This window comes from Procambarus clarkii, chromosome 23, assembly GCF_040958095.1.
Source record: "Procambarus clarkii isolate CNS0578487 chromosome 23, FALCON_Pclarkii_2.0, whole genome shotgun sequence".
NCBI classification, from domain to species: domain Eukaryota; kingdom Metazoa; phylum Arthropoda; class Malacostraca; order Decapoda; family Cambaridae; genus Procambarus; species Procambarus clarkii.
In genome coordinates, this window is record NC_091172.1 from 38178319 (window position 1) to 38250407 (window position 72089).

The following is a 72089-nucleotide window of genomic DNA, read 5'->3' on the forward strand; positions in this document are numbered from 1 at the left end:
TAAATATCAATATATTGAGAGTTAGCTTTCCTTCATGACACAAATTTGGTCTTTTTCGAACCGGATACATCCAAATTAATATTAAATTCTACATCAATTCTCAGAGAACAAAACAAATTTAGTCCTCTTCGAATCTGATAGATAGTTGAGAATCAAGCTATCCTAATTAACCATTACTAATTACCGCGTGTAGTAACCTAGACTAACCGTATTTCATTATCTGTGGGTACCGGCAGTGTACCATATATGTTAGCCTTACTCACACCAATTTATTTGCTGTCTATATCTCATGTATAAGGTAGCACTAGTGTCAGTTACCCACAACAGTTAGATCTATACCTCACACTGAGGTAAGAATCTTTAGGTCAATAGGAGCAACAGCTCACAATTTCTACAATAACTCCACATTAACACCTGGGTTAAATTGGCCTCACCATCTAACCATTATTTATCTAGGTGGTAATGACATCCATCTGCCTCTGGCGCCTTAAAACCAGCTGCTCCGGGTAGATGGGACTCGCTAGCCTGGGAAGGCAGCCCATCTAGGGTGAGGAAAACCCTGATTTTAAACATCCGCTGCCTTGCGACCATACCCCTTTTTTGAGAAAGGCTTCAGGAGTCAACCTCGAGGAAAAATCCGGAGTTGGAGCCCCTAAGGCAGTTCGTTGTTGACGTCCACCTCGTTCTGGTAGCTCCTGCGACGTTGCTGGAACCATGTGTATTGGCATTTGCCTTTCTATTGGATAATTTCATTAACGTGGAGAGGAGGGACCTGCTGCATGGGTAACAGCTTCTCCTCCATATCTACCTACCCAGGCTTTGCGCCCTGGAGAGGGCACTCCAGCTTCGCCTCACAGCGTCGAACCAACACGGGAAACGACAGTCTACCGGTTTTAAGTCTTCTGCTCGATTGGCGAAGAGTGTGACGCCAGGGGTTGCTTCCGACGGTGGGAGGGGTCATCGCGCCCCACTGGGCAGCTACCGCCCGCCTCAAGCTGGGCAAACCCCAGCCAATAAGGTGTTGCCTCGCCACGGTCCGTTAACCTCACTTGGTGCGTGGGGTTTAGGGTTTAAACCGACAAGCGGCCCGACAACTTTGCACCAAGCAATACCAAACCAAAGAAGAAAATATCAACTTCCCTAAAGCTGGGCACATGGAACATCAGGACACTGACACCAGGTTTCTCTGACGACCTGCAAGAAATCAATGACGCCCGAAAAACAGCAATCATCGATAGAGAGCTGAGTAAACTGCAGATGGATATTGTTGCTCTCCAAGAGACCAGGCTCCCTGAATCAGGATCTGTGAGAGAGAGGACCTTCTCTTTCTTCTGGCAAGGATTACCACCTGATGAGACCAGAGAACATGGTGTGGGGTTTGCCGTCAGGAATGCACTGTTGGGACACATTATGCCATCGATGTGGGAAACTGAACGAATTCTGTCTCTGCAACTGCACTCCCAAACAGGACCAGTCAATGTAATTAGTGCATATGCACCAACCCTGACTTCTCCAGCAGAGACAAAGGAAAAATTCTACGATGACCTCAACCGAGTCATAGCGAGAATCCCTGTAAAGGAGTCACTGTTCATCCTCGGCGACTTCAACGCCAGAGTGGGTGCCGAGCACAACATTTGGCCCACTTGCCTGGGTCAATTTGGCATATGGAGGATGAATGAGAATGGGCAACGTCTGCTAGAACTCTGCTGCTTTCATGGTCTTTGTGTCACCAACACGTTCTTCGGCACAAAGCCTCAACACCGAGTATCTTGGAGACACCCCAGATCCAAGCGCTGTCACCAGCTTGACCTGATTCTTACCAGGCGTGCAAGTCTACCCAGCGTCAAGATTACGCGTAGCTACCAGAGTGCTGTCTGTGACACCGACCACTCCCTGGTATGTAGCAGGGTCAAGATGCAACCAAAGAAGATTCATCACTCGAAAAGGGCGGGCAGACCTCGCATCGACACTACCAAGACCCGCAACCAGGACAAGGTGGAAGATTTTGCATGCGTGCTCGAGGAAGCTCTTCCTGGCCCAGCCGGGGTCACTGCCTGTAAAAGATGGGAGGACTTCAGAGACGCTGTGTTCAACGCTGCCATTTCCACCTTTCGCAAGAAGACCAGCAGGTCGGCAGACTGGTTCGAGGCTCACTTGGAAGAGATGACACCTGTCATCGAGGAGAAGAGAAACGCCTTGGCAGCCTACAAAGCCTGCCCAAGTCAGTACAACTTACAGATTCTTCGGGCCGTCCGCTGCAAAGTGCAGCAGAGCGCCAGGCGATGTGCCAACAACTATTGGCTCCAGCTCTGCTCCCAGATTCAGACTGCAGCGGATACAGGCAGTGAAAAGGGAAGGTATGATGGCATCAAGCAGGCCCTCGGCCCAATCCAGAGGAAAACCGCTCCTCTGAAATCTGCCACTGGCGAGGTGATTCAGGACCAGACACTGCAGCTGAAGCGCTGGGTCGAGCACTATTCTGAGCTATACGCCAGGGACAATGTGGTCACCGAAGACGCCCCGAGCGCCATTGAGCGTTTGCCTGTGTTAATGGAGCTCGACAGCGAGCCGACCCTCGAAGAACTCAGCGATGCCCTAGACTCCCTTGCTTCTGGTAAAGCTCCTGGCAAAGATGGCATTCCTGCTGAGACCTTGAAGTGCTGCAGAGGTAGCCTGCTCATGGCGCTGCATGAAATTCTCTGCCTCTGCTGGGAAGAAGGAGAGGTGCCACAGGACATGAGGGATGCCAACATCGTCACGCTGTATAAGAATAAAGGTGACAGGGGCGACTGCAACAACTACCGTGGAATCTCCCTCATCAGTATTGTCGGAAAGCTGTTTGCTCGAGTCGCATTGAAGAGGCTCCAAGTACTTGCAGAGAGAGTCTATCCAGATTCACAATGCGGATTCAGAGCTGACTGGTCCACCATCGACATGGTCTTTTCCCTCAGACAACTGCAGGAGAAATGCAGGGAACAGAAGCAACCACTTTTCGTAGCCTTCATAGATCTGACGAAGGCCTTCGACTTCGTCAGCAGGGATGGCCTGTTCAAGAACCTCCCCAAAATCGGATGCCTACCCAGGCTCCTCAGCATCATCAGATCTTTCCATGAGAACATGAGGGGCACCGTGGTCTTTGATGGCCTAACATCAGACGCCTTTGACATCCGAAGTGGAGTAATGCAGGGCTGCATACTGGCTCCAACCCTATTCGGGATTTTCTTCGCAGTTATGCTGCGGCACGCCTTCGGATCTGTCACGGAAGGCATTTACCTCCGGACCAGGTTGGATGGAAAGCTCTTCAACCTCGCCAGGCTGAGAGCCAAGATGAAGGTTCGTCTTAGGTGTCTACGCGACTTCCTTTTTGCCGACGACGCAGAAGTCACTGCCCACTCAGCCGAAGATCTCCAACGGCTCATGACCCGCTTCAGCGAGGCCTCTCAGGCTTTCGGACTCACCATCAGCCTGAAGAAAACACAAGTCATGGGACAAGGAGTGGACTCCCCACCTGACATCGGCATCTCCGATTCCAAACTGGAAGTCGTTCACGACTTCATGTACCTGGGCTCCACAATCTCTGACTCCCTCTCTCTTGATACGGAGCTAAACAAACGCATCAGTAAGGCATCTACTACCATGTCCAGACTGACAAAGAGAGTGTGGGCTAACAATAGGCTAACTGAGTATACTAAGATTCAGGTTTACAGAGCCTGTGTCCTGAGCACTCTTCTTTATGGCAGTGAGTCTTGGACACTCCGCGCCCGTCAGGAAAGACAGCTGAATGCCTACCACATGCGCTGCCTTCGACACATCTTGGACATCACCTGGCAGGACAAGGTGACAAACAACAACGTCTTGAGGAGAGCAAGAATCACTAGCATGTACACAATGCTGAAACAGAGACGAATGCGCTGGCTCGGGCACGTTGTTCGAATTGGCGACGGCAGGATCCCAAGGATCTCCTGTATGGAGAGCTGTTGCAAGGAAAGCGTCCAACAGGCAAGCCCAGCTTCGGTACAAAGACGTATGCAAGAGGGACCTGAAAACCATGGACTTCGATCTTGCTATATGAGAGACACTGGCTGCAGACCGTTCAGCCTGGAGGCAGTCTGTTCAAAGAGGTCTCTCCAAGTTCGAGGAGTCACTTGCCAAGGAATCGGAGGCAAAGAGACAGAGAAGGAAAGCTGGTAGCCAGGAAGACAGACCAGAATCGAACTTCGTTTGTGCTCGGTGTGGGATGGACTGCCACTCTCGGATTGGCCTCATCAGTCACACCAGACGCTGCACCAGGATTGACAACTAGGGCGCAACTCCATAGTCTCCCGAGACTGAAGGATGCCTACTACTACTACTACTATAATGACATCCATCCTACTCGACACCCAGCTGAGGTAATTAATCACCTTAAAACAATAATTTCCTCATTTAAACTTGTTAGCAGGTCAGTAGTGTGCACATTAGTGCAACCTCGTCAACTAAGTCGTAATAATCGTTGGGGAGTAAGTCCAGAATATTACCAAAGGGCTGCCAAATAAATAAACTTTCGGATGAGGAAAACAGTATGATTGGATGCCACTTACATTCAATTTACAGCCAGACCATACAGGCAAACCTGGCAAGGGATGGTATACACCTGTCAGGTGAGTTTAGGTCATATGTAGTTCACAAATTGATCAACACAATCAACCATCATAAAAGATTGTGGCTAGCAAGCCAAAATTAACTATATATTTTATAGTTTTACTTGTGTGTTCAAGTGCACATTTATATATTATAAAATCTAAAAAAAACAAAAACACAGCACATATTCACATTACCGCACCATTAATTAATTTACGCCCCCTTTATTAGGTAGGAATTTAGGCTGTGATTGTGCTGAGTTTTGTGCAAATGCAGACTAAATAACTTAGTAGGTTCTTTAGTAGAAATTATTTCAACTAGTCTTGAACTAGTCAATAGCGCATTATATTATTCATTATTGTGCTGACCCTGCAACAGGGTGGGATCCAAGTACCTTATATTCATTATTGTGCTGATCCTGCAACAGGGTGGGATCCAAGTACCTTATATTCATTATTGTGCTGATCCTGCAACAGGGTGGGATTCAAGTACCTTATACTGACTCTGATTACAGTATATATACATATGTATTTAAATCATTTTGTGTATTTACTATTTGCATATATAAATTTTGAGTGCTGCTGAATGTTCACTATTACATCAAATGGTGATAATGAAGAGAATTTCTAATTGTGACATTCAAGTATTGCTCAAAATTCTTAGCTGCTTGTTGTTAGGTAGATGCATTTAACTCGGAATGAGGAAGAGTGCAACTTAGCCAGAATAATTTAGGCTATAATCAATTTACTTGCCAACTAATGAACAAGTACCCAAGCTACATTAGCAATACCTATTCAAGTCCTATGAAATTTGGACTTAAAGCCACCATGGCTACTCCTGAAAAATTAAAGAGAACCTATATTGGCCTTAAAGGCCATTTAACCAGACTGATTAATAAGTCTGAAACTTTATCTAAAGAAACTCCCATTGATTACCATCAATTAGAAATATCATTGAGAGTAGCTGATCTCAAATTTGATCAAGTCAGATCTACAATCAGGTTTTATCTTGATATACTGAATGCAGCAGAAACTGATCCTGATAAAACCGATCAAACTCTAGCTGAGACATCTCAATATGAAGATGACACTCAAGATAAGCTTAATGTACTATGTAATATAGTAAGTCATCATAAATTCAATGCAAATAATACTGTGTGTCAATCCAGTGTACAATTACCTGAGGTTCGTCGACCTACTTTAGACTTACCTACATTTGCAGGACTGGATGAAGAAAATTGGGACACATTTTGGACTTCATTTTAGTTCATATACATGCAAAACCTTCTCTTGATAAGGTTTCTAAATTCTCTTACCTAAACAGTCTTCTCAAAGGTGAGGCTTAAAAGGTCATAAATAACCTAGCTCTTGCTGAGAGCAATTATGAAGAAGCTATAAAACTACTAAAGTGGAACTATTGCAACAAGGAGTTAAGTATAGCTAACCTATATTATCAGTTAGTGGATCTGAATGCACAAAGTAACCGACCAGACTCACTTCAAAGCTTCAGGCTAGAAGTATAGTCTCTAGTGAAGGCCTTAGGTACTAAAGTTCATGTACCAGCTTCCGAATGGTCAGTTAAGTTACTTTTACAGAGGAAATTACCTCGAAATATTTTAGCAGAAATCTGCTCACACTATAAAACAGAGTTTCTCACTCTCGAGCAAATATTCGAGGGGTTAAGAATAACGGTCAACAGGTTGAAAACTCATGATAAGATTAAACCTGAGTCTAAGCAACCTAGTACTGACAATTCAGTTAAACCAAAATCGACTTTGAACAAGTCTAGTAAATTCAAGCCTAGGACTGCTCCATCCACGGGAAAGAAGAGTGGTAACATAGGTTTTATTCAGTATCTCCCTCTGAGACTGTAGTTGACGTGTCTGCCAAGAAGACAAACTCAGCAAGAGAGAGAAAGTGTTTGTTCTGTGAACAAGAGCATGTCACTTATAAATGCAATGTTTATCCTAATTTTGATACCAGGATTAAACGCCTACAAGAATTACATATAGTGTATTGTGAGGACTAATAATAAACAGAAGCTCCCCTATGACTCTGTAATATCCCCATTGGCTAAACTATTATGTATTAACGACAAGACCTACCATTAATGTATGATGACTTACTGTAAATATGTAGCTCTTGTAATGGCACTTTCTCTGTAACTAGCTGACATTGTATCTATAAGGTGTGAAGGATTGAAGAAATTGTTTATGTAATAATCTAAGATGAGCACTGATAAAGACCTTTTGTGCCCTCTGTAATGCTTTTGCGCTACCGCTCAAAGGATGAGTATGGGGTGCACAATAAACTAGCCGCCTTCGGCGGCAACAATCAATCAATCAAGAATTACATAGATGCACCAAGTGCATGGGTTCTCATGACCCCAGTAAATGTGTAGTCCATCTACGGTTGTGCAGTAGATGCAACAAAGGTATGCATCATTATGCCTTATGTAGAAATACATCACAATCTACCACACCTCGGGAGGATTTTATGAATTCTCCCACATTTCAATACTGCAAAGTACACCAAGAAATTAATGTACTTGCAACTGAGTCAGGCAATAATACTACTCTGCCTACAGCTCAGCTTAAACTAATTAATAGGAAGTATAGAGTCAATACTAGAGGTCTTTTCAATCAAGGATCACAGAAGACCTTCATCACACAACAGTTAGTTGAGCAGTTGAAATTAAAACCTGCCAAACGTGTGAAATTAAGTATCTCTGGGTTCTTGACTAACAGTGGACCTCGTGAATACCAAGTAGTCAAGGTATTAGTACGACTTGGATCTTCCACTAATTCAATATTAGCGGAAGTAGTGGATAAGCTTCCTTCAGACCTGCAGGTCACAGGACTCGTTCACACTGCGAAATATCTCAGACGTAACCGCATTAGGCTAGCGTATCACAAAAAAAATTCTGACCGCCTCACAGACATTGGTATCCTAATAGTTGCTGACTATTATTACAGATTTATAAATGGATGCACCCGACAACTAGGGATGAATTTGTTGTCATTTGCTGGAGGCAAATTGCTAACAGGACCGGTGCTTTTTCAGCAAAAATCTGTGTCAACCAACAAACAATCAAACAATACAATAGTGGCGTGACTAGGCTTGGAACAGTCACCCCTACATTTCAGAGAAATATCTGAAGATAATGAGTCTGATCCACCTGTATATCGTCTGTGGGATTTAGACACTTTAGGTATTGTCCTTGATAAGCCAATCCCTGATGATACGTGGACTTACAGCAATATCTGGACACAGTTGTCTATATAGATAAACAATACTGGGTGAGACTACCATGGAAGTTGAATAATCCCCAACTTCCAGTGAATTATTTCATGGCAGCCTCCCAATTAAAGTCTCAATTAATACGGCTACAGAAACAGCCTGATAAACTGAATATGTATCATCAATTAATTCAACAACAACTCGACAGTAAATTCATTAAAGTTGTTGATAATGATGACCGAAAAACAGGTTGTTCTGTTATGGTGTTGGTCAGACAAACAATCTTCGTCCACATGGTTTTATTCTCCGCCAGTAACAACAACAAAAAACATTATCAGGTACATGAAATAGTATTAACAAGATCATAAACAAAAGGGCATCTGCTCCAAACATGCTACCTCCATCATATGTAGTACTCAATCCCAACATTCCTCCTCTTTTAAATAAACTCAATCCCTACAGGTTAAGTCTATCAGGCGGTCGTATGACTCTTCCTGATTTTCTCAACTGGGAGTCCTGACCCGTTACTTCTGGGAAACATTCTTCTGAATTACTCCTTGTAGAGTCCATAGGGTTAACTGTATCCCCATTACCCTCTACTGCCCCTTGCTCTGCCTCCCGGTCTCCTGCAGGTGCTGCTATCCCTTCATTATAAGGATGGGTATCACTAGTTGCCCCACCTGAAGGGTCTTCAAAATTCCCTGTGAACCTTGGCATGAGCTGATCGGCATGCCTTTTCCAATTAATGTTCCCAAAACTCTGCACTTGCACAGTGAAGTTCCTGCGGCCTAGGACCTCCCTAATTTTCCCTTCCACCCAGGGCTTTCCACTTCCAAAATTCCTTGCATATACTGCATCCCCCTCATTAAACAACAATTCCTCTCCCTGAGCCAACTGACTGGCCAAGCTAGTTACCGATTTCTCTTTATTGGGATCTGTCTTTACTGCTTCCATGTGCACTTTAAAGTGTCTATTAAACAGTATTTCAGAAGGAGATTTATCAGTAGTAGAATGAACAGTTTTCCTTCGATTATATAAAAATCTACAAAGCCTTGTATTAATAGTACCTTCCGTAAACCGCTTTAACCCTTCTTTCAGGGATCTCACTGCTCTCTCTGCTAGACCATTTGAAGAAGGATTATAGGGGGCAGGTGTTACATGTTTAATACCATTTTTCCTAAAAAAATCCTCCATTTCCACAGAAACAAAATAAGGAGCATTGTCTGACACAATTATGTCTGGCAATCCAAAATTACAAAATGTTTTCCTTAGTAATTCACAAGTTACAGATGATGTGATGGAATTACACACATGCACATCCAGAAATTTGGTGTATGAATCCACCACCACTAGGTAATATTTATTATCCATAGGTCCCGCATAATCTACATGAAGTCTAGACCAGGGTTTTCCAGTGCATGGCCAAGAAAGTACTGGGGCCTGGGGTTTCTGATAATTCTTAAAGCAAATATGACAATTTTTTGTTACCTCAGCAATATCCTGGTCTATTTTGGGCCACCAAACCCAACTTCTAGCTTCTGCTTTCATAGCATTTATGCCATTATGGCCTACATGCAGCTGTTCTAAAATCTTACGTCTCAGTTCCCCACGCACCACCACTCTATTCCTATACAAGAGTACATCCTGGTGAATACTAAGGTCAGCCTTCACTGCAGCATACTCTGACAATAACAAATTATCATTCCAACCATATTTGACATTTTTCAACAACAGACTTATTTTAGGATCTCTACCAGTTGCCTTCCTAATAGTCTGGAATGAAATATCCTCAAAAGACATAGATTCCACCAGGTTAACATACTCCACTGGAATACTGGAATTTAATTCTTCTGTCACAGGCAATGTACTTAATGCATCAGCTACTACATTATCCTTGCCTGGCTTAAACTCTAAATCATACTCAAACTGAGAGAGTAGTAATGCCCATCTTTGAATTCTAGCATTGGCATTAACTGGAATCTGCTTACCTCTGCCAAACAATCCTAGCAGGGGTTTATGATCTGTTCTAGCAAGAAATTTCCTCCCCAGCAGAAAATACCTCAGTTTTTTTTCCAGCATATACCAAAGCTAAGGCTTCTTTATCTATCTGAGAATAATTCTGTTCCGCAGGAGATAATTTCTTGCTAGCAAAATATACTACTTTATCCTGACCATCTACTTCCTGTAATAATACACAACCCACTTCTACTGGGGAAGCATCTACCTCCAGTTTTAACGGGAGTCTACCTGTAAAATTAGTGAGCACTGGAGAATTGATCAATTCCTGCTTAATATTCCTGAATGCCTTTTCCTCTCTTGCTCCCCACTTAAATCTAGCCCCTTTTTTCAACAATTCATACAAGGGTGCTAATTTTGTTGAAAAGTTCTTCACGAACTTACAAAAATATGTAACCATCCCAACAAAAGACTGTACTTCCCCAACTGATGTTGGGGCTGGGGCATCTATTATAGCAGCTACATTTTTGTGAGAAGGAGTAAAGCCCTTACCTGAAATATGGTACCCCAGATGGCCTTGGTCTTCAACGTTGTTTTTCCCTTATTAATCTTCACATTGTGCTTTTGCAAAAGATTCAAAACTTGTTCTAATCTAACATCATGCACTTCCTCATTCTCCCCACATACAATAATGTCATCTAAAAAACTAGCCACACCTTCAATGTTAACTAACAACTGGGACATGAATCTCTGAAAAATTGCTGGAGACGAGGAGAGTCCAAAAGGAAGTCTTTTATACTTAAATAACCCCTTGTGGGTATTAATCACTAACAATTTCTGGCTCTCCTCCTCTACAGGAATTTGCAAGTAAGCATCTTTCAGGTCAATCTTAGAAAAAATTGCTCCCTTGCAGACCACTGACAACAACTCATCTATCTTAGGTAAAGGGTACTTCTCACAGTGTATGCGGTTGTTCAGTTCTTTGAAGTCTGCACAGATTCTCAAGGATTTCCGATCTGCCTTCAACACTGGTACAATTGGGGCTGCCCACTCACTATGTGTAATTGGCTCAAAGATGCCTTCTGCCACATGCTTTTCCAGGGCTGATTCTACCAATTGCTTGTAATGAAACGGCACTGTTCTTGCCTTGAAAAATTTAGGTGAAGCCCCACTTTTCAGGTGAATTTTTGCCACCAATCTATTAATTGGCTTATTTGCCTCCACTGAATATTTGTCTAACATTTGTTCGGCACTTTTAATTGTTTTAACTATCGACAATTCATCTAGGCCCGCCAAGAAAATTCCCACTTTTTCCATGAGATCCTTACCACATAGGCTAGGATTATGTGAATCCACTACATAAAAATCCTGGACAATTTCTTTTCCATTATAACCTACTTTTGCCGACACCTTGCCATAGACCTTAATCGGTACATTATCATAAGCACTTAAAGATTTTTTACCTGGTTTTACATTCAATTGCAAGGTATCTGCCCAATCTCTAGACAATGTTGACACTGCAGCACCAGTGTCCAGTTCCAAGGGAACTAACTTCCCATTAATTACAAAATTCACCACTTGTGACTTCACTGAACATACCTTTTCTTTCACCGAATATAGTCGGTTTTCCTCACCTGCAGCTTCTTCAGACTGGTTACCTTCCTCTACTGCCTTGACCACAGTACCACTACCTCTTCTTCCTGCATTCCCTGGTCGTCTCCTCTCCCAGGCCTTGTTGTTCCTGTTCAGATATTCCCTACACACTCTCTGCAAGTGTCCCTCCTAGTTACAAAAGTTGCATATATATGCACGAAACTTGCACTTGCTACGTATGTGCTTGTATCCACAGTGTGTACATCTGGTCTGGTTCTGTACGACCATAATTTCCTGAGAAGAAGTCTTACTTCCAAAAGCCCTTTCCAGGTTCAATATCTTCTACAGCACTGTCCATGAAGTCATCGATTGTAGATCCAAATTTTCTGCCACCAGGTTAGGGAAATAAGTCTCCTTTTCCACTGCCATGAACAACTGGTCCCGAACCCTGCCGTCCAACTGTGCTCCGAAGTTGCAGTGGTTAGCCAAAGCCTTCAATTCTGCAAATAAATCCTGTACGGATTCCTGCTGCTTTTTCGTCCTCTTCTGGAAATCCATCAAACTCCTGTGATATGATTGTTTCACCCCATACTGACGTTTAAGCAAAGCAATCAAGTCTACATAGGTCTTCGTGTGCGGTAGCTCAGGTGCACACAAATTTCCGAGAACACTATATGCTTCAGAACCCAGTGAAACTAAGAGTACCGCTTTCTTGGTGGCGTCCTCCTTAATCTCCTGGTACTGAAAGTTTGCTTCCAGCAGGCTGAGCCACAGGTCCAACGAGATCTTGGCAGTGTTTAACGGCTCGATTGACATGGTAGCCATGGACCACGGTGTAGCACACTCCACTGTTATATGCGAAGCGTCCACTCGTCCACACGACGTACCCAGCACTGTCTTGATCCTCACACCACGTCTCGTACCCAGGCTCTCTGCCAGCGATGTTTAAATCTCGTCGTCACTGTTATGGTTTTGGTCAGACAAACAATCTTCGTCCACATGGTTTTATTCTCCGCCAGTAACAACAACAAAAAACATTATCAGGTACATGAAATATTATTAACAAGATCATAAACAAAAGAGCATCTGCTCCAAACATGCTACCTCCAACATCTGTAGTACTCAATCCCAACACAGGTCACTATCTACCCCATCACGCTGTAATGAAAGACTCAGTGACGACACCAATATGTATCGTTTTTAACTGTATTGCCAAAGTGAAGGCAAACAGCGTGTCCTTGAATGAGTATCTAAAAACTCGACCTAGCCTAACACAAAAGCTATGTGACGTATTATTACGAATCCGTACTGGTATTTTTGCTTATACTGCTGATATCAGTAAAGCTTTCCTTAGAGTAGGCTTACAAGAGGAGGATCGTGATTTTATCAAATTTCTCTGGATTAAGGATCCACTGGATCCTGACAGTAATGTCATAACCTACAGGTTTGCCTCTGTGCTATTCGGCGTGACCTCTTCACCGTTTCTACTTCAAGCAACGTTAGATACACATTTGAAGAAGTCAAATAGCCCTTATAAAGCAGAAATTAGTGGCAACTTGTATGTAGCCAGCTTCCAGGGTACCACTAACGCCAAATTTAAATTGGTAGAAATTTACCATGAGGCTAATTGTGAGTTGCTAGGAGCCAATATGCCACTACAATCATGGGCTTCAAACAATAAACAATTAAACCAGATGATCGAGAAAGAGTTTCCTGGTTATCGGGTACCTAAGCAATTAAAAGTTCTGGGAGTGGAATGGAACACAGTTACCGACGAGATGAATGTCAAGTCAGTACAAACGAATAATTCAACCCTTACCATGAGAAAATTACTCTCGTATCTCAGTCAACCATTTGACCCTTTGGGCTTATTTAGTCCTATTTTAATAAGGGGCAAACTCCTCATGCAAGAATGCTGGCAGAAAAATATGGGATGGGATGATCCGTTGCCAATTGAGTTGCAAGATAAATGGCAAACACTCACAACGGATTTCAATCAGTTAGGTGTTTTTAAATTTCCTCATAATGCTTCAGGACAAAACTTACCCACGAATTTGCACGTCTTTTGCGATGCCTCTGGTAAAGCGTATGGCACTGTAGCCTACTTAGTCAATAATGCACAATCATTTTTACTCACATCCAGAGCAAGAGTTGCTCCAATCGAGAAGAGATCTTTACCTCAAATGGAGTTGACTGCAGATTGCTGGTGAGAGTAAGATTGGCTCATTGCCTGACCACGACACTCAATAATATTCACTTTGGTGAGATTGTAGTGTGGTAAGACAATGAGGCAGTCTTACAATCGTTAAGAAACAATAATAATAAAACTCCTTACGTCAGCAATCGTCTTAGGGAAATCCATGAATTATCTGCAGGATTTAAACTCAGACATGTTCCTACCAAGGACAATCCAGCAGATTACCTTTCGAGAGGTTTACCATTAAAAGAGCTGATCAAGTCTCCGATGTGGTTTAATGGACCTTCATGGCTTGTTAGTGGTCCGTGGCCTAAACAGAAACCACAAGTCATAGTGACCAATATCACTACTCCCATGACAGACCCGGAACCTCATCAGACCTTAGCTATTAACCCTCACAATTATTCCAACTTGAGTAGTTACTAAGAGTAACGGCACATGTATTTGATTTTCCTGCGAAGATAGGAATCAGACATAAGTTTCCCAATCCTATCCTCTATTGGATCAAACGTGCACAGCAAGAGACGTATGGAAGTGAATATGAAACCCTTCCAGATAAATTAACCAAGTCTCTAGGTATCTGGTATGATGCCAACACCTATAATATATTAATAATTATCATAATAATATTATTATTATTCAAAAATTAGATTATTCTAATATCTGTATTCATATGATAGTCATCCACAAATGTAATTATTCATTATGCAGTGATAATTTCAAAACTAAAATAGCTACCCAAATATCATACCCCATTTTAAGCAGAATTGTACGTCTGACAGCAAAGCAGATAAGCTGTTCAAGTATTCATGAGATAGTAAACTGTCCTCACATCCATCAAATAGCAGCCCATGTGGAAAATCTTAACTCGTAATGTAAATAATATTTAATTAACTGAAATAGAAATATTCGAAGGACCACCCTCTTTGACAAAAGAGGGAGGCCACTTTTCGCGCTTGATATTAAGATCACGAGATATTAGCCCATCCAGATCTTGACTCAACGTACGCCGGTATTAAACTGCAATGGCGTGTGTTGGCGTCGCTCCTACCACGCTTCCGTTTTCCGTTTTCAAAGCATATAAGGTGCGTATAAGACACCACCAGGCTGCACCACAATGGCGTTTTATATCACAATGGCGCTCCTTCTCTCTCCCTCTAACCCGTCTCGTCCGTGTAGGTGCGGATATGTTTTATAGAAATGGGAAATTCTTATCCTTATAATTGCTTTACTAAATGAGACGATAACACAGGGGTTTACATTATAGGAAATTTAATGTTATATAAATTCACGTCATGTAATAATTAATACGAACAGAGTTCTTATTACACGAGAAATGGAAGGAAATTTCTGATTCCACCATGACGATTTATTATAACAGATAAACTGTTAGATAGTGGTGATATCAGCTGATAACACGCTAATATCAGATCACTGATTGCTATACTGTCAGTTAATAATTCACAGAGGGAATACTGACAGAGTGAGAATATTACTTAATTCTCTAATATGTAGATAGTATTTATACCTCTGCGAAATTGTCTGACGCAATACCGCCATTCCTAGTAGGAAGAATTTGTCAGATGACGCGCAGTAGGGGAAAATATAAGTTTCAATTAGTACCACATGTTAGTAAATGCTATACTTAGCATACAAATGATAATTAAATGTTGGTCTATTTCCAACATAACTCGGGGGGGGGGGGGGGGGAAACTCGGGTCGCAGTTCAATGTTGAGTACTGACATACCTTTGCCCTGAAGTTATATCATAAAGTTAGTATGTTCGTACGTTAGTACACACATAACGGATGTCCCGAAACTGTTACAACAGATAAGACTCTAAGTCTTCATAGGGATCTTATACTAAATGTTGAAACATCAAATTGTTAATTTATTCAGAGTTAAGAACTCTCTAAAGCCTACAGTAGACTCAGTGACTTGTGTCACTATGATGAGTAAAACTTATGTTACTTAGTCACAGAATGGTTCTGTAAACTCAGACATATTTTCAAACTAATGATATAATGGTATAATCTGTAACCTACATGGTTAGATATAAGAAAATATAAATGTTAAATGATTAAATCATTCAAAATTTAGGAGACTTTGAATCCACAGTGAGGTGAATGTTCAGGGTCACAATGACTTGTAACTGGTGAGTTACTGAACATTAACCTATCACTGTATCATCACAACTTCCTTAAATCGAATGATGAATTATCTGTTCTTAGTCAGAGCTAAAGTACTGTTTAAGTTTCCGTTTACATTGTTGAGCAGCGGCTCTAAGTGGCCGTGTGCTCTGTGGGACAGTATCACTGTTCTCGGAAACTGAGGGTAAAGTTGTCTCTGTGGAAACTTCATGTTCAGCTAATTCCAGAGGTGCCAACTTTCCCAAGATCTTTAAGGTAGTAGTGCCTGGACACTGAACCTTAACTATTCTTAGGATACCTTGGTGATCAGGATGAACCTCGACAATCTTGCTTAAAGGCCAATCTGACCCAGGTCCATCACTTTCAACCAGGACTAGATCTCTCGGTTTCAGTTGAACTTTATTATAGGGGCTTGTAGCTCTGTAATGGTACTCTCTCAGAGCAGTGAGGTATTCACGAGTCCATATTTCAGATAATTTTGCTATTACTCTCGAAAGATGTTTATAGCTTTCCACCAAGTCGCTTCCTCTAACACATGAGGGGTCAGCTGGCTCCTCATCTGCTAGAGATATTAGAGGACTCAGAAGACCACCATGAATCAGATGAGAGGGACTCAAGGGTTCTCTCTGGGAGAAGTCATCTGAAAGGTAAGTTAATGGGCGATTGTTGACTCGTGCCTCAATTTCGGTGACAAGGGTCTGCAGTTCAGGGAAACTAATTTTCTGTCGATGCAAAGCCTTTCTTAGGCATTTCTTGACAGTTCCCAACATCCGTTCATCAAACCCACTTTGCCACGGGGATCTTGGAGGTATAAATTTCCACTGGAACGGTCTTTGTTTCAGTACAGACTATACCTCAGGATGGTTCCATATTTCTCGTAAGCAGGCTTCTCCGGCCACAAAATTTAACCCATTGTCGGAAATCATTGATTTGGGGCTGGATCTGAGTGCAGCAAATCTACGAAAGGCTTGGATAAAGGCTTCTGCACTCATGTCAGAAGTCACTTCTAAGTGTTCGCCTCGTGTAGTTGCAAATATAGGTTTCCACCGGAATTCTATCTGGAATGCCTGTTAGAATTAAAGCTCCTGTGTAATCGACACCTGTGGTCTCAAAGGGACGAAGGTGGACAACTCGCTCCTTAGGAAGTGGTGGAGGTCCTGCGTAAGGACACACTCGAGCGTCGTACCTCCTGCAAATTACACAAGATTTAATAAGTAATTTGACAGTTTGGCGACCTCGGGGAAGCCAAAATTTCTGCTTAAGATCGGTGAGAGTGTCCACCACGTAAAGTGCCATATTGATGGTGACGTAAAACTATAAGTTTGGGTACGTGGTAAAAGTATTGGATTTTTAGTATCCAAGTTAATTTCTGCATGAAGCAGACGTCTTCCACGCCTTAATATGTTGTAATCATTTGCATCATACCAGATGCCTAGAGACTTGGTTAATTTGTCTGGAAGATTCTCATATTTACTCAAATAAGTCTCTTGTTGAGCTCGTTTAATCCAATATTTGATATGACTGGGAAAGCGATGCCTAATTCCTATCTAATTGAGAAAATCAAATACATGTGTAGTTACTCTTAGTAACTAGCTTAAACTAGAATAATTATGAGGATTGATAGCTAAGGTTCGTGGAGGTTCTGGCTCCACCATGGGTGTTGTGATATTGGTCACTATGACTTATGACTTTTGTTTAGGCCACTGACCACTAATCAGTCATGAGGGTCCATTAAACCACATATGTGCCTTAGCTGGCTGTTTCAATGTTAAACCTCTTGATAGGTAATCGACTGGATTGTCCTTAGTAGGGACATGTCTCAATTTCAATCCGTTCTCACACTTTCTTACAGTCAATATTGACTTATTAAATACGTGCATATGTGACATACTAAACATACTAGTTTACCTTGAAAAGCTTCATAGAAAACACCGACCTTACCTAACCTTTTTAGTATGTTAAGATAAGCCTCTTATTGCTTCGTAATTACAATTATTACTTAACCTATACCTATAATAGGTTAAGTAATAATTGTAATTACGCAGCAATAAGATGCTTATCTTAGCATACTAAGAAGGTTAGGTAAGGTCGGTGTTTTCTATGAAGCTTTTCAAGGTAAACTAGTATGTTTAGTATGTCACACATGCACGTATTTAATAACTCAATATTGACTATACGAAAGTGCGAGAACGGGTTGCTCAATTTATATCCAGCAGATAATTCATGTATTTCCTTAATGCGGTTACTAACGTAGGGAGTTTTTGTTGTCTCATTGTCTGACCACACTACTAATATCTTACCAAAGTGAATATTACTGAGTGTCTTGGTCAGGCAATGAGCCAACCTTACTCCCACTAACAAGGCAGTAAGCTCCATTTGGGGTAATGACCTTTTAATTGGGGCTACTCTTGCCTTTGAAGTAAGTAGAAATGACTGTTGTGTATTAACTAGAGAGGCTACTGCGCCATATGCTTTGCCTGAGGCATCACAGAACACATGCAAATTTGTGGGTAAGTTTTGTCCTAAGGCGTTAGGAGGAAATTGTATTATGAGTCCCTGTGTCCAGTGGTTGGAAAAGACACCATGCTTTAGACTTTGATTAAACAATTCTAGCAAAGAGCTATTTGGCAGCTCAGCAAGTACTCTCATGATGTTGTATGTGATGCCATCCTCTCCAGGAGAGGTAGCCTTACCTTTCTTGAGTGCATTTTTAATTTCAAAGGGGGTTATGCCATAGTTATCGTCAGGCCCTATCTCACTACAAGCAATTTCAATATTGAAGTTACGATTCATTTTGGTACTAGCCAGATGGTGTTGTACATCTAGGGACAGGCTGCTTATACTGGCAGTGCTTGCATATTGTTGAAGCAGCATGTCGGCATAGTCTACAGGTGAATGGTGATCAAGTTGATGACTGCTAGCACGAGAAATCTTGTTAATTTTATTCCACATTCGGGATGAGGATGTTGCATGATTGATGCCTTGCAAAAACTGTTCCCAGTGCTGGTTATACACCTGTTCCTTTAGCTCTTTAAACTCTCGGCTGGCCTTAAGAAATATGTTGAGGGTGTCAGTTGTTTTATGTGTTTTATACTGCTCAGCTAGGAATAGAACTCTGTCATGCAGGGGCTTAAGGCGTGAGTCAGTGAACCACCTCTGTCCCTTTCTCACTGTTTAAGGTCTTGTGGATTTTACAATATTGTGATAAAAAGCTGTTACTTCAGTGACCAGGTCCTCATATAATGCACTGACAGTAGTAAAAGAGTAAGTATTGTACCATTCGGAAATGTGAAATTTGAAGGACATGTGTAAATTTTCAGGGATATTAATTATTTTTTTTCAAAGCTTAGGGGTTTGACATTATTGATAGTGTATGAACTGAATATGGCAAAGTGATCACTAACTAATTCGTGAACAATTGATCCTCCGACAGCATTATCAATGAGACCGTGACCAATGACATAATCAAACCTGCCACCCAGGAGGTGTGTGACGTTAGCGGAGTCAAAGTTGAATATGGACATGTTATTGTCTTTTAAGTATTTTACAAAGATCCTGCCATTCCTGTTTGTTTTGGTGTCACTCAGGCGAGTGTGTCTGTCATTAAAATCACCCATGACAATGGTTTGAGAGTTCTTGGTGATTTTTGGAAGAGAAGCTTCCACCATTTGATCGCACCTTACACATACATTAACTAAGTTAATAAAGCCGGTCGCTGTAGCAATCTTGAAACAGCTGGTAATATGAGTTGTCACTTTTGTGGTTTTTAACATGTTTACACACTAGGTTACTTTTAACATTCGTCAAGATACCGACATCATGTGAACCAACATTTGAGAATGCTACATAACCTGAAAGTTTGGGTGGCGTTTTATTTTTTTTGTGTTTGCAGTGTATGGTTCCTGCAGACACAGTAAATCAATGTTGTTGGCACCAGCGTACATCATTAGTGCTTGCAGTGTATGGTTGCTGTAGGCACAATACATCAATGTTGTTAACACCAGCGTACATCATTAGAACAAGCAGCCTCCTTCACACGCTTCTCACATTCCACGTGAGAAATTTAAGAGTGAGTTGGTCGTGGGGTAATGGTATTCATAAACCTGGTGAAGAGAAGTGTTTACAGGTTTCACAAGTTGCAGACTATTGCATACAAGTGACAATTGTTCAGAGTCATTAATGGCAAAGAGTTCTTTCATCTGTGACAAGGTCAGTTGTTTGCCTCATCTTTCCTAACATTTACAATCATTTTGTGGGATATCTGGGGCTTGACTCAATTTATTCAATTATTAAATTAATGAAATCAATTACGAAGGACCACCCACTTTTAAGAAAAGAGGGAAACTAATAAAAAGTGATCATTAGAAACACAAGGAAGAACCAGTGTCTATGGCTAAATATTAGGAAGCATAATCACTTAAATAATTAATGGACTGTATAGTTAATTAACTTAAATCAGAGCCTCAAACACCTACATTGGGGGGGTATTGCTAGAACTTCATATACGTCTAGGAACTAGTGTGGTTCCTGCACCAGTTCATTGTTTAATAACTAATCTTGTGACCAAAATATTAAAGAATCTATAGAAGATTATCACCAGAAATTATAAAGATTATTAGCATTAGAAATTAATCATCTAAATAAACACAGATTATCTCCAGTGTACATGACGAGCATCCAATTAGATAGAATGATGAACAAATAACCAAATTTGGAGTAATTAAATGTGTACAAAAAAGTCTTAGCTTTAAGATGATTTCTATGACATCATTCACGCCTTTTCCTCGTGATCTCAGGAATTCCTCGTAGAAACCCTTAGAGGTGAATAACATGAAGGTAGGTAACAGCTCGTTGACTCCTCACATACGAGCTGTAATTTAAGGGATATTACGTAGCATTGAACTAGGCTACTTATATCTCAATATTCATGAAATATAAATTAAACTTAGTGTGGTACTAACGTTGGATTTGTTGTAGTCGTTCGATATAACGACAAGCTGCCCCGACATATACAATCTCTAATGATGCATCAAAAAAGAACTATATACTTATCTAAGGGTGCAAATTCTGTTGAAGCTTGCCGGTATCGCGTCTCAGGCTCAAACTTCCACAATGTCGTACACGTGGTTGATAGCTTGGCCTAAATATCGACGCGTTATTAGTTGACCGAGCACTGCAGCTCACGTAGAATAATAATAATTCATTCTGGGTTGAGTACCAGTGTAATTCTTGCTGATAATCTCAACGTCACGTGTCTCAGACTCTGACGCCTAGACCTTTGTTGCTCAATTCCGCAACACGAGTCCACCACGCCACACACACAATGGCGTCTCCCCTCCCCCAACCGCGTCCCCGCATTCGCCACAGAAATTATTTATCACGAATAATATTATTTCGCGTAATTGTGGCTGAAAGACTTTAATAAAGACTGGGTTGTAATTCTAGGGAGTTAAATATTATTACTTTCTCGTCTTATGGTAGTAAACAAGAAATGGAGAAGATTTTAGTTTTCTCCATGGCATTCACGCGTGATGGTAAAATTATTACTTGATAACAATTGTAACTAAAAACTCTCAATTTAGAGTTATTTGGGAGTTATGTTATCCATAAATAACTATCACACGGAATACTGATGATTTTAGAGAATCACATTCAATTCTCTAACACACTGGCTATAAATGTGTTTAACTAGATATAATCTGACACAATACTGGTGCTTGGTTTCGTAAGAATTCCAGTATCCATATGCAGATATAATAGTTCATGTGAACATTACTGTTAGTAAGTTTTAGTAACTACAGTAATTAGTATATTTTAATACTAATTTATTATAATACAATAGTATTGTATTAGTGTTGGAAATTTCCAACACAATTCATGTTCATCAAAATTCATAGGGACACAAGAGGTATTGTTTGTAATGAGTTCTTGAGCGCATTTGCTTATTACAGTTAAGACACTCGGGTTTTTTATGTTACACTCGCCACAGCAGTACTTACAGCACTGGAGGAAGGGTCAATACTTGCTTGAGTTGTGTCAACACTTACATCACTAGAAAGCATTTCACTAGAGACTTGGATGGTCACTTCACTCCTTGGGCTGGCGAGAGGTTCGCTTGAACACTGCCTTAGGGTGCCCATCTTGATCTTAGCATAAATGCTGTTTAGATCATTTTCAATGTGCGTGAGCATTTCTTGGAGCTTACAGATAGTAATTTCAATTTTACTCATGCGTGCTGGAAGTTCCAGCCCTCTGCAGGCTGGTGTCAGGCTTCCCAGGTAGGGGAGGGAAGGATGCCAGGCTGTTGGTGTCAGGAACGGTGGTGGGGACATCCCGGGAAGGGGGGAGGGGCGGGCAGGTGTAGTGGTGGGGTCATCCTAGGTGGAGGGGTTGACTGGGGTGGTGGGGGGTTGCCCCACTGTGCTGTGGGGAGGGGGAAGCTTGTCACAGTCCATGTGCCAGGCGGTCACACCCTACCTTGAGGCTACCTTGAGGTGCTTCCGGGGCTTAGTGTCCCCGCGGCCCGGTCGTCGACCAGGCCTCCTGGTTGCTGGACTGATCAACCAGGCTGTTAGACGCGGCTGCTCGCAGCCTGACGTATGAGTCACAGCCTGGTTGATCAGGTATCCTTTGGAGGTGCTTATCCAGTTCTCTCTTGAACACTGTGAGGGGTTTGCCAGTTATGCCCCTTATGTGTAGTGGAAGCGTGTTGAACAGTCTCGGGCCTCTGATGTTGATAGAGTTCTCTCTCAGAGTACCTGTTGCACCTCTGCTTTTCAACGGGGGTATTCTGCACATCATGCCATGTCTTCTGGTCTCATGTGGTGTTATTTCTGTGTGCAGGTTTGGGACCAGCCCCTCAATTATTTTCCACGTGTAAATTATTATGTATCTCTCCCGCCTGCGCTCAAGGGAGTACAGATTTAGGCTCTTTAGTCGGTCCCAGTAATTTAGATGTTTTACTGAGTGGATTCTAGCAGTAAAGGATCTCTGCACGCTCTCTAGGTCAGCAATTTCTCCAGCTTTGAAAGGGGCTGTCATTGTGCAGCAGTACTCCACTCTAGAGAGCACAAGCGTTTTGAAAAGTATCATCATCGGTATAGCATCTCTAGTGTGAAAAGTTCTTGTTATCCAACCTGTCATTTTTCTTGCAGTTGTGACGGCTACTTTATTGTGTTCTTTAAAGGTAAGGTCTTCCGACATGAGTACACCCAGGTCCTTTACATTGCCTTTTCGTTCTATGTTATGATTTGCCTGCGTTTTGTACGTGGTTTCTGTTTTTATATTTTCAATTTTTCCGTAGCGCATGAGCTGAAACTTATCCTCGTTGAATACCATATTATTTTCTGTAGCCCATAGAAAGACCTGATCTTCATCTGATTGGAGGTTTGCCGTGTCCTCTATGTTGCCAACTCTCATGAAAATCCTAGTGTCATCTGCAAAGGATGATACAGTGCTATAGGTTGTGTTCTGGTCTATGTCCGATATGAGGATGAGAAAAAGTACTGGAGCAAGCACAGTACCCTGGGGGACTGAGCTCTTCACGGTTGATGGGCTAGATTTTATTTTGTTGACTATTACACATTGGGTTCTGTCAGTCAGGAAATTGTAGATCCATCTGCCTATTTTCCCGGTAATTCCTTTTGAACGCATTTTATGTGCAATAACACCATGGTCACATTTATCAAAAGCTTTTGCGAAATCTGTGTAAATTACATCAGCGTTTTGTTTGTCTTCCATAGCATCTAATGCCATATCATAGTGGTCCAGCAACTGCGACAGGCAAGAGCGCCCTGTTCTGAAACCATGTTGTCCGGGGTTATGGAGATGCTGTGATTCCATGTATTTTGTGATCTTACTTCTTAGCACTCTCTCAAAAATTTTTATGATGTGCGATGTTAGTGCTATCGGTCTGTAATTTTTTGCCTCTGCCTTATTTCCTCCTTTATGGAGTGGTGCTATCTCTGCTGTTTTTAGTATGTCAGGGATAACGCCAGTATCTAGGCTTTGTCTCCACAGAATGTGAAGGGCCTGCGATAGTGGTTTTTTACAGTTCTTGATGAATATGGAGTTCCAAGAATCCGGGCCTGGTGCAGAGTGCATAGGCATACTGTTTATGGCTTCTTCAAAATCTAGTGGGGATAGGGCGACGTCTGATATATGATTTGATGTTGGTATCATATCCATGAAAAATTCATTTGGGTTATCAATCTTTAGTGCATTTAATGGCTCACTGAAAACAGAGTCGTACTGCTTCCTCAGTAACTCGCTCATTTCTTTGTTGTCATCTGTGAAAGTTCCATCTCCCTTTCGCAGGGGCCCGATACTAGATGTGGTTTTTGATCTTGATTTTGCATAGGAGAAAAAATATTTCGGATTTCTCTCTATTTCACTGATGGCCTTTTGCTCTCTTTGCCTCTCCTGGGTTTTGTATGATTCTTGTAGCTTGAGTTCAATTGTTTCTATTTCTCTACCTAACCTTCTTCGCCGTTCTTGAGATAGGGTGCGACTCTCAAGTTGTTCCGCGATTCGTTTTCTTCGCCTATATAGGGAACGACGTTCCCGTTCCAATCTGCATCTCTTTCTCTTTTTTCTTAGGGGTATGCGGTTTGAACATATCTCTAGTGCTACTGAGCTTATTTTTTCCAGGCACTGGTTCAGGTTTGCATTTTCTAGCTGTTCTTCCCAGTTTATTTCTGTGAAGTCCTGGTTTATTTGCTCCCAGTTTATCCGTTTATTATTGAAGTTGAATTTGCTGAAATCTCCTCCACCGGGAATCTGGACTGGTTTTGAAGGTCCATTCCCCATGGTTGTCAGAACTTCAATTAAGTTGTGATCTGAGTAACAGGTATTTGTAATCATTATGTTCCCGATCAACTCATCATTATTAGTGAAAATGAGGTCCAGCGTGTTCTCCTTCCTAGTTGGTTCTACTATTTGCTGGTTTAAGGCAAACCTATCGCACATCCGTAGCAGGTCATTTGCATGTGCCTGCTCATTTAGGCTACTTCCTGGTATTCTTTCTGATATTACTGTATTAGCCAGGTGCTTCCATTTCAGGTGCCGTAGGTTGAAGTCCCCAAGCAGGATGATGTTCGGAGCTGGATTTGTGAGGTTTTCCAAGCAGTGCTCTATTTTCATTAGTTGGTCTTTAAACTGCTGAGGGTTTGCCTCCGGTGACTTATATACAAGGACAATAACTACATTTAGGATCTCTATTTTGACTATCAGCACTTCCACCATATCATTTGAGGTGTTTAGCAGCTCAGTACAGATGAGTGTGTCTTTGATGTAGAGGCTGACCCCACCCTGAAGCCGGTGTTTCCTATCACATCTGAAGAGATTGTATTCTGAGATCCATATTTCACCATCAAGGTAGTCCTTTGTGTGAGTTTTCCGTTAGGGCTGCAAACACTGCATTTGCCTCATGAAGGAGACCATCTATAAAATGAACTTTTACTTTGAACTTTTGAACCCTCCCACAAGCACCTGGAACACTTTTGCTTGGTGACTGAGGATGTGGTTTCATCAGTCCCAAGGGAGTGGTCTTTATTGGGGCATTCTTTAGTGGGATGACTGTCTACACAGAAGGCACAGGTGATAGAAGATTGACAGTGCTTGGCTATGTGACCAAAGTGTTGACATTTAAAACACATGACAGCTGAGGACACCCAGGTTGTTATGGGACTGTCTGGCTGGTAGGGATCTAGGAACCTGTGATGTATGGGGGGCGGTGCCTCATTTTCCCAGACGATGACAATCCTGTTTAGTGGCCTCCCCCCAAGACTTGATGCGTCTTACACTGTACACACCTGGTAGTTCTTTCGCATGGGAGATGTCAAGGTCATGAGGGTAGGATGTGACAAGGTACTCTCTGTACCTCCTGGACCTCTCAGGAGAGTCTGCTTTACTGAATGAGATGCCGCCCACTTCACCTGGGAGTAGTGCCGAGATGGTGACTTGATCGGACCTGGCTATATAGATATAGGGTGATGCGTGTCCAGGAATTATGAGGTCTATGGGGTCAGCAAAAGCACGAGGGAGATCACGTTTCATCCAGGAGTACCTCTGGTCACTGGTAACTTTAGATGGAAATGCCAGCCTGGCATATTTATTACGGGCTGCTAGAGGAGGTCGTGGTCCCCTCCCTTTTGTGAGGGTGACATTGGTCATCTTGACAGTATTGTTGGCTTTCCTGAACTGCTTCTCTTTGCGTAGGTTATTCCGGCTTTTGTGTACAGTAAAATTACCATCCAAGGCTGCCTCATCACTTGAGCTGGTGTCCTCCTCAGACAGGGATGTAATGGGATGGATTGCTTGTCCGTAATGTACGCCATGCGGGGAGGTGGCCGAAGTGGACGCAAATGCGTCTGAAGCATTTTGGGAAGGGTCACTGTGATTATCCCCAGCAGGCAAGAGGGAAGTGGCCATAGTCGCCAGAATCACAACATGAAGTTACAAGACACGTCAGCTTCTACCACAGTGTAGCACTTCCTGGATCCAGAACAACAGTGGCCACTAATCATAATGCAGAAACAAGATGAATAGTTCAGACACCATACAAGCAAACGTAGGTGTATACACGTTCAGCTGGCAATGCTGCTGCGGGTACCTCGCTGGCAGTGTGGTTTCAGCTGGAGTGGCAGGTGCTCTAATAGTGCCACACTGATACTACATTATCCACACACACGTGCTTAATAGTTTTCTACACTTTATATAACACTGCACTGGTATCACCAATATCACTAAAACACTGAGGCATCAGTATAGCAGGTGAGTGATTCGTTCGTGCCACCGTGTCCAGGCTGCACAGGGAAAATACAGCTTTAGGGAATGGGGCAATAGGGGCTAAAATTCCAGCGCCCAGGGTACCTCCTTAGGCGTCTGACCAGGTGTAAGGGGAGGCGGCCATTTCCCCACTGCACAAGGCGCCAGTTCAAAAGCAGTCACTTTTTGTCCGAATATCTGGTCAAATCGCTCTGCTCACCACTTTGAAACCTAGGTGAAAGTTTCCAGTAGCAAGATGGTATATATCACTGCTAGGTTGTGGAGCTCCAACAGCCGCCTATACCCATTTTGTAGTAAATCCAGTAGCAGAGAGCAACAAGCACGTCTACTCGCCACCACGTCCACGACGAGACTGGCCTTTCCAGCAAAGATCTGCATCAACTGTCAAACAATCAAATAACTCTATAGTGGCGTGACTAGGCTCGGAACAGTCACCCCCTACAGATCAGAGATATATCTAAGGATAATGAGTCTGATCCACCTGTCCATAAATTGTGAGGTTTAGACACCTTGGGTATTGTCCCTGAAAAGCCTAGTCCAGATGATACATGGACATATCAGCAATATATTGATACTGTTGTGTACAAGGATAAACAGTATTGGGTGAAATTGCCATGGAAGTTGAATCACCCACAACTTCCAGTCAATTATTTTATGGCAGCATCCCAATTAAAATCTCAATTAGCAAGGTTGCAGAAACAACCTGATAAGTTAAATTTGAATCACGAATTGATACGACAACAACTTAAGAGTAAATTTATAGAGGTTGTGGATAACGATGACCATAAAACAGGTCATTATTTACCCCATCACGCTGTCGTGAAAGAGTCAGTGACGACGCCAATAAGAATAGTTTTCAACTGCAGTGCCAAAACAAAGGCAGACAGCATATCTTTGAATGAATGTCAACAAACTGGACCTAGCAAAGGCCACAAGATGTATTATTACACTTCCGCTCTTGTATTTTCGCCTATACTGCAGATATCAGTAAAGCCTTTTTAAGAGTAGGTTTGGAAGAAGAGGATCGTAATTTCACTAAATTTCTCTGGGTAAAGGATCCACAAGATCCTGATAGTGACGTCATCACCTACCGGTTTGCTGCAGTACTATACGGGGCAACCTCTTCACCATTTCTACTCCAAGCTACATTAGATACACATTTGAAGAAGTCAAATAGTCCTTATAAGTCTGAAATCAGTAACAACTTGTACATGGAACCCTTCCAGGGAACTACCAATGATGAAATTAAATTTGTTGAAATTTACCATGAGGTTAACCGTGAGTTGTTAGCAGCCAATATGCCTCTACAATCATGGTCCTCTAAAAACAAACAATTAAAGCAGATAATAGGAAAATAATTTCCCGGCTATCAGGTGCCTAATAAATTAAAGGTTCTAGGCATGGAATGGAACACAATTACCGACGAGATGAATGTCAAGTCAGTATCAACAAATATATCACCCCTAACCAGGAGAAAATTACTCTCATATATCAGTCAACCATTTGACCCTTTAGGCTTGCTTAGTACTATTTTATTAACAATCTGTCCCCCGTATATTTCGGGTTCGATTATATCGTAGCATCATTAGTAGTAGTATCATTTTTTAAATACATGACCTTAAACTGCTTACATATATCTTCAATGCTTCGTAAATTATGGATGTCTTGCCATGTATTTTCCAGTATTCTGTGAAAAGTGCAGTTATAAATGTCTACAATCTTTGAAACGACGTGAATGTATTTTAATGAATTAGACTGTGTTATATAACGATACAGCTTACGTTGTAAAGTTTTAATTACAAATAACCGTGAACATCTTCAAGAGGAAACTAGATAGTTTCCTCCGAGGAGTGCCGGACCAACAGGGATGCGGTGGGTATGTGGGGCCTGCGGGCCGCTGCAAGCAACAGCCTAGTGGACCAAACTCTCATAAGTCAAGCCTGGCCTCAAGCCGGGCTTGGGAAGTAAAAGAACTCCCTGAACTCCATCAACCAGGTACGCCCCCACTATACTAAATTTCATTTCCGAAAACACGCTATACATTTTTTTTTTAGAATATATACAAGAGTTATTACATTCTTGTTCAGCCACTAGTACGCGTAGCGTTTTGGGCAAGTTCTTAATCCTATGATCCCTGGAATACGACCCCCGCGAAAAATCGTTGTTACAACCAAGTACCCATCTAAACAGAGGCTATAGTTAAGGATTTGTGCCCAGTAAATCCTCCCTGGCAGGGATACGAACCCTGGACTAAGTGCTTGCGAAACGCCAGGTGAGTGTCTTACCACTATGCCACAGAGACTAAAATTTAATAATATTAATAATTTAAAATTTTTCTTATCAACGTAGGCAACTGATGTCTGACGAGGATAATAACAGCCCCCAACTAGGTCCCAGTGGAGTTAGAGACCATGGTAAATCTCAAGGTGGGGAAGTGATGAGTGTTGAAAATTTGATGGATTAGGACGAGTCCTTTACTAGATTGGAATATTCCATCCCTTAGAGCTATGATTCGGACCCTATAGGTCTACTAAGTAATTTCAGGTCATACTACACTAAACAAATAGAGAATTACATGAATTCTCTCGTGGTACATGGTAATTTTACTTGGTCCTTCAAAATCTTGCTGGAATTAAAACTAACCCTTTTAGGGAGGGACTCACAGAGGATGACTTTATGGAACATTTCATAACGACACCTGCTAGGTTGGTATCACTTGAGGAGGTCAGGGGGCTTATAGATAGTTGGGTTGATTACCTCTTCGTAAAATTAGAGGAGCTCCTTTCGGAAACTGAAGGTATTGGAATTATCTTATATAATGTCGATTTCCTAAAAAATTATCATCGGTAACGGTAGTGTGCGATCTATATTAGGTGATTATGTACCATATCCCCCCTTTTTAAGGGGGGAGAAAGGAGGTCATCTACCCAAATCCCACCAACAACAACAAAACTTGCATAATTCAGTGTCTAGCTGCCTTTATGGCTTCACAACAAGGGTGGAGGTGGAGGCGGATAGGAAGACTTGTAGAGTCTCATACTAGGATGAAAAAAAATGATCCGATATGACCATTTATCCCTCCCACTCTCGTGGGAGGATATCAAATTAGTGAATGGGAATCGTGTCAATATATTTGTATTCAATAAACAAACATACAGATCATGTGCATCACGTCTCACTTTGTCGGCGTGAAAGCAAGCAGTACTCAGTCATAATGCCATTATTGCTGTTGGGGGAGTCACATGTGGCACTAATCAAGAATTTTAATAAATTCTTGCGTAACTTTACACGTAGGCACTACCGAAAAAACATTTTCTGTAGTAACTGCCTTTCGGAATATCGTGATTCTAGTGACTTCACAAATCACTCATCTACCTGCAACCTCACCCAGAAAATGATTTACCCCCAACCAGGGCAGTCATCAAGTTTTAAGAACAGGGAAGGGTTATGCTCCTTCACATCTGGCATTTTTCGATTTTGAATGTCTCCTGAGTACCGAGGACTGTGTTGGTTCTGTTACAGCCATACATAGACCCTATAGCACACAGCTATATAATTGTCGATAGGTGGCACACTGTCATTGATAAATTTACATATTTTGAGGGTGAAAGTGTCATTCATTTCATGGAGCGAGTAGCTGTCAAGTGGAAAATTATTAGATCCACTCTCCCCAATTATGAAATAGACAAGTCTTTGTAGGATGTGGTACAGTTTAGGAAACAAACACGATGTCAGTTTTGTGAGGGGATATTTACCCCATCCAATCACAGGGTTCATCACCACAATCATTTAAAGGAAAAACTAAATTACCTTGGAGCTTCATGTAACTATTGTAATTTAAGACATAGGAACATGTTAGCGTTCAAATTGCTAATTAGTCTAAATTGTTCACAATATGTGATATCATATGGGATTAATTTAAAAAAAATTGAGATGGGACCAATGTTGAAAGCAACATCTTAATGAAGAAGGGGACCAAATTTATAAAGGTAAAAAAAAGGAAAGCTTAAATTTCTTGATTCACTGGCTTTTATCTTATTCACTGGGAGTCTTTCGTCCCTAGCAAAGGCACACATTGATTCTGGATGTCCCTTAACATTCACCCATAAAATGATAAAAGATTTACCCACATAGAATCACAATCTGCTCTTGGAAAAGAAGCCATTTTTCCCATATGAATATGCCACTAAAATCAGTTGCTTCAATGACACATCTCTTCAACCACTTCCACCTATTGAAAACTTTTACAGTTCAGTGAACAAATCAGGTATCACCTCGAGTGAATATAGACATTCTCAATTAATATGGGAGACAACAGCATGTGCAACATTAAAAAACTATCTCCTTGTTTATCTAAGGTGTGATGTTGGTTTACTTGCTGATATTTTTAGTTATCATAGGGACATACTAGGAGATATATATTCATTGGAATTAACACATTATTGTAGTCTGCCAGTTTACTCTTACGACTGCTTCTTGAAAAGCAGCAAAATATCACTAGAATTGTGTGCAGATGTTTCTCTACATAATCTACTCTCATCTAATATACAAGGGTATTTTACAACCGCTGTTAGGAGCTATGCTAGGGCCAACAATCGCAATTTAACCCTCAGGAGGATAGATCTTCCTATTTACTGTATCTTGACTTCAACTCCCTTTATGGGAGTTGTATGTCTAAGAAATTGCCTTATGGGGGCTTAAGGAGACAATCGTCTGATGATATGAACTCCTTTATTAGTGAGGGGAAGTTAGTGTAGGAAGAGCCTTTCTCCTCTAACAAAGAGGATACTGACTCTTGATTGACACCAAACACATAAGACCTTGAATAGCTAGACTAACTGAAGACCAGCCCATATGTCTGTATCATAGGGAAATAATCATGGCGGATATCTCACCTTTTAATAGAGGACTTTTAGAACAAAATAACATCACAAAACTCCCTCAATTTTTTTTTTAAACTGATTGGAGATCATCTCCACCAAAAACATTATTTCAATTCTTTAGCTCTGTTACAGCTATTTATTGACTTAGGTCTTGAAGTAGAGTCTGTACACTCGATTTATGAGTTTCGTCAGGGGGATTACATGGCTAATTTCGTCGAGACTGTTGGGGGTTTCACCTCTCTATTATTCTCTACCCTTACTCTGGGGTGAGCAATAGTTATGCTCAAGGTAACTCACCGTAGCCCTGCGGGTCTTCCCTCGATCCTCACGGCGCCACTGCACGCCAGGAGAGTCTCCCAGTCAATCTTAACGGCCTCCTATTAAGAAAGAGTGAGAACACGACTCGTTCACATCGACTGTCGTGTGCCCTCCCCAACAATAGGGCTCTACGGTAAACCACAAGGTCGCCAATTGGTGTTTAAGGTGGCCAATAACACCATCAGTGGACTGGTGTATTCAGTGGTAGCCTTGGCAAGGTCACACTCAAAGATCAGGAATCAGGCAGGTACTTGTTGTTATCACTCTATGTTTACCAGTATAATATAGCCACAAGATCAATGGAGGGAATGATAAAAACACTAAGATAGTTTTGTATTTTACTTAAAATGTATGAAAGATGTCACAAAGCCAAACAACAACAAATAAATCAGCAAATCCTGACGCGGCCGGAAGTTCCCACGAATAGTCCGCGATCATTAGGTGGCAACACCTCCCCCTCCTCATCAAGTGTCAAGAACAGCTGATCGCAATGGACTCTCCGCGCGAAATTTGCTTGTTTGCTAGATTCACGCGCGCGGTTTCTTTAAATTCTCCAATATTACTAGAAACTCGCACACTCGATATTGGCACAAATAAACCGAATTACTTAGTTACACTGTACTCAGGCTCAAACAGTCTTTTCTACAATCAATTCTACAATGATTCACTGTAATGGTCTTACACTGTTATTTATCCAACAATATATTATGAAATATTAACACGGGAGTTTTCAGTACTTTCTCTCGTGGGCGATAACGACATAATTCACTGTACTCGCAAAATGATTATTCACTGAATGAACATAGACATATATATGGTATATAAATCAATCATCAATACATGGAAAATAAATAGTTTCTGGGCACATAGCCTAACCTCCGAATACTGGCATAATATTATATATAATTCACCACTATATGTTCATATCAAAATCTATAGAAAGATATACTCAACACAGTAAATTTATCACTGGTTCCTGGTGCCTGTACACACCAATAATCAACATGAATATTACAAGTACTCTTGATAGTACTATCTAGCACACTGGTGCTTTACCGTGACATGGGTGAGACTTGCTCACGACATATAAAATCTTCAGGCTAGATAATATAGCCAAATAATATAGCTAACTAAAGGGGAATGGGGAGGGAACTAGAAACACCTACTTCACCCTATCCTCCGATGAGAGTCGAGATGTAGCTCCTGGTCCTCGTGTCGGGAACGCCCCCACACTACACGTCGTCGTGTCCTACCAGAGCCTCTTGTCGTCCCACCGTTTAGCGCGTCGTCTCCGTGCCTCCTCACTGCAGGTCCGTCCTCCTTCTTGACTTCTTGAAGGTTGGAGTCGGTCTCCTGGCCGTCGTCTTCTCCCAGCAACGGCTGTCGCCTACGTCTCAGCTACAGTCGTTCGGTTTTCCCAAATAGTCCTCTCTTCCTCAGCTACCCAGTGGCTCTGTCAGCCACTACGCTGTCACGAACTGGTGAATTGCCACAGACGTCAACATACGTCACTGCACGGCTTCACTGCTACTGGCACAGTACCTGACTGGAGCACTTGTTGCTCAAATAACCGTCAATTCCCTCTTCTGGTTCAACACATGAACTAGGGAAGACTTCTCAGAGTACTGGCGGACTTCAGGTGACGCGTAAATCCACGGTAGTGGGAAACAACTGTCCGACAGACAGGACCACTCGTCGCACGTCCGACCTCTATGACGTGTCGTGTCTGACTGCTGGCGCCAGCCCGGCGCGCAGGCCGGACCCCCTTTCTTCGTGACGTCACTTTTACTATGGGAGGTTTTCATTGGCTCCCGGTGCCACACTGCTGTCGGTGACCAATCCGGTGCCACTGACGTCACACGGTTTTGGCGGGAGATCAGAGAGGTAAGCGCCATCTTGGCTCCCTAAAGGGCCTAAACCACAGGCCAAAATATTACTATTTCACAAATTTCTCGGCTCTCCGAGAACACTTCACTCTCTCCCATATATGAAATTGTAGCCTGCAACGTAGAGAACGCTTGGGAAAAGTAGACATGACTCTTACTGCAGGCGTGGGAGAATTATAAGGGGGGGGGAACTCCGTCACAAGACCAATGTTAAAAATAGAAATGCTTTCACTACAAGGGATAGGAAGTCGCTCTTCAAGATATTTACCAACTGTGTTTTTTATAAAGCCCTATTAAATCAAGCTCGTTATGCCATTGACACCAAACTAGTGACTTCTGCCAGGGGGCTTTTTACGTGAGGTGAAAAATCCACACTTTAAACGAATGATTCACTTATCTGACAATAAATTTTTGCCAATCAGTTCCAGACCATTCATCAAAAAACCCACCCCAACTATATAGGTTTCCAGATCCTTGAACTTGCGAAATACTCCCTGTATCATTTTTGGTGTAAAGTGCTTTAAATGCACTACAAAGATAATGTTAAACTGGTCTTCAGCGATACAGATAGTTATATTTTTCAAATGGAAGGGGTGAGTGACATCTTCGGAGAAATTGGGAAAGAGCCCCTAAAGTCATGTATGGATACCAGCAACTTCCCTAAAACTCACCCTTTGTATGATCCTAGTAGTATAGGTGTTTTAGGACTTTTAAAGTCTGAAGTTTCAGACCGACACATCCTCGAAGTTATTACTTTGAAACCTAAGATGCACAATGTGTTATTGCATGACAACTCCAATTCCACTACTGCTAAGGGTATTCCTCGTGCTGTGCAAAGGTCAATAACACATAGACATTTTAAAAAGACACTAGATAGTAATGGAGAGGTGGACACTTTTCAATATTCACAAATTAGAAATGTGGGTGGGCAGATGGTTACCATTTTGAATACTAAGTGTGGCTTAAGTGTCTTCCATGATAAGCGCTTTTACTTTAAAAAAATCACTAGCTTAGCTTATGGTCACCCAAACATATCGGTAGAATCACACACCTTTACAACACCCCAAGAAATGAACAGCAGTGATGGGCTTGAGGAGGTCCTCGATCCAACCATCATCGCCACACCGGAAGATGAGCCATCAAGCCAGGAAGAGGAGAAGGAGAAGGAGAAGAAGAAGATGGTGAAGAAGAAGAAGCAGAAGAAGAAGAAGAAGAAGAAGAAGAAGAAGAAGAAGAAGAAGAAGAAGAAGAAGAAGAAGAAGAAGAAGAAGAAGAAGAAGAAGAAGAAGAAGAAGAAGAAGAAGAAGAAGAAGAAGAAGAAGAAGAAGAAGAAGAAGAAGAAGAAGAAGAAGAGGAAGAAGAAGAAGAAGAAGAAGAAGAAGAAGAAGAAGAAGAAGAAGAAGAAGAAGAAGAAGAAGAAGAAGAAGAAGAAGAAGAAGAAGAAGAAGAAGAAGAAGAAGAAGAAGAAGAAGAAGAAGAAGAAGAAGAAGAGGAAGAAGAAGAGGAAGAAGAAGAAGAAGAAGAAGAAGAAGAAGAAGAAGAAGAAGAAGAAGAAGAAGAAGAAGAAGAAGAAGAAGAAGAAGAAGAAGAAGAAGAAGAAGAAGAAGAAGAAGAAGAAGAAGAAGAAGAGGAAGAAGAAGAGGAAGAAGAAGAAGAAGAAGAAGAAGAAGAAGAAGAAGAAGAAGAAGAAGAAGAAGAAGAAGAAGAAGAAGAAGAAGAAGAAGAAGAAGAAGAAGAAGAAGAAGAAGAAGAAGAAGAAGAAGAAGAAGAAGAGGAAGAAGAAGAGGAAGAAGAAGAAGAAGAAGAAGAAGAAGAAGAAGAAGAAGAAGAAGAAGAAGAAGAAGAAGAAGAAGAAGAAGAAGAAGAAGAGGAAGAAGAAGAAGAAGAAGAAGAAGAAGAAGAAGAAGAAGAAGAAGAAGAAGAAGAAGAAGAAGAAGAAGAAGAAGAAGAAGAAGAAGAAGAAGAAGAAGAAGAAGAAGAAGAGGAAGAAGAAGAAGAGGAAGAAGAAGAAGAAGAAGAGGAAGAAGGGGCCCACTATAGATGTATGGTCAAGGCAACGGTCACTTGTCAGTCACTACTATGAGGACAGAGAAGAGTTGCAGTGTGAAGACTTATAGTAAATTTACATGTTCTATGATTAATGTTTTATGTACATTGTTATTATATTTATAAAAACAGAGTATTATTTCTTTTACCTCTTTTTATTCTATTAAGTGGAGTTTGATTAAGGTCACTTGAGTATCTGATAATTATGGAAACAGTGGTTATCAGGTCATTGACCTCAAAAACTTGCTCAACCATCCATCAACAAGATATGGTTACACACTTGACAGCCCCTACTATAACTACGGAGATGAGGTGGTGTGTGTCTATAGCGACACCTGCAGCAGAACATACCTCAATCTCCTTTGATCTGTATCCCGTACCCCCCTATAAAACAGATTAATATTTTTTTCTTTTTACCATCCTTTATTGTATTAAGTGGAATTTGACTAAGGCCACTTGAGTATCTGATAATTATGGAAACAGCGGTTAAAACACCCCAAAATCATTAAACCACTATGTTACTGAGAATCTGATAATTATGAAAAAACAGTGGGTTAAAAACTCCCAAATTCATTGAACAACAATGATTAATGACCTCAAACACCTGTGCATCCATACATTTTCTTTTTACCATCCTTTATTGTATTAAGTGGAATTTGACTAAGGCCACTTGAGTACCTGATAATTATGGAAACAGCGGTTAAAACACCCCAAAATCATTAAACCACTATGTTACTGAGAATCTGATAATTATGAAAAAACAGTGGGTTAAAAACTCCCAAATTCATTGAACAACAATGATTAATGACCTCAAACACCTGTGCATCCATACATTAACCACATATGACCTTCCACCTTACAGTATTCTCTGGTGGTACCTCCAGACGACCCGCTGCAATCTCCTGGTCTCTCCCAGCAACCCCGCCTCCGATTCCAGGTCAATGACCTCAAACACACCATTGACCCACAATTTTGCTGGCTGCTACAGGCAGTAAATATATTACTCCCGTGGCTGGAGCTCTCTTTACCCCGTTTCTGGAGCTCTCTTTTCCCTGTGGTTGGAGCTCTGTTTACCCCGTGGCTTTAGCTCTCTTTACCCCGTTTCTGGAGCTCTCTTTTCCCTGTGGTTGGAGCTCTCTTTACCCCGTGGCTTTAGCTCTCCTTACCCGGTTTCTGGAGCTCTCTTTACCCCGTGGCTGAAGCTTTCTTTACCCCGTGGCTGAAGCTTTCTTTACCCCGTGGTTGAAGCTCTCTTTACCCCGTGGCTGAAGCTTTCTTTACCCCGTGGCTGAAGCTTTCTTTACCCCGTGGTTGAAGCTCTCTTTACCCCGTGGCTGAATTTTTCTTTACCCCGTGACTGAAGCTTTCTTTACCCCGTGGTTGAAGCTCTCTTTACCTCGTGGCTGGAGCTCTCTTTACCCCCGTGGTTTTAGCTCTCTTTACCCCGTGGCTGAAGCTCTCTTTACCCCGAGGCTGGAGCTCTCTTTACCCCGTACCTGGAGCTCTCTTTACCCCGTGGTTGAAGCTCTATCTACCTCGTGGCTGGAGCTCTCTTTACCCCCGTGGTTTTAGCTCTCTTTACACCCGTGGCGGAAGCTCTCTTTACCCCGTGGCTGGAGCTCTCTTTACCCCGTGGCTGGAGCTCTCTTTACCCGTGGCTGAAGCTCTCTTTACCCCCGTGGCTGGAGCTCTCTTTACCCCGTGGTTTTAGCTCTCTTTACCCCGTGGCTGAAGCTCTGTTTACCCCGTGGCTGAAGCTCTCTTGGGGTGGCCTCGTAGCCTGGTGGATAGCGTGCAGGACTCGTAATTCTGTGGCGCGGGTTCGATTCCCGCACGAGGCAGAAACAAATGGGCAAAGTTTCTTTCACCCTGAATGCCCCTGTTACCTAGCAGTAAATAGGTACCTGGGTTAGTCAGCTGTCACGGGCTGCTTCCTGGGGGTGGAGGCCTGGTCGAGGACCGGGCCGCGGGGACACTAAAGCCCCGAAATCATCTCAAGATAACCTCAAGAAGAAGATACCCCCGTGGCTGAAGCTCTCTTTACCCTGTGGCTGGGCTCTCTTTACTCCGTGGTTTTAGCTCTCTTTACCCCGTGGCTGGAGCTCTCTTTACTCCGTGGTTTTAGCTCTCTTTACCCCGTGGCTGGAGCTCTCTTTACCCCGTGGCTTTAGCTCTCTTTATCCCGTGGCTTTAGCTCTCTTTACCCCCGTGACTGAAGCTCTCTTTACCCCCGTGACTGAAGCTCTCTTTACCCCCCGTGGCTGAAGCTCTCTTTTCCCCCGTGGCTGAAGCTCTCTTTACCCCGGGTGTTTTCGCTCTCTTTACCCCGTGGCTGAAGCTCTCTTTACCCCCATGGCTTTAGCTCTCTTTACCCCGTGGCTGAAGCTCTCTTTACCCCCGTTGCTTTAGCTCTCTTTACCCCGTGGATGGAGCTCTCTTTACCCCCGTGGATGGAGCTCTCTTTACCCCCGTGGCTGGAGCTCTCTTTATCCCGTGGCTTTAGCTCTCTTTACTCTGTGGCTGGAGCTCTCTTTACCTTGTGGCTGGAGCTCTCTTTACCCCGTGGATGGAGCTCTCTTTACCCCGTGGATGAAGCTCTCTTTACCCCCGTGGCTGGAGCTCTCTTTACCCCGTGGATGGAGCTCTCTTTACCCCGTGGATGAAGCTCTCTTTACCCCCGTGGCTGGAGGTCTCTTTTCCCCGTGGATGGAGCACTCTTTACTCCGTGGATGAAGCTCTCTTTACCCCGTCGCTAGAGCTCTCTTTACCCCGTAGCTTTAGCTCTCTTTACCTCGTGGCTGGAGCTCTCTTTATCTTGTGGCTGGAGCTCTCCTTTCACTGTGGCTAGAGCTTTCTTAACCCTATTGGTGGAGCTCTCTTTACCCCGTAGCTGGAGCTCTCGTTACCTTGCGGATGGAGCTCTCTTATAGAAATACATCAAACGTTTTCTTAAGATAATATAAAAGCCGATAACATGTTTTCCATAATCATTTAGATGTCCATTGAACATTTGTAATTATGTAAAAAATAATAAGTGAAAGCATGTTTTACTGTGATAATTACAATGAAGATTGAACGTCATAAAGAGTAATTTTATGGAAAAATAAGTAACAGTTATAAGAGAATATCTGACAAATAAGTGGCAGGTGTTGTCAAAGGAAGATGATGCTATTATTAGATCAACTTCGTGCACCACGTATTTTCCACTGATGAAGTAAATACAGCCTATCTATCCCCCAGAGTTACATCGTTTATAATTTAAAGGAACATAACCATATTTCTTACTTAATCCTTTTAAAAAGCCCCGAACAAGTATCTAAACTTTTTTTTAAGTGAAGAATTTTTAATTGTAGAATTCATTAAAAATTCCTATTCACAACGACTGCTTACTAATCGGTAAACGTATTTCAATAACACAACAGCATACACGTCATTAATAAATAAAAAGCCTTCTACTATTTTATATGTTTGAATTGCTGAAGTGACACTTTTTAGCTACCAACTCGTTAATAAAACAGTTTTAAGATTTTGCATATTTTTGGCGAAATTAACACCGAAATTTCTTCTTATGTGTAGAGGGAACATCTATCTGACAACCATTTAAGATTCCATTTTTTGTTGGAGTCGTAGATAAGCTATGTGTAACTTAGAGGTCTAGAAAAACTTTTGAATAGGTGGGCTTTGTGGGTAAAACTCCCACGTCACCCATAAATTGTTAATGTAACACGTAGAAATAAATTGCCGCTGGTTCTGTTAATTACTTAAAAATACATTAGTTATTCATAAACGAGACTGAAAATTAAAACTTTCCTTTAGAAAACGTAGTTAATTTTCTGTGTCGTCATCAACTTGTCACAAAATTTATCCAGCTAATGTTACATTAAAATCATCAATCTTACGACTAAATCCAAAATAAAATTAATATACTGCCCTCCTCCACTAAACTACCTCCACCCTCCACATCTTCAATCCTCCACTGTTCCAACCCATTCTCACCCTTTTCTCCTCAACCCTACCAACCAACCCACACCCCATTCACCTGCCATTCTCCAGTTTTCACCGCACCACTCATCCCAGTCTCACCTCACCACCATCACCACACCACCGTTTTGTACTGACCTATATGTACTAACCCCTGTCTTTCTGATCTGTTACTCTGCTCTTGCTCTTTCGCCACCTGATTTAACTGACTCTGTGCAAGTACCACGGCCGGTGTGTAGTAAATCTGGTCACGCAAAGAGTCGGGGCATCTGTTCTGCCATTGTAGCATGACTAGGCTATCGATAGGCATAGGAGGTTAGGGTTTACTAACTACTAACTTACTCTATCTCATCTCATATCATCTTATCACAATGACAATTAAAATTAGCATTAAGTTCATTGGGAACATAGCCACCACTGAGAATGACCTTGCAGCGTTACAGAGCTCAATTGCAGAAGTTGCCCCTGTAGATGTTCACATCAAACCATGTAGAGGAGCCACAGTAATGCTCTCCAATGAAGATGAGATGAGGAAACTCCTCAACCCCGACCTCCAAGGCGCCTTTAAGAGGGCAAATATTGAACTACATCCCACTGCCCAATACCAGGCTGCAAGGTCGGTCTTTGTGACAAGACTCAGCACGATGATCAAATCCCAAAGGATCGAGGACATTAAGGATGCAATCAACACCGTAAACGACGGATTCCAGGTCAATGGGATATACAAAATCCACCATCCCAACTCGAACAGAGCAACTCTTAAACTAACACTTGACACTCCAGCCCAAGCCAGAGAACTTGTGGAAAATAGGCTCAAATGCTTTAACTTATCTGTTACACCAGACCGGATAAGCAGTGAGAGGTACGTTGAAGTCACACAATGCTTCAAGTGCTTTGAGTTTGGCCACCTACCTCCTCAATGCAAAGCAAATGTCGAAAAATGCAGCAAATGTGTAGGATTTCACCGCTTCACTACATGCACTGAAACCATCCTAAAATGTGCCCTATGCAGTGAAAATCACAAGGCAGTGGCTGTTCACTGCCCCAAAAGGAAAGAGGAAATCCAGAGGATTCTGGACCAGGCCAGGCAGGTCACCACACGTACATAAACTATACCACCACCAAACATGGGGACACAAACCTTCCACACCAGGAACCCGTCCCCAGTGTACATCCACCACCACCAAATGGTGACCAAGTGGAACCCCAAACACGGGAGGGGGGGGGGGGGAAGGCTAGACCAGGCAGGCTGATCGAATGACTCCTGAAATAACCCTTTCAGTCCAAGTCCTTCCTTCACTCCTTCAGTTCAGATTGCGATCGCAGACAGGGTCGCCCAGAACGACCCTCCCCAGTTTTTAAGAACAATAAACAGCCTTCTTCAGGTCAATAACCTCCTCTGGTGTCTATACCTGCGGACCTACTTCCTACTGAAGCCTCAACTGAGCAGCCAACCCCTCTTCCCCCACCCCACAATCCTGCCGGAGCCTTCCACCTCGACACTCAGTCGACACAGACGCCACCACCCCCAGCCTCAGATCCACCCCCTACCTCTGTTACACCGCAGGAAGTCAGCACGGGAACAACCTCCCAGGCCAAGATTACCCAGAATTTTCATACCCCAAGTCGGCCCCCAACCCCTCACCCACTATCCACGTCAACACCTGCTCGAGGGGTACACTCCCAGCATCCCCACGAGGACTCCACCGACTCCAGCTCGTCTCGGATGATTCAGTGGACACCGAGGGCGAAAATTCCTCGGATAATGACTGCTCTGTAGACAACGTTCAACTTTCCACCGGTACTGAGGGGGAAAATGGTGTTCAGAGGTCCAAAAGGGACTCAATACCGGCCGGCAACACAAGAAGCAGGTCACAACAGAATGAAACACAACAGCAACTTTACCATCGCAAATAATGGGGCTGAAGATAATTAAGATCAAAACCCGCAACTTTTTGAACAATCGATACTTACTAGAGATAGAACTCAGCAAACACAACCCCGCGGTGGTTCTGCTCAACGAAACCTCGGCACACCCAGATCAATACGTCAAAATTCACGGCTACACGACGATTGAGAAGAACGAGAGGCCGAACAGAGGTGTGGCTATCTTGGTCAAGAGAGGATGCCCGTTCACAAATATCTTTCTGCAGGAGGGAAAGGCCCTGGCGATTGAACTCTCCACCACCCACGGCCCTCTTGCAATCCTAACAACCTATATACCCTCTGGCCTGCACGCCATTCCATCGAGGGCAATCCACAAAGTACTCAACAGGAACGTGCCAGCGATCCTTGCAGGTGCCTTAATGCACACCACGCTGCGTTCTTCAATGCTCCCCAATAGTAGAAATGACGTCAAAGGTAGACTCCCGAACAACTTCCTAACGGCAAGGAACCTAACTTTCGGCGGCCCTTTTTTCCACTCTTATGTCGGCGTTCACCCGGGAACTCCAGACCTAGTTCTGTTAAACCACGATTCTGGCATCTTTCGCTCCAGAATCACCCCAGGTGGGGATGTGGGCTCTGACCTCATCCCGATAAATCCCCAGGTCCGGATGAAGTGTTTGCTAGGGTGCTTAAAGAATGCAAAGAGGAGCTTTGTGACCCACTGTCAACCATATTTAATAAATCAATAGAGTCAGGCAGAGTGCCAGAGTTTTGGAAAGTTGCTAATGTGATACCAGTTTTTAAGAAAGGAGATAGATCACTTGCGTCTAACTATCGACCAATTAGCCTAACGTCTATTGTGGGAAAGTTACTCGAATCTATAATAGCAAATAAAATTCGTCTTCATCTTGAAAAACATAAATTAATAATTGAGTCGCAACATGGTTTTATAAATGGCCGTTCATGTTTAACAAATTTGTTATCTTTTTATTCTAGCATTGTTGAGGCAGTTGATAGTGGTAAGGATTGCGATGTTGTATACCTTGACTTTAGCAAAGCTTTTGATACAGTGCCACATGAAAGACTGATTAAAAAAATAGAGTCTCATGGTATTGGGGGTGCTATATTAAGCTGGATTAGGGCATGGCTATACCAAAGGAAACAGAGAGTTAGTATAAATGGAATCAAGTCAGAGTGGGAAAATGTTGTAAGTGGAGTGCCTCAAGGCTCTGTCCTGGGACCTCTGTTGTTTATAATATATATAAATGATTTAGATTCAGGTTTGAGTAGCAACATTTGCAAATTTGCCGATGATACGAAAATCGGTAGGGTAATTAATTCGGAGGAGGACTCACTATCACTTCAAGTTGATCTAGATAGGGTTTTGAAATGGTCAAAGGATTGGCAGATGCAGTTTAATGCTGATAAATGTAAAGTTCTGAGGTTAGGTAATGATGATAGAGTTACAAGATACGAGCTAGATGGTGTTGTGATTGCAAAGTCGGATTGCGAAAGGGATCTGGGAGTTATGATTAGTAAGAATTTAAAACAAAAGGATCAATGCATAAATGTTCGTAATAAGGCAAATCGGACACTTGGATTTATTAATCGCAGCGTTAGTAACAAGACACCTGGTGTGGTTCTCAAGCTATATCTTGCTCTAGTTAGGCCCCATTTAGATTATGCAGTTCAGTTTTGGTCGCCATATTATAGAATGGATATAAATTCACTTGAACGTGTCCAGCGTAGGATGACTAAGTTAATTCCCCAAATTAGAAATCTTTCATATGAAGAAAGATTAACAAAGCTTAAGTTGCATTCACTGGAAAGGCGAAGAGTTAGGGGTGACATGATAGAGGTTTACAAGTGGATGAATGGACATAACCGGGGGGATATTAATAGGGTATTAAAAGTATCAACACAGGACAGAACACGAAACAATGGATATAAATTGGATAAGTTTAGATTTAGGAAAGACTTGGGTAAATACTGGTTCAGTAACAGGGTTGTTGATTTGTGGAACCAATTGCCGCGTAACATTGTGGAGGTGGGGTCCCTCGATTGTTTCAAGCACGGGTTGGACAAGTATATGAGTGGGATTGGGTGGTTATAGAATAGGAGCTGCCTCGTATGGGCCAATAGGCCTTCTGCAGTTACCTTTGTTCTTATGTTCTTATGTTCTTATGATAATTATCCATCTTCAATCGACCCCCTTCAAGACCATAGGTACTCCCAGACCCCAACTTAGCACCCTTAGACTTCGCCCTTACATGGGTTCCCTGGGTGACGATCCGGTAACAGTCTTAAAAGACTGCCCAACCCACGACATAGATGCGGCAGTGGACCACCTCCATACCCGCATCACTGAAGCAACACTTGCAAACTGCGACCTAGCCAACACAAGAGTCATAAAACAGAACAATCCAACAAGGGAAATCAGGGAAAAAATGAGATCTTACCAACAAGAGTGCATCAGAAGGACCCGTACCGGCCTCCTCCATTTACACACGATTCAGGCCTTTAGACGAGAAGTAATAGGGCTCAAGCTCCTTCACAAACGCCATATCTGGGGGTCATTGGTCAACCAGGTCAACAATTATAAGAGTGAGCCAGCCGCTTTCTGGTGGAAACTTAAACAATTCCCTGGCTCGACTGCCACCCCTCTCTCCCATCTCAACCTTACACACACCAACGCCAACAACGAGGTGGTCACGACTAGGATTGAGGACCCCCGGCACCAGGCCAACTACATGGGAGAGGTCTGGCGCGGAATTTTCACCGAAAACCTTAACCAGGTTAACCTTGAGAGCCATCAGAGGGTTGGCCTGTAGGCCCAGGAAAACGAGGAAAACCTTTACAGCAGACCAACCATCGACGAAGCCTAACTCGATCCATCCCACCCCATTACTAGACCGATCACTCTTCTACAGTTGAGGGAGGTCCTGAAGAGTACCAAGAACAGAGCTCCGGGGCTTACTGGTATTACCCTCATCCAACTCAAGTTCCTTCCCGTTAACTACATCCAAAGCCTTCTTAACATCTTTAATGCCTTCCTGGCATCTGGGCACCTACACACTGTACTGAAATGAATGGATGTCGAGGGCACTTGGTGTCAATTGCCGGCTGGAAAGATATTGCAAATCAAATGCAATATCTTTCATAGACAACTGGGAACACTTCTATGGAAGAAATTAAATGTATGCTCGTGATGGGGTGCATCTATCGAGGGCTGGGGTTGTTGCTGTTGCGAACTCGTTGGAACCAGTGGTTAGAGGTATTTGTTTGGGTTTAAACTGTTAGTAGATAGTGGTATGGGAATTGATTTGGAGGAAGGAGGTAATAAAAGTATGTGTTCGTGGGAGAAAAGAATTGGTGCAAAATGATCAGGGAAAGAAAAGGGCCTCAAAATAACAATTCACTTAGGATATACAGTATTACACTAACAGTAGAAGTCTAAGAAATAAAATTAATGAATTAAATGCTCTTGTCTGCACAGAAAAAATAGATATTATTGCACTTACCGAAACGTGGATGAATGTAGAAAATAGAGAACTATTAGCTGAATATCAGATAAATGGATTTAAACTATTTCACACAGATAGATATATTAGACGAGGAGGGGGAGTAGCCATATATGTTAGGGACTATTTGAAATGTAGTCTTAAAGAGGGAATCAAAACTGAGCCACACACAGAAACTATTTGGATAGAATTAAATGAAAAAGCAAATAATATTATAATAGGAGTTATATATAGGCCACCAAATTTAGACAGAATGGAAGCAAAGCATCTATGGGATGAAATATCTAGAGCATCTAGATCTAACAGTATTTATGTCATGGGTGACTTTAATTTTAGTGGAATAAACTGGGTGAACAAAACAGGGAATAGTGAAGCAGAAGATTTTCTAGAATTAATTGACGATTGCTTTCTTATGCAACACATTAAGGAACCAACGCGGGAAAATAATATTTTAGATTTAGTGTTAACTAACAGGGAAACACAAATTAATGACATCGAAATAGGGAGTGAGCTAGGGAACAGTGATCACAAAGTAATCAGATTTAGCATTGAATTTAATAGACATGGAGGAGAAAATTCTGTTAAAGTGCCAGATTTTCGAAAAGCTGATTTTAATAGCCTAAGAAATTTTTGGGGTCAAATAGAATGGAAAGTCTTGGGTATGGGGTGTGGGCCGGTCTTAGAGCGAGACATAACCCCCAGCGATAGGTGACGTAAAAGGGGATTTCGATGTGGATTTAATATATAACTTATTTAAGAACATTCTAAACAAATCACAGGAACGTAGTATACCATACAAATTGAATAGATCGAATACTAATGACCCAAAGTGGATAATAAATAATTTAAAGAACTTTATAGGTAAAAAGAGAGCTTGGTACAAAAGGATTAAGAATGGGGAAGTCAGTTTAGAACAGGAATTCATACAACTGGTTAGAAATGTTAAAAAAGAGATTAGGAAAGCAAAAAGAAACTATGAAGTTCGCATAGCAGAGCAAGCAAAGTCAAATCCTAAAGGGTTTTTTCAGTTATATCGAATTAAAACTAGGGAAAGGATAGGTCCATTAAAATCTGAGACAGGTCAAATAACGGATAATGACAAGGAGATGAGTAGTATTTTTAACAAATATTTTATATCTGTATTTACTAAAGAAGAACTTAACAATATGCCTTCAGCCGAACAAGTCTATGTGGGTGGGGATGAGGACAGGTTGACTAGTTTAGCAGTTACCAGGGAAGATGTAATTAAACAATTAGAAAAACTAAAATCAAACAAATCCCCAGGGGCCGGATGAAGTGTTTGCCTGGGTGCTTAAACAATGCAAAGAGGAGCTTTCCGAGCCACTGTCTACCATATTTAATAAATCAATAGAGTCAGGCAGAGTGCCAGAGTCATGGAAGGTAGCTAATGTGGTACCAATTTTTAAGAAAGGAGATAGATCACTTGCGTCAAACTATCGGCCAAATTAGCCTAACGTCTATTGTGGGAAAGTTACTTGAATCAATAATTGCAAATACAATTCGTCTCCATCTTGAAAAACATAAATTAATAAATGAGTCGCAACATGGTTTTACAAATGGCCGTTCATGTTTAACAAATTTGCTAACTTTTTATTCCAGCATAATTGAGGCAGTTGATAGTGGTAAGGATTGTGATGTTGTGTACCTTGACTTTAGCAAAGTTTTTGATACAGTGCCACATGAAAGACTAATTAAAAAAATAGAAGCTCATGGCATTGGGGGTGCTATATTAACTTGGATTAGGGCATGGCTATTCCAAAGAAAACAGAGAGTTAGTATAAATGGGGTTAAGTCAGAGTGGAATAATGTTGTTAGTGGAGTACCTCAGGGCTCTGTCCTGGGTCCTCTGTTGTTTATAATATATATAAATGATTTAGATTCAGGTTTGAGTAACAACATTTGCAAATTTGCCGATGATACGAAAATCGGTAGGGAAATTAATTCGGAGGAGGACTCATTATCACTTCAAGTTGATCTAGATAGGGTTTTGAAATGGTCAAAGGATTGGCAAATGCAGTTTAATGCTGATAAATGTAAAGTTCTGAGGCTAGGTAATGATGATAGAGTTACAAGATACGAGCTAGATGGTGTTGAGATTGCGAAGTCGGATTGCGAAAGGGATCTGGGAGTTATGATTAGTAAGAATTTAAAACAAAAGGATCAATGCATGAATGTTCGTAATAAGGCGAATAGGACACTGGGATTTATTAATCGAAGCGTTAGTAACAAGACACCTGGTGTGGTTCTTAAGCTATATCTTGCTCCGGTTAGGCCCCATTTAGATTATGCAGTTCAGTTTTGGTCGCCGTATTATAGAATGGATATAAATTCACTTGAACGTGTCCAACGTAGGATGACTAAGTTAATTCCCCAAATTAGAAATCTTTCATATGAAGAAAGATTAACAAAGCTTAAGTTGCATTCACTGGAAAGGCAAAGAGTTAGGGGTGACATGATAGAGGTTTACAAGTGGATGAATGGAAATAACAGGGGGGGATATTAATAGGGTATTAAAAATATCAACACAAGACAGAACACGAAACAATGGGTATAAATTGGATAAGTTTCGATTTAGGAAAGACTTGGGTAAATACTGGTTCAGTAACAGGGTTGTTGATTTGTGGAACCAATTGCTGCGTAACGTGGTGGAGGTGGGCTCCCTCGATTGTTTCAAGCGCGGGTTGGACAAGTATATGAGTGGGATTGGGTGGTTATAGATAGGAGCTGCCTCGTATGGGCCAATAGGCCTTCTGCAGTTACCTTTGTTCTTATGTTCTTATGTACTTAAGACCGCAAAGATGATTTTCATTCCCATGCCAGGCAAGAGCTGATACTCCCCTGTGAACTACCGACCGATCTCCTTGTTAGAAAAGACAGGGAAATGCTTCGATAAGATAATGTCTAACAGAATTAATTACTATATGGAATACCACCACCTCTTCAAAGAAAAACAGTTCGGTTTCAAGTACCAGAGGTCGAGTCAACATGCAATCAACGTACTCTACGACGCAGCCGACAGCGTTTGCAAGCAAAAGCAAACGGCAATAATAGCGACAAGAGATGTACACAAGGCATTTGACAGTCTCTGGCACGACGGACTTCTCTTCAAGGTGACTAACCTGCCTCACCACAACTGGACCCTCCTGAGACATTACCAACTTCCTAAAAAACAGGTATGGGGTGTGGGCCGGTCTTAGAGCGAGACATGAACCCAGCGATAGGTGACGTAAAAGGGGATTTCGATGAGGATTTAATATATAACTTATTTAAGAATATTCTAAACAAAGCACAGAACGTAGTATACCATACAAATTGAATAGATCGAATACTAATGACCCAAAGTGGATAACAAATAATTTAAAGAACTTTATAGGTAAAAATAGAGCTTGGTACAAAAGGATTAAGAATGGGGAAGTCAGTTTAGAACAGGAATTCATACAACTGGTTAGAAATGTTAAAAAAGAGATTAGGAAAGCAAAAAGAAACTATGAAGTTCGCATAGCAGAGCAAGCAAAGTCAAATCCTAAAGGGTTTTTTCAGTTATATCGAACTAAGACTAGGGAAAGGAGAGGTCCATTAAAATCTGAGACAGGTCAAATAACGGATAATGACAAGGAGATGAGTAGTATTTTTAACAAATGTTAAATTTCCTACCCTAGGCCCAGGATCTTCAGCAACCTACCACAAGAGTACGAATGGCATCCACCAGCCCCACTGTACACCTAAGTCCTACGACCTGAAACCCATCAATTAAGGATTTAAAAACTCCACTCAACCACCAACCACTGATAAAAAAACAAGCACAGCTCTCCAGGAAAAACGGAGAGTGACTACTTAATCAACACCACCTGCACTATGGCTACTCACCGACAGCTGATCAGGGGGGAAATGAGCCTTCTACTAACCACCATGTATCACCTCCACATTTACCCATCACTTCTCATCACAATCAACCCCAAAGTGGTTAGGCCACTTACCTGTAACCCCTTCTTCTCCCTCATACCCTAATCCTTTTCAAGTTTTCCTACATCCTCCCCCATCCTTCTCTTCCTGACTTACCAGTCCTATGGTCTTCAAACTGCGAAACTGCAAAACTAAATTAATTATGTTGTCAATAAAGATTTCACTTCAAACCCATTCCTCCTTCCAAATCTCAATGAAAACGAGTTGTGTATGACACCGAGGCAGGATGAGGAAGGCAGACATGGTTGTTGTTTGTGAAACTTGAGCCATGACAGAGCGTGCCTTCCCCAACACAGAAAATTATTCCAACAAGTCCCACAATGCAGCGTGACTGTTTGGTGACTGATATTCGTTACTATTTGTTGCCGAGACTTGAGATAACTACGGAATGTGAAGAGTTCGATTGTTCTAATAGTACATAGTTTTTGGCCATTAATTTGTATCTAGGATTAAATTATTAAGATGTAGGATAACACCACCTAAAAGGGTAAGGTTGTTAATAATTACGTGAATTTCATATGTAACACCTGTTATTTACACGTTATCGTCATTTTTTTTGCCTTACTTCTTGGCAGGTAAATTTTGAGTATTCATACTTTGATTTTCGGGCAGATCATGGCGGGTAGTGGGGCTGAGACTAGTGAGGCGAAAATACCGTTAGAATATAATAGTTCTGGTATTATTGATCAGTTCCCCAGATGTAACAAAATACGCATTGTTGAGAGATAATTGCCTCGACTCATCAAATAGACATTCGACCTGTCAATCTTCTTGTCAATCAACGTTTGAGAGATAATTACTTAGAATTTCTCATACCTGGCACCCAGGGTGCTTTCTTTGACTTGACCAATATCGTAATAGACTTTAAAGAATCTTTAACCAAAGAAGATGACACAAGAAAATTGGGGAACGATGAATACAAGGAATTTGTAAACGGTTTGTCAAATACAATGATTAAAGGGACACAGGTCTTCTTAGGGAACCAGGTGGTTGAAACTAATTCAAATTGTAATTATTGGTACTTTATCAAACTAATTATCTGTAATTACCAAATTAATTACCATTTATTTGAATACTAATACGATTTACCAAATTTCAGACGACTTCGACAATCATAATATTGATTGATACGTCTGACAGGAGTAAGCTAGGGGGTCGAGGCAGCCGAGCTCGCGGTCGAGGAGGGCAAGTGTGAGGCCGAGGAGGGCGAGTCCAGTGACCTGTCAAGGGCTAGTCTGCAGCAAGCAGTGCAGTCAGTAGTTGGAATGGATGTGCGCTGTTCTTGGGTTTCCGGGGTGTAAGTGCACCGGGCCGATGGTTCATCATCTGGGGTGGTGAGCTGAGCCGGCTTGGTGAATGCTGTGATTCCTGCCAGTTCCATGACCTAGGATTGTTTTTGGGGCGTCGTGGTTAGTGTTGGTTCGTTGGGCGGCGGGTTGCGTGGGTTGGTGACGGCATGGAAGTTGCAGGTTCTCAGGTATATTCACGAAAGGGAAGTTGATGGCCTGCAGCAGGCAGTTGATTGTCAGTATGAACCTTGTGGGGTTGCTTTGGGCTACCCTGACTGCAATTACGATCAGAATCTGTACTGGAGGGGTCTTAGGTGGGGTTCAGAGGAGGTGGTTGGCCTGTGTGACTGGCAGAGGCTGTCCAGGCTAGGGGCTGCTGGTGGGAGAGTGTTTGCTCTCTCAGTGAGAATAGGTTTGGGTTCGTCCGTGAGCCAAGGAGGCCTGGAAGTGTCTGAGCCCATGTCCAGAGCTGGTGGAGCCGTAGCGCGATTGGAGGTCGACCTTGCTATATATCCAGTAGCCTATGAATCACCTCTTTACGTTTCACAGCTGTTGGAAATAACCAACAGTTTTATACATCATTGTATTTATACAACCTTTGTATTAACCACAAGTAGTTACTAAAATACTAACTTGTAGATTTAATCATCATCATGATTTATTTTAAACATATTGCCAGATTCTTCCTAATCAGAGTGACGACGCGAGGAACGACAGGCAGAAACATGAATTCTCTCCACATTTAGTTGGATTTATAAGAGAGTCCAGTTTATCATATCTTTTACTAAAAATAGTTACTTACTAATAAGTTTAATTTCGTAGTATACTACTACTTACTGGAACTCCTTTATTTAGTTGATATTAAACATTCTAGAGGAAATTATTTTAATGTAAATGATTTCATTTTAATTTCCTCGATTAGCTGCATGACTTTAATAAATCAATTTATGTCGCGAGAAATTATATTTTATCACAGAAGAATTAAATGTGACATCAATACTCGTCACCACATCTTCTTTTCTTAATTAATTACGATATATATATATCCATTACCGCTCGAGATGTCTATCGAGAGCCGCGCATGCGCAATCGGGAGGAGGAGGAAGACGAGAGAACGTGACCAAAGAGTGGACTCGGACGCCATTAACAGCGTGCAGCAAAACTACGTTTCGACCGTACTTATTTCGCTCCCACGCCCAGTAGAGCGGTGCCACGTTATCTGGCAAATTATAGCCGTGTCCCAGACTAGTATATCTGCAATTCTATAGTCAACGTCTTTCAAGCAGCAGCTGGAGGACGAAGGATTACTCAATTCTCTACATCAACGGACACACGGCTCGGCAGCTAGGTTCACCTGTTTGTTATCATGTGGCCACAGTTAACATTTAGGCTAGTTGTCGTTAGGCCGTATATAAAATAATAAAATCCCGTACGTGACTTTAGTAATTTTACAATCTAAATAGATGATTATTTTCATTATTTCTGCAGAAGAAATATACAGTGCTTGAATATAAATTGGACAGATATTGGCTGAAGATTTCTACAGTTAACCTTATAATGTCAGATGTATTTGTAGTTACCTATTATGTAGAAGATTTCTACAATGTAATTGCCTTCCAGGACCTAGATTCAGGAAGCTCTGTGTATTTCTTCGTAAGTGGGTTTGCTACGAAGGTTCCTAAGTGCGCCCTAAGAAGATGCTTAGGTGCGATTCAATAAGGTATACTTAGGAAGAAAATTGTTGGTTCACCTGCGTGCCGATAGAGGTCACTACTGTGTTTCGTTTGGCCAATCAGAGAGCAGCAACATTCTTCATATTGAAGATTTAGCGCTGGCTTATCGGAGCTCTACTGCCTCCTATTTACGTCGAATTTTCTTATAAAATTAGTATATTTCGAAGTAAAACAATGTTTTTTTAACTTCTACAGCCAGCACCGACATTGTAGTAAACAAATATGTTACATTTGTTGTTTACCTACGTAATTCTAAGAGATACTGTGTAGCTGTCTTTGTTGCTCGGAAGATGCGCTGACAATTATTGTATATATTTACTGAATTTACCCAAGGGCCACTAACTATCTAGTGACCTCGAAGAGGACAGAAAGCCGGCGGCTTGTTAAAGGGCCCGCCAATTGTCTTAATGATATTTTTTAGCTGGAATTTGGCATTTACGGCTTCAGCGGGTAGGCGGTTCCATGGGTTTATAGCCCTCTTGGTGGAAAAAAAAACATCTGTTTTCAGTCCTACTTGAGAGAACATACTCTCTAACACTATATCTGTGATTGTCCTGTTATCAGTGACTTCATACCAAATGGTATGAGGTATTTTGAGCTCTGTAATTACTTCATACACTCAAGAATATTGGAAGATATTCTTGTGCTGCACCCAGATTTTGCCAGTGGAGGCTAATAGATCAGCATTAAGTATTTTGTTCTCTCCTAATTCCATGTATGACTGGCCATCCTGTGAGGTGAGGATGTTGGGTGAGCTTGTAGCTGGTTTTTGATCTACACTGTGTGGTCCTTTATACAGAATAGGGAAGCAGCACATTGCTGTGTATACCTAAACATGTTTAAAAATACATTGTTTGAGAGGAGTTTTGTAGAAACTGGTAAGAGTAATTATAATATAATGTTTCCATGATTCAGTGCTTACCTCTTGTGAAAATTGCTTAGAGTTGTTTAGTCAGAGTTGATTTGTTTTTTGTATTGAGGCTGGTATTTTCTAAATTGATTCCATGTACAGTATGTCCAACCATCTTGTGAGATGGGAGTATTAGATAAACTTATAGCTAGTTTTTTATCTACACTGTGTAATATTCCATATAGAATAGGGTAGCAGCACATTGCTGTGTATACCTAATCTTCTTAATAAAAAAAATCAGTAATAAAGATTTTAAATTATAGTTTGTATTATTACAAATACAGTACTGTATTATCCTTATTAAATCATGTTGACCATGGATCATTAAGAACTCATGTTGATATGTAATACAAGTCATATTTCTTTTGAACTGCTAATCCATGCTAATCATTCATTAAATTGTGCATTATGTCTCAATTTTTCACTTCCTTGGATATACTGTACAGTACAAAAAGATAGGATAAAAATAAACCAGTAATATTTCTTTCATTATATTTTTCATTTAAATAACTGCATCAATATTTTTACAGCTGACAGGATTTGTTTTCCCATACAGGTGCATTATTTGTTAAAAAAATTTGGTTTATTGTTACACACAATGGTGCTACATAGCCTTCCCAGCTTGGTGCCTTCTTTTAATACTTACTGATTAAAAAATAAATAATAAATACATTTTATTCAGGAAAAGTACATACAGTTGATTTACTAACATAATGTTGGATTTATAGGCAGAGCTAGTACATACAATACCTAAAGCCACTAATACTCATAGCATTTCGAGCAAGGTGTGGGGGGAAAAAAACACAGACTAAAACTTAATAGTAATCGGGATTAGGTATAAATTGTGTTAAAAGAAGGAATAAAAAATACAAAAAGGGGGTTAACATAGCATAAATCAGCAATTGCACATGTTGGTGAACAGCGTTGTTTAAAAAATAGCGAGACATGGGTTGACATTTAGGAGGTAAGTTAGGTTACATGGAGTTAATTAGGCAGTACTTGGTTTAACTCTTAAACTGGTTGAGAGAGGTACAACCTTTGACATGATTCGGGAGGTCATTCCACATTCTGGGTCCCTTGATTTGTAGAGCACTTCTAGTTTGGTTACACACAGCCAAATTGAGTAACAGGAAGAGGTCTTGGAGACAAATTGGTTCCATGCTAAATGTAGAGGAATCAGCTGGGTATTCCTCAAATAAAATAAGTTGCCTCAGCTTATAAGGTAAATAAAATAAGCATTTCTCAAATAAGTAGCTGCCTCACCTCACTGCCTTACTGCTACATAGCCTTCCCGGCATGGTGCCTTCTTTTGATAATTACTTGTTCCACACCCAAATTGTATAACAGGAAGAGGTCTTGGACCCCTACTTCCCTCTCTTTTTTAATAATCTATATAGTCATAATTATAGCTTTAAGTATTCAATGAATAAAGTTTTTGACATTTTTACCCTTTTCCTTACCTAACATCATTTGTGCAGCATATTTTTATTTTATGTATCACCCAGATTTAATTTCAAAATAAAACCAAACTAAATAAATTAGAAATGGGTATGTATAGCTAAGGTACACCCTTACTACTAGGTGAACAGGGGCATTTGGTGATAGTAAATGATCCCATCAGGCAGGGCTCATCACCTTCTCTCATATTTCATGTTCACCAGTGTTTATTTACTTAATAACTACTGGTATAATATCTTGCTATTATAAAACTAATTCTACTATCATCAAACACATATTTACTTCAAGTTTCAAGCAGAGAATGCATATATAACTAACACGAAGGACTCCTCTCCACTAGATTTACCAGCTATAATATTTTGGTCATGTTCCAATATCATAAATCGATCCCAGTGTTATGTAGTAGAGAAAAAATGACTTATATCCAGTTTACGTAAAGCTACGAGTGGTCGAAACCACACTTAAATCCCGGAATGAACTTACGAAGGTTTTTCCACTTAGGGTAGTTAATTGAATACGGACGTAGCCGCCACGAAGGCGCTAAGACGGAAAACGCTCTTAGCTAAGAGGAAAAACCTTCGTAAGTACCTTCCTGAATCCGGCCCCAGTTCCAAGTCGACGTCAACCGAGGTGCAAGGCTTCCCCACCTTCACTTCCAACAATTTGCCTTATGCAACACGTCGTCGGTGGAGCGTGGCAACCGATTACACCTCTAAATTCACAGCTAAGCTGTCCCTTTTTATCTGTAGTAATAACTCTGTCGTTAAAGTAGTGATCTCCCAAAGAGATCAATTACATTAACCCGTCGATTTATAATCAATTGGCGATGATTTATAATCAAAACGGCGATGACCCATCGCCGTTTTGAGTAATTGGCATATTTTTGGTAAAAAGTCATAATTTGAAACTGAAAATAGGTGCAGACAGCCTGAATTCGGCTAAAAAATGATGCTCAGGTGTCAAATTTCTGACATTCCACATATTTTGAAAACTGTAGGCGGGTTTGGGAAAAATATGAACCTTCGATGTCTTCAGTAATTGGCATATTTTCGGTATAAAAAGTCGTAATTTAAAACAGCAAACAGGTGCAAAGAGCAAGAATTCGGCTCAAAAATAACGATCAGGAGTCAAATTTCCGACATTTCACATATTTTGAAAACTGCAGTGGGGTTTGGGCACAATATGATCCATCGCTGTTTTCAATAAATGGCATATTTTCGGTTTTAAAAGTTGTAATTTGAAACTGCAAATAAGTGCAGAGAGCCAGAATTCGGCTCAAAAATGACGCTCAGAAGTCAAATATCCGACATTTCACATATTTTGAAAACTGCAATGGGGGGTTTGGGCATAATATGACCCATAGCTGTTATCAGAAATGTTCATATTTTCGGTATCGAAAATAGTAATTTGATACTGCAAATAGGTGCAAAGAGTCCGAATTCGGCTCAAAAATGAAACTCAGAAGTCAATTTTCCGACACTTCACATATTTTGAAAACTGCAGGGGGGGGGGGGCAAAATATGACTCATCGCCGTTTCGAATAATTGGTATATTTTCGGTATAAAAAGTCGAAATTTGAAACTGAAGTTACGTGCAGAGAGCCTGAATTCGGCTCAAAAATGACGTTCAGGAGTCAAGTTTCTGACATTTCACATATTTTGAAAACTGCAGAGGGGTTTGGGCAAAATATGACCTTTCGCCGTTTTCAGTAATTGGAATATTTTCGGTAAAAAAAGTCGTAATTAAAAACTGCAAAGAGCCAGAATTCGGTTCAAGAATGACGCTCAGGAGTCAAGTTTCCAACGTTTCACATATTTGGAAAACTACAGGAGGTTCGGGCAAAATATGATCCATCGCCGAATTGAGTAATATGTATATTTTCGGTATAAAAATTCGTAATTTGAAACTGAAAATACACGCAGAAAGCAAAAATTAGGCTAAAAAATGACGCTCAGGAGACAAATTTCCGACACTTAACTATTTTGAAAACTGAAGGGGGGTTTATTCAAAATAAGACCAATCGCCGTTTTCAGTAATGGGTATATTATCGGTATAAAAAGTCGTAATTTGAAACTAAAAATACGTGCAGAGAGGCTGAATTCATCTAAAAAATGAGACTTAGGAGTCAAATTTCCGACATTTCACATATTTTGAAAACTGCAGGCAGATTTGAGCAAAATATGACCCATCGCATTTTTCAGTAATTGGCATTTTTCGGTACAAAAAGTCGTAATTTGAAACTGCAAATAGGGGCTGAGAGTCAAAATTTGGCTCAAGAATGACGCTCAGTAGTCAAATTTCCGACATTTCACTTATTTTAAAACGCCAGGGAGGGGGGACAAAATATGACCCATCGCCGTTTTCAGTAATTAGCATATTTTCGGTACGCCAATTATGTCGTATTTTGAAACTGAAAATATGTGCAGAGAGCCAAAATTCGGCTCAAGAATGACGCTCTGGAGTCAAATTTCTGACATATCATATATTTTTAAAATTGTTGGGAGTTTGGGCAAAATAAGACCAATCGCGGTTTTCAATAATTGGCATATTTTCGGTTTTAAAAGTTGTAATTTGAAATTGCAAATAGGTGCAGAGAGCCAGAATTCGGCTCAAAAATGACGCTCAGAAGTCACGTTTCCGACATTTCACATATTTTGAAAACTGCAAGGGGGTTTTGGAAAAATATGACCCATCGGTGTTTTCAGTAATGGCATATTTTCGGTATAAAATATCGTAATTTAAAACTGCAAACAGGAGCTTAGAGCCAGAATTCAGATAAAAAAAACGCTCAGGAGTCAAGTTCAGACATTTCACATATTTTGAGAACTGCAGGGTGGTTTGGGCAAAATATGACCCATCGGTGTTTTCAGTAATGGCATATTTTCGGTATAAAAAGTCGTAATTTGAAACTGGAAACAGGTGCAAAGAGTCAAAATTCAGCTAAAAAATGACGCTCAGGAATCAAGTTTTCGACATTTCACATATTTTGAAAAATGCAGAGGATTTTGGGAAAAAATATAATCCGTCGCTGTTTTCAGTAATTGGCATATTTTCGTTTTAAAAGTCGTAAATTTCAAATTTCAAATTCAGGCACAGAGCCTGAATTTGGCTCAAAAAATGACGCTCAGGAGTGATATATATGACATTTCACACATTTTGAAAACTGCAGAGTGGTTTGGGCAAAATATGACCCATCGCTTTCTTCAATAATAGGCACATTTTCAGTATAAAAAGTCGTAATTTGAAACTGCAAATAATTGCAAAGAGCCAGAATTCGGCCAAGAATGACACTCAGGAGTCAAATTTCCGAAATTTCACATATTTTTAAACTGCACGGAAGGGGGGCAAAATATGACCAATCGTCGATTTCAGTAATTAGCATATTTTCGGTTTTAAAAGTAATAATTTGAAACTGCAAATAGGTGCAGAGAGCCATAATTCGGCTTAAAAATGATTCGCAGGAATCTACCAGTCAGCCTCCCGCTCACACAAGTAGAAGAGTAATGACGATGTATGGATGACGATGGTGATCCATCGTCGCCTCCCACGTGGTGATTCACTAAGTTCTAGTAGATTGATGATGGCGGTTCTTCTCTATCTAACACAAAGCTCTGGAGTCAGTCACTGTATCGTTGTGTTACAGTTCACTAATTTACTGTACCACTGATCATTGGAGCCCAAATGTAAACAAGCCTCGTGAGCCCTCCCACGTGGCCTGTCTGGTGAATTCACTGTGTGTGTGTGTGTGTGTGTGTGTGTGTGTGTGTGTGTGTGTGTGTGTGTGTGTGTGTACTCACCCAATTGTACTCACCTAATTGTGCTTGCGGGGGTTGAACTCTGGCTCTTTGGTCCTGCCTCTCAACTGCCAATCAACAGGAGTGTGTGTGTGTGTGTGTGTACACTCACCTAGTTGTACTCACTAGTTATGCTGGTGGAGGTTTAGCTCTGGCTCTTTGGTCCTGCTTCTCAACTGTCAATCAACTGTTGTACAGGTTCCTGAGCCTATTGGGCTCTATCATATCTACACTTGAAACTGTGAATGGAGTCTGCCTCAACCATCAATTCTAAAAAGCATTCCATCTGTCAACAACTCTGAAACTAAACAAAAATTGTAATGTCTCTATGGCTCATTTGGGCACTAAATTTCCACCTGTGTCCCCTAGAGCGTGTGCCCCTTGTGTTCAATAAGCTATCATTTTCTACCCTATAAATTCCTTTGAGAATCTTGTATGTGGTGATCATGTCCCCCCTAACTTTTCTGTCTTTCAGCGACGTGAGGTTTAATTCCCGTAGTCTCTCCTCGTAGCTCATACCTCTCAGCTCGATTACTAGTCCGGTGACAAACCTTTGAACGTTTTCATGTTTAGTCTTATTTTTGACTAGATATGGACTCCATGCTGGAGATGAATACTCCAGGATTGGTCTGACATATGAGGTATACAAAGTTCTGACTGATTCCTTACACAAGTTACTAGAGTCCGTTCTTATGCTGGCCAACCTGGTATATGCCGCTGATGTTATCCTCTAGATATGGGCTTCAGGGTACAGGTCTGGCATCATATCAACTCCAAGGACTTTCACTCTGATTATTGAAGAATTTCGTCTCCCAAATGATACCTTGCATTTGGTTACATGTTCCCATAACCTATTTTCATTACATTACATATGTTCGGGTTAAACTCTAACAACCATTTGTTGAACCATTCCTTCAGTTTGTCCAGGTCTTCTTGAAGCCTTAAGCTGTCCTCCTCTGTTTTTATCCTTCTCATAATTTTGACGTCGTCAGCAAACATTGAGAAGAATGTGTCTATACCCTCCGGGAGATCATTTACGTATATCAGAAACAGGATAGTTCAGAGTACAGAGCCCGGCGGGACTCCACTGGTGACTTCACGCGAGTCTGAAGTCTCACCCCTCACTGTAACTCTCTGCTTCCTATTGTTTAGGAACTCCCTTATCCACTAGAGTACCTTACCAGTTATTTCTACCTGTTTCTCCAGCTTTTGTACCAGCCTCGTATGGGATACTGTGTCAAAGGCTTTCCGATAGTCCATGAAAATGGAGTTCGCCCAGCCTTTTCTTTCTTTCTTAATCTTTGTCTCCAGGTCAAAGAATTCTATTAAACCAGTGAGGCAAGATTTAACCTCCATAAACCCATTTTGGTGGTTTCTCACAAAGTCCCTTCTCTGCAGATGTGCTACTAAGTTTTTTCTCACTTTCTTCTCCATCACCTTGCATGGTATACAAGTTAAGTACACTGTCGTGTAGTTCAGTGCCTCTTGTCTGTCACCCTTTTTGTATATTGGGACTTCATTAGTCAAATTCCATATTTCTGGTAGGTCTTCCATCTCCAGTGACCTACTATTACACTTTGGAGAGTTGCAAGCAAAGTGCTTCTGTGCACTCTTTCAATACCCTTGGGGATATTCAGTCCGGACCAACAGCCTTTCTCACATCCAGATCCAACAGAAGCCTCTTAACCTCTGTTACGGCCCTACTGGGTCGCAACCAGGTTCTTTTCTGGTGTTATTAGAATTTGGGAATCCGGCCCCAAGTTAGTAGAGGCTTTCAAGGGATGTGTTCCGTAACGCAAGTTAGAATTAAAGGGGGAGGGATACAAATGCTCTAATTTATATATATATTGTCACCACCACCATAAATAAATATATAAACAGTCACACGGGGGTTATAAACACTATAATGTACAGAATTGTCTTCCTCTGAAGACACAGGAAGCTCCGCGGTGCTTACGATGAGTAGCCCTGGTTCCCTTCTTCGGCCCACGATGAATCCTCTTTGATTCTCTCGGCGAATCTACTCTGGTCACAGGCCAGCCAAATCACAGTCCCACTGGGTGCTCCGTCGTGGAGGCCTTCAACCACAATCCAGCCTGTAGCTGGCAGGTTCCGATCAGCTCCGCTGTGTAGGCCACTCCACGACCGATACTAGAGTTGCCAGCCCTAGGCAGGAGCCTTGTGTGATTCCGCTGATCACTCTCCTCTCTCAGCACCACAGTGGCTAGTCTCTTCCACCAGCCAGCCCCGGATAAGGCGATCCCTGATACTGCCACGTCACAGGCAGGCTAACACTCTCAGCAGTGTTCGTCCGGGGGTGACTCACAGCTTCTTCAGCAAACTCGTGGAGAGACCTTGGCTGCCTTGGGTAGACTGATCCATCGTCCAATACAGCAGTCCCAGGTCGACTCTGTAATCAGACACGTCATTAGTACTAGGGACACTCTAGGGCACCTCACTTACGGGCTTAGACACAAACGTCCACCTATCCACTCCATAGATGGCGGTGCTGTCTAAGCGCCACCTCACCAGAGGTCAGCAGCGGCTACATTACGAGCTGATTAAGACGGGAATCCAGCACCTGTGGCCGGTATATCCCGTCCTCACTAGATGGCGTCGTCCATATGGAGGGGGTTTCAGGAGCGGACTCACAGATGGCGTTGTCGTCACTGCTCCGTGCTACGACGCTGGACTCGGGTTCGTAACAACCTCATCTCTTGTAATTTAGAACCCTTCCAAGGCCGCCTGGCTTACTACTACTTCTCTTTTCACAGTGACTTCACCTCGTTCTGTTTTAAAAATCTCCTGGAATCTCTTGTCGAGTTCTTCACTCACATATTTGTCATTCTCTGTGTGCCTGTCATAACCCGTTCTAAGTTTCATCACCTGTTCTGTTTGTGTGGTTTTTCTTCTGATGTGTCTGCGGAGCAGCTTTGGTTTGATGGGGCCTGACAGCTGAGTGAACAGCGCTTCAGATGCATAATCTTGAGGTTCAAATGGGCAGAGTTTCTTTCACCCTGGTGATCTGTTCACCTAGCAGTAAATAGGTACCTGGGAGTTAGACAGCTGCTACTGGATACGTCCTGGGGGAGGGGTGTAACAAAAAGGAGGCCTGGTCGAGGACCGGGAAGCGGGGACGCAAAGTACTGAAATCATCTCAAGATAACCTCAAGGTGACCTCAAGATAACCTGGTCTTGGCTTCATTTGCTTTATCGTTTTCATATTTTTGTTCTGCTTCTCTTCTCACATTGACATACTTATTCCTGGTTCTCTGGTATCTCTCTCTGCTTTCTGGTGTTCTGTTACCCTTTTGTTCAGTTCCTTTGCTTGTATACATGCCCTATTAAACAACTGATTCTTCTTTTGCTTCCTAGTTTCTGTCCTTTAGGGCCGGAATAAACCTGTTTATTGCCTCCTGACACTTTTGGGTGACATAGTTCTTCATGTCTTGAATGGAATTAGTTCTGAGTTCTGTGTCCCATGGAATGTAACAATGTAACGTACGGTTATGTTACGTTGTTGGGTTGATTAGATACGCAGTGTTTAGTGCGTTTCATATTTATTTAGTAGTCCTAGATACAGCAGTGTCGTAGACGTTAAGACGAAGCCTGGAACAGAGCAGAGAGCTGAGTGTGGCCGGAGTCGCGGAGCTCTATGTGGGAGAGCGTTGTAGCTGGAGGAGGTTGTAGTCTGCTACCTGCTCTGTGTCGAAGCTGTAGCGTCTTGGGTCGGTTAGAACTGCCTACACCGAGTACTACATTCTTGTAGTACTCGGTTGAGTACACTCAATCTCCAGTACGACTGGAGATTGAGAGATCCCCTAGGAATTTTCTCATCTCATAATTTCCCTTTCGGTACGCCAGCCCTTTGTTTCCCAATTCTTTTTAGGGGGGAGATAATTCCTAGCTCTACCAGGTACTCAAAGATGAATACACTGTGATCACTCATTCCCAAGTGGGCTTCCAACTTATCTTCCCTGATATCCGACTCATTCAGGGTGAATATCAGATCAAGCATAGCTGGTTCATTTTCTCCTCTCATTCTTGTCGGTCCCTTGATGTGTTGATTTAGGAAGTTTCTTGTTGCCACGTCAAGCAGCTTAGCTCTCCATGTGTCTGGTCCTCCATGTGGGTTTATTTTCTCCCAATCTATCTTCCAGTGGTTGAAGTCTCTAATGATTAATAGTCCGGATTCGTTCCTGCTAGTGACAGAGGCTGCCAGAGACAGACAGAGACAGATTCAGAGGCAGAGGCTGCCAGAGACAGACAGAGACAGATTCAGAGGCAAAGGCTGTTATATTAATGGTAACCATGTTGTTTCTCTCATATTCCAGTCTGAGTCTTCTGTCATTTGGTGGTGGGTTATATATGACTATGTAACACCACTATATACATAAACTAAAAATAACAACATATTAATGTAACCCTGCCATATAGCATCGGAACCAAAAGGTACCCTTCCAACAAGGAGATGCTACACAGGATTAAAAGACTCTGCCACCATCTGCCTCGACCATTGAGACTATATGAAGCAACGAGGCAAGAAACATTGCTTGACTTAGAGAGAGTACTCTTTCTTTAACTGTCAATATTTATGGGACGGTTGTTAGCCAATTATATTAGAAGCTACGAGGATTCAACAATTGATACAGATGGGAAGCGTAACATGAGTTTATTGAGAACAAATTATGTAATTCACTACTTATAAAATCCTACTTTAATACTGGCAATTGCTACGGGATCCGGACATGGAAACGTATCAAAGATCACACACATTACCTTAAGACCATTCTCTGCCTCTCAGTCGGGTGGATTCACTCTGTCTCCCAAGGCTTGCCTGATGACCTGCAGCATCACTGACCTGCAGCCTCACACTCTCCGACACTCCAGCACTGTCTCTCTCTATGTTCTAACTATCATACAGGGGTATATATACAACTGAATCAGAAGGGGGGGGGGACGTTTTACACTGTTGTGGGAACGTCTGGTGTGGACCTGTTCCTAGCTGATTCAGCTAACTTGGTCAGCACATCAGGGCATCAGCTGCCCATGACGTACAAAAAAGCAATCAAAATGTATCATTAGTGTGTTTACTAAGACTATCAGGATTTTTCAAAAACAGGAAACAAGCTGACTAGGGTGGAGCCAGATGATATTTCAATTAACTCTAGCTGAATCTGAGGTACAGGCTGATCTTACCAGGGCGTTCCCATGGTGAGTCATGGGTGCACTCTCCCGGCGTTACAACTACTACTATAAGTTTTTGTCATCCAGTTACTACGGTACATGTTATGTAGTCACAGAAACCTTCACAGCCCTATATAACCATCTTCTCAAAACCCCAGCCTCTTCTTATCAGCAAAGCTACTCCACCTCCACCTCTTCATTCCCCTATCTTTCCTTACAACACTGTATTCCTGCCAAAACACTGCATTTGTTATAGTTTTCTTTAGCTTTGTTACTGTGAGTGATATTATGTCTCGGTTTTCTTCTAGTGCCCATTCTCTAAGTTCACTTATTTTATTTGTAATCCCATCTGTGTTAGTGTACATTGCCTTGACGTTCATCTTTCTTGTGTTCATTCTCATGTCTCCTTCTTGGTGAGCGTTCTGCTGATGGAGGAAGTTATTGCATTAGGTGTGAAGATTTGTGAGATGGTTAACAGGGTCTCAGATAATTCTGGGGTGCAGGGTAGGGTTCAAGGGAAATGGGGGGGGGGGGAAAGGGAGGGTATGGGTTAATGGGGGAGGGGAACAGGGAGGATATTGGGGTGAGGGGAGGGTATAGGGTGAAAAGGGTGGGGTAAAGAGGGTATGGGGTGAAGAGGGAGGGGGTACAGGGAGGGAAAGAGAGAAGGGGGTTACAGTGTGGGACTGGAGGAGGGGTGACAGGGTGGGTATAGGGTGAGGAGTGAGGGAGGGAGGAAGGGTTGAATGAGCATTTGAGTTGGGATAGGGAGGGTTTCTATGGGGAGGAGGGTGGTGGTGTTGTTCTCCCCTCTAGTGGTGCTGTGTTGCTCGTTGGGGGTTTCCCATTCACCTCTGAGAATGTTTTATTGGGGGGGGGCTGTGATTCCCTGGTTTTTCTCCTCTCTCCATGCACTTCTTCCTTGTGTCTGCTGCCTTGGCTCTCTCTTCCTTCATTATGTTCCTCTGGAGGAGAACTTTTTTTTGTGTCCTCTAACATATTGCAGTTTGATGTTCTTTGCTAGAAACTCATCCTTTGTGGTCTCTTTTTAAACACTATCTTTATCAGACGATCTCTGTCCTTTTTGTACCAGCCTAACCTGAAAACCTTCTCAATGCTTCGTTCAATCCCTTTATCTTTAACCCCCCTTTAGTATCTCTCTTACTGCCACTCTGTCCTTTCCATTCCATTCTGTCTTACTGGAGCCTTCCTGTTATTTAATGTCCACTGCTATCACTGATATTTTCTTCTCCAGCAACTGATTAGTGCACCTGGTCCTGTGACGTAGCTGCTTTCATGGCTACTTCCTTCACTGTGGACATTGCTTCTGAACTCTTTCTAAGAATTTCTGCAAATGTTGCATGTACAGTGGCAGTCCCTTCTATTGATACATTTCCATCTTCTCTTGGTATGATTATCTGATGCTAACCTTGAGTAGGGTTCTCTTCGAGGCTTCTTATCTTCTCCTTTGCTACTATCAGCTCGCTTTGCAGGTTGCTTATTGTATTCCTTATTTCATGCATTTCCTTTCTGATTTCCTCCCTGCTTGGGCGAACATCTCCTTCATTTGGTCACTCTGATTTTTTCCTTTATAAATATATGTATGTGATGGATTTTGTGTTGCTTTTAGAGATTTCAAAGCGCATTGTGTCATGATCTTGCCGATAATTTCGACATAGTAATGCTAAAATAAAGTGAGACACTTCTCAGTCCAAATTGTGTGCTATCTCCCTTGATTAATATGAAAGTGAGACTGGATTTTATTTATTCCTGTGTTCAATAAACGATCTTTGGCTGTACACTATATTTATTAGGTATAAATAAACAATCTGGGGCCCAAACAATGTTTTATTAGAATTTAATTAGTCTTTACTAGTTACAAAAAAGAATTGGATCAAATAGTTATGCGAAGAGTACAGTGTACCAGCGGATGAATGGGCATAATAAGGATATATTAATAGGGCCTTCTGCTTATTGATGGGATAACATGATTGAATGGTACAAGTGGATAAACAGGTGTAAAATCACCCATCTTTTACGGGTAAAATAGGGTCTTATGGAGTTGTATATATTTAACTTGCTTCAAGTTGATGGCTCTAAAGTGGTTTTAATAGGGTATTTATTCGACAATAGGTAAGAAATTGGTAAATACAGGTATAAACCTTGTGCTATTTCCCCTGCTTCTAAGTATAGACCTTCTGCAGTATTATTTTATGGTGGCAGTTAATGATTGGTTCAACATGGGCTGAAAATAAATAGGAGATGCTGTATGGGCCTAAAAAAGCTTTCTGCAACTTCATTCTTATGTTTAATTTGCAATCTTTTAATAATTAATTAAATTAATAACAATTTAATAATTATGAAAATGGGATTAAATAAGTGAAAATAGGATTACATATGCAATTATGGAAAACGAACATACTGAGGAAAAATGAAGACTGGCTGGTTGATCACTTCATTGAACATTAGAGATGGCTGGAACCACATGCGTTGCTGAGGTAACTAAATTTAGGGATGACGAAAGGGGGGCCGTTTAATCTTCATGGGAAAAAAAGTAGGAAACGGAAAGGAATCCATGTATAATCGTCATAGAAAAATATTAGAGGCCAGAAGGGAGGCATTTAAACTCCATGGAATAATGAAAACCCCCCCAATGGGCTAAAAGCCACCAGGAAATACGAATGAAAACACCCCCTGGGCTATGATGTGCCATCAGGACAAAAATTAAAACACCCCCAGGGTTACGAGGTGCTGTTGAATAAAAACGAAAACACACCCTTGGCTACTATGACCCGTCGGGGAAAAAATGAAAGCACATCCAGGGCTACAAGGTGCAACTTACGAGGTGCTGTTGGGAAAAGCGAAACGGCACCTTGTAGTCTTACTCCCCACTACTCTTGCTGTGTTGACGAGAGCTGAGAGAGGCAACGTGATACAAGCATTTCTTTGGGTCCCACAGCATGTGCTTGTTGTGTTGGCGAGAGTTGAGAGAGGCAGCGAATTTAGCAAATAAACTTTAGAGTAAATATCACTGCTCTCCTTACCTAGGTGTTCTTAAAGTGTTAAAGTGTTCAGGTTAGTGATAATACTGGCATTCTGGGTCTAGTAACTTTATCAAAGACTTGTAAATTTTATACTAATAAAGAGCAAGATTTTAGCTTTAATACAGTGTACAATATTTACCTCAGCACTATAACCCACATAATTAGAGCAGTTCTCAGCCTACAGGTTAATGAGCTCCCTGAATGTCATTATGACCTGCGGAATTACAATATAACAATCGTAGATCATTGAAACAAGTATGAGTTAGTATTATTATTAACATCTTGATTGAAAAAAATTATTTGCAATTTTACCTAATATGAGTAATTCATTTAAGTCTTATTACAGTGAGGTGCTGCTCATAATCAGTATCACACAGGCCACAGAAACATACACAAGACAATAGGTCTAAACTGTAGTCTGAAGCACATACATATTTCATGAGGTTACAATCAGCTACATCAGATATTATGCATGTTTTAATTTATGAAGTTGTAAATCTTACTGTCTATTATTCACTGCCTCACAAGGGCAGAGATGGGTTCACAGAAGATGCAACTTAAAAAAAAAATAGTAAAATCGTTCTCCATTTTTTAAAAAGAACAAGACAACTAAGGATGAATTGTTAGGATGTCTTCCAATACACCAGATTCAAAGAAATAGTTACACAGTTGATTATACAATAGGCCAAGAGGTCTAAAATCTTTTACACTTTCACATTCAGTAATGTAATGTTCAAGTGAATGAGTTAATGGTTTGTCACAAAGTTTACAGGCTGAATGGTCTGGTAGTGACTCAGCCTCATTAACCTGCCAGATGTGCTATGACTTGCACGTCTGTGTAAGCAAAGGAGACTTGCTGCAATGACTATATCACATTGCCTGGTCCGGTTACTGTGCTCACCATATAAACCAGTATAAATACCTATTATTATAAAAGTAGTCATAGCTTATAATACTGTAGCCTTCAGGTCTTTGGGCATTTCTTAGTTCTTCTAAATCTGAAGATCTCTCTTTGTGACGATGTCAACGCCATCTGTTGACCGCACCTGACCATATTTTATGTTCCTTGGTGGAAGGCTGTACAAGCATTTCTCTGCCTGTACAGGCTGTACAAGTATCTGGGTGTACATTTCTTTTAAAGAGTTACTTGTACATAATATTGAAAAATATTTTTAATGATAGATTTTGTCTAGTGTTGTTTAACCCTCTCCCCGTTAGGTTGTCTATTACTGCTAGGTTCGTGATAACTTTACCCAGACCTCGGGTTGGATCTGTGAGTTAAAAAGAGGCGCTACGGCCCTATAGAAAGAGAGACGAAAAGAGCCCAAGTTATAGGCCAAATAAGGCCGTAACACTCTTTAATTTGTATTTTTTTAATAACTGCATTAGATGGTCCAAAGTCATAATCCGTAAATTATTTCCTGCAAGCCTCATTGGTCAGTCGCTCTCCTCCCCCAACATGGGATGGGATCCACTTAAATTTTCAACAGAACTTATTATCATTGGCAAAAATCACATTTCTTTTAAAATTACAAGCTACCTCAGACGTTAATTGTGACGGGTTGAGATTTAAAGACTGCAAAGCACTTTTAGTCACACAATACCACTGCACCACCATGAAGTTCAAGTTACTCAGTGGCAAGACAAATACCCAATGTCTCAATTTGTGATGTATAGTCGTTCATTCTTTGCATTCCAGACATAATCATTTCATTCATATTATATACAGCACATGCACAACCTACTCTATCTCAACTCATTTGCACAGAACTATCAGAAAAGGCATAGAATTCATTCATTCATTCGGTTTCATTGGTTTAAGATTTTGAAGATGACTGCCAATAGCTTGTAGTGTTAAGCATCTCAAAGTTTTATTCTTATAGGTTGACTTTAGGCTGTTTGGTGTATAATGCATAGAGACCTGCACATCTTATCAAGGAAGAATATCTTTAACAATTTTATCAGGACTTAGAGACACATTCATTGTCATAAGATTATTAGTACAACAACTGAGCCAACTCACTGTGAGGAGCTTTTAGTGGAGGATTCAGTAAACAGTCAAAGAAGATTAGAATAAATCTCAATTTAATTTGAATAAAGATGGGGGAACATTTTTGTTTTTAATTGTGGTACAAAAAATAATATAAAATAAAACTATTCTCTCATAAATAGAATATAGTCTTAGTTCCTTTCTCATGATTATAATTCTGACAATTCTAGGACAACTCAAGATGATGTGTACAGCCTCATTTTGTACTACATCTTCGCCATTTTCATTGGTTTGTAGAAAAATTAGCAACATGCAAGGCATAATAATCATAAACAGGTCATATAAAGGCAATATAAAAGCTATGAGCATATTTGTTGTTAATGAAAATCCCTTCGCCCACAAGAGTTTTTAGAGGTTTAAGTCGCTCAATAAGTTTTTTGTGAAAGTTGCTGATGAGATCTGAATAACTGACCTCTATTCCTAGATATGTATAAGACTCACACGTCTACACTGGCTCCATCATTTGTATAATTATAATGGGGAAACAAGAAACCTGGTTTTTATCAACAGAGATAATGAGGCCATATTCTACTATTGTCTTATTGTCTATTGTGAAAATGCATCAAGTAATGCTTGTAATTCAGTGTTACTGAGGGCCATAATACAAACATCATCAGCGTAACATATAACAGTTTCCCCTAGATTGTACAGGCAAATCATGAATAAGTTTGTGCATAAGTATGTTAAATAGTACAGAGCTTATGTGCCACCTTGAGGTGCCTGGTTCACGTGCAGACCTTCTTGTATTCTTAACTCCTTTAAATTGGACTCTTGCATGCCTCTTGGATAGGTAGCTCTTTATCCAACTCAAAGGAAAGCTTTTATTCCAAATTCATAAATTTTATCTAATAATATTTTACCGTTAGCTACATCGAAAGCTGACTTTAGGTCAACAAAAGCTACTTGTATCCTATCCTGAGAGCATACACAATATTCAGCAAGACGTGTTTGTGCACTACACTTGGGCATGAACCCATATATGTAGAGTAGAAGCTAATTTATCTCTGACCTGAAACTATACACGATTGAGAACAATTCTTTCCAACACTTTACATATGCAGAATGTGAGTGAAGTGGGTCTGAATTGTTGAGTTAGATTTTGGAATTGGTCCTATGAGACTTTGTGTCCATTTTTTTTTTTCAAGATACTGTGTGAGAGGTTCATTTGGTAGAGGTCAAGCAAAGAGTGGCCGGGGACACCATTCAGTTAGCTCATTGCATTATTTCACAAATATTCTTTATGCTTCATATGTCTTTAATTTAGTGAAATTATTCTCTGAAAATGTCTCCATCAACTCATAGATGACGGCTTACATCATATGACATATTTTGTTTCATACGTCGTGAATTATGTGACGTCACGTGACACATTTTGGTTCACACATGGGATGTGCTGCTTACGTCACATGACACATTTTGGTTCACATGTGTTTACTAGTTGTATTACTAGTTGTGTTTTTACGGGGGTTGAGCTTTGCTCTTTCGGCCCGCCTCTCAACTGTCAATCAACTGTTTACTAACTACTTTTTTTTTTCCACACCACACACACACACACACACCCACCCCAGGAAGCAGCCCGTGACAGCTGACTAACTCCCAGGTACCTATTTACTGCTAGGTAACAGGGGCATTCAGGGTGAAAGAAACTTTGCCCATTTGTTTCTGCCTCGTGCGGGAATCGAACCCGCGCCACAGAATTACGAATCCTGCGCGCTATCCACCAAGCTACGAGGCCCCTAAATCTTGTATGTATGTATGAATCTTGTTTCGTCACATGACGTTTATCAATACAGATTTTTAAGAAAACTTAGTTTTTCTTATGAGCCCTGTAAGTACCAATCTTTTGCATGTATCTGGATACTATTTATTAATAATAATCTTTGTTATGGTACATAAGAATCAATTAATAAGAAGAATTTTTGAGCACATAAACTATCGTGCTCAAAAATATATCTTCAAAATATTTAGTTTGAGGGTAAACAATTGTTTTCTTTATTTACCTACATTTATTTTATATATCTCCTAATCCTACAAAAAACACAAGTAAAACTAAGGAGTATATCCAATGAAATAGTTAATATTTTTATATCCTTAACTCATAGGTAAAGAAGAAAGTATTAGGTAATAAACATATACGACCGGGGTTAGGATAACTGCGCACGCCAAGGGTTAATTGTACACCACATTATATTGACCTGATATTCTGCACTTCATTATGTTGACCTATTAACAGATTTTGTCGTTGTCACAATAGTAAAAATTTTAAATTTTTGTTGTAAACAGTAATTTATTTAGTTTGTTTTTCAGTGTATGGAATAAATTCACCTAAAGGTAATATCTGTAGAATTATTCTCAATCCACAGGTTCATCTGTTGATCCATCTCAGGTGAGAAGTGGTTCTTCCAGTCTCCTGTTTCACCTGAAAATATTAAACCTAATTAATTCACATGCAATTAAGAGAGACTGTAGGTACAGTGTGTTATTGTTCATTGTAAAGTTATAGATCTTTTACATGTCTCATATTAAAGAATAATATTATATTAAACGAATGATCATATGTTTTTATACATTTAGGATAAGAAACATTTCAATCCAAAAGAAAACATTACCATGTGTAATGACAAGACACATGCACTTAAAGATGAACTGAATGGGACTTCAATAACATATTTCAAAACAAATCTGGCACTACACTTGGCCCAAAGAGACAACATTGTATAATGCATAATTATAACTCATAATAAAAGTTATACAACAGTCCATTGGATTTGTTACCCAAAACTCTACCTTCCAATCGCTTTATATTGACGTTCCCATCACTACTATGTGTACAGAGGTCAACAGTTGAAGAAAGAGGCCCAGTCGTCCCACCCTGGCCTGGAGCTGAAGCCTCACCCTCTCTCTTGTGAGGCAAGTGTTATGACCACTATACCACATCATGCTCCATTACTCATTATTGAACGTTGCGAAGGAAATAACATAGCATATGTGATTCTGTATATCGTTGCTAAGTTCTCAGTTTCCACGATGACTCTACTTCAGTCTCCAAGAAAACAAGTTATTTGTAAAGATGCAAATGTCACAAGTTTTTTCCTCAGCTTGACCAGAGCTTGTAGCTACTTTCATGAGACAGATATGATCACATAACTAATGTTATAAACTATAGCTACCACAAACATCGCTCTTGTTCACTAATACCCTCTTGATAATGGTCTAGGGTGAACACCCTTCCATTCTTATGTCTCGACTGTCATTGTAACAGCAGCTCCCAGTGACACCCACATCCACCAGTCATTGTAATAGCAGCTCCCAGTGACACCCACATCCACCAGTCATTGTAACAGCAGCTCCCAGTGACACCCACATCCACCAGTCATTGTAACAGTAGCTCCCAGTGACACCCACATCCACCAGTCATTGTAACAGCAACTCCCAGTGACACCCACATCCACCAGTCATTGTAACAGCAGCTCCCAGTGACACCCACATCCACCAGTCATTGTAACAGCAGCTCCCAGTGACACCCACACCCACCAGTCATTGTAACAGCAGCTCCCAGTGACACCCACATCCAC

The 72089-nt window shown here is 41.3% G+C and overlaps 3 protein-coding genes across 3 annotated transcripts; 1 reads left to right on the forward strand and 2 right to left on the reverse strand.

Moving 5' to 3' along the window:
* The first annotated feature begins 12571 nt into the window (after positions 1-12571).
* Positions 12572-14031, forward strand: LOC138367826 (uncharacterized). Its single transcript, XM_069329804.1, has 2 exons — positions 12572-13380; positions 13749-14031. The coding sequence occupies exons 1-2, from the start codon at positions 12572-12574 to the stop codon at positions 14029-14031; spliced, it is 1092 nt and encodes a 363-aa protein (XP_069185905.1).
* Positions 14032-15832: 1801 nt separating this feature from the next.
* LOC138367827 (uncharacterized) lies at positions 15833-16525 on the reverse strand. Its single transcript, XM_069329805.1, has one exon. The coding sequence runs from the start codon at positions 16523-16525 to the stop codon at positions 15833-15835; it is 693 nt and encodes a 230-aa protein (XP_069185906.1).
* An 18413-nt stretch (positions 16526-34938) lies between these two features.
* On the reverse strand, positions 34939-39748 carry LOC138367828 (probable GH family 25 lysozyme 3; the record flags this gene model as incomplete). Its single annotated transcript, XM_069329806.1, has 2 exons — positions 39716-39748; positions 34939-35664 (listed from the first exon to the last, which is right to left on the reverse strand). Coding segments are annotated over exons 1-2 (759 nt in total), but the record flags the coding sequence as incomplete, so codon positions are not given.
* Between the last annotated feature and the right edge of the window lie 32341 nt (positions 39749-72089).

What these genes read in the sequence shown, in the direction of transcription:
- LOC138367826 (XM_069329804.1), top strand. Translation starts at nt 12,572, where the DNA reads ATGAAAGACTCAGTGACGACACCAATATGTATCGTTTTTAACTGTATT. An exon ending in ATTGAGTTGCAAGATAAATG is followed by an intron (nt 13,381 to 13,748) that starts GCAAACACTCAC and finishes TCCTTACGTCAG; the next exon opens with CAATCGTCTTAGGGAAATCC.
- LOC138367827 (XM_069329805.1), bottom strand. Translation starts at nt 16,525, where the DNA reads ATGTTGGGAACTGTCAAGAAATGCCTAAGAAAGGCTTTGCATCGACAG.